This window comes from Dendropsophus ebraccatus, chromosome 4 (assembly GCF_027789765.1).
Source record: "Dendropsophus ebraccatus isolate aDenEbr1 chromosome 4, aDenEbr1.pat, whole genome shotgun sequence".
In the NCBI taxonomy this organism is placed as follows: Eukaryota; Metazoa; Chordata; class Amphibia; order Anura; family Hylidae; genus Dendropsophus; species Dendropsophus ebraccatus.
Genome location: NC_091457.1, coordinates 133,103,196 through 133,175,284, shown reverse-complemented (window position 1 = coordinate 133,175,284; position 72,089 = coordinate 133,103,196). Strand labels below are relative to the sequence as shown.

The window sequence follows — 72,089 nt, the reverse complement described above, 5'->3', positions numbered from 1 at the left end:
ATAAGTTTTGGAATTTTAGGATGAACCATCACCTACAGGACCCCAGTGACCTGAAGAATGAAGGCCCAGAAGCACTTTCTGGAGGGTACAACCCTCTTGGTGCTGTAATAACTCTTGTTGTATTGGACACAGTTAGGGGCTTATTCCATGGCGCTATAATCGGCCAAATCGGCCCGATTCAGCCGATTATTGCTCCGTGGAATAGAGAGAACGATCAGCCGATGATTGTGTCATCAGCTGATTGTTTATTTAGGGTCAAACCTAAAATCATCGGGCACCGACCACGCATTACTACGTGGAATTGCGATGCACGGCGGGCGACCGACGATTTCACAAGCAGCATACATTACCTAAACATGTTGCAGTGTTTCTCCTGCGCTCCTTCTCCCTGGGTCCCGCGCGCAGCAGCAGCTTCGGTGCGGCCTGTCTTAGCTGACAGACCGCTCAGCCAATCACTGTCCAGGACCGCGGCGGCCAGTGTTTGGCTGAGCAGTCTGTCATCTCAGACAGGCAGCACCGAAGCTGCTGCTGAGCGCGGGACCCGGGGAGAAGGAGCGCAGGAGAAACACTGCAACATGTTTAGGTAAAGTATGGTGTTTAACAAGGGCTGCAAGGACATCAGTAACAATGTCCCTGCAGCCCTCGCTAAACGACTATCGGGACATGAAATAGGCCCAGTAAACGAGCACCAATCTAGCAGATCGGCACTCGTTAACATTATTGATCGGGCCTTGGTCGGCCCGTGGAATAGGACCCTTATGATTGGGCTGAGGACAAGTCATCCATGCAAAAACTCCAGAAAACTCATTTAGACCTTGTGACTACCAGGGAAAATTAGAAGCAGCAAATATCTGAAGCCCAAAAGTGTAAGGCTCTGTTCACACGGAGCAAAACTGGCGTTCTCCAGCGCGGAGAGAGGAGGAGCGCGAGCCTCCCATTGACTATGACAGGGAGACTGTCAGAATTCCGCCAGTTTTGCTCTGTGTGAACGGAGCCTAAAGGAAAGGGGCCATATGATACATAGTATGCAGCTTTGTCGATGTCAGGAACTGTCCAGAGCAGGAGAGGTTTTTTTATGAGGATTTGCTACTGCTCTGGGCAGTAATTTACAAATGTATGTAACTTTCTGACACCAGTTGATTTGAAAGAACAAAGTTAGTTGCAATATCCCTTTAAGCGGACAATATGGTCTACTTACCTACAAGTGAGTTTATACCTATCAACAGCATTACTTTGGGTAGCTAGATTATCATCACATCCCTAATAAGTGTTCATTATTCTATATTCACCTATAATGCTTTTCAGTGAGGAACCTAAACTAAAACTTTGCTATTGATACAAATGCTGCAGCAAGAAAGCAGCACAGGCTGTAGATTCCCAAAATTTGCAGCATGCCCTGTCCCACAAAACTGTGCTGCAAGTTCCATATATAACAGGGACCGATTCTAAAAATACAGTAAGCTAGCTTTAAAGGGGCATTCCCACTATATGGACAGGATAGGGTATAAGGGTATGACCACAGGGGTCCAACCACTAGAAAAATCTATTCTTTCAAATTAACTATAGTCAGAAAATTATATAGATTTTTTACTTACTTCTATTAAAAAAATGTCAAGTCTTGGTGGCCCCCAACCTTGTGGCCCTACACAACTGTACCGCTCATAGCCGGCGGCTGTCAGGATATAATAGCGGATTTGCTATATTTCCAAAACAATATACTGTAGATACTTACATTTCATGACAATGAGTTTAGTAGCGCTCGGTAAATAGAACAGAGAATAAAGGTATTATATAAAAAGTCAGAGCGTCCTAGAACATTTGTGACAGCTCAGCATGGGACTTACTTGCCAATTACTTATAGTGTGGGATCTTACACAACGCTCCTTGCCGCATTACCCAGTAGCACAAATTGATGGCGCTCCATAATTAATGAGAACAATCAGCAGGATCGGACTTACTTTCAGCTTCCATAAAGGCCTCTGGAAGATACGTGAACCCACTTTCTTGCTCTAAAGGATTCCCACAGCTGGCGTGCTCCCCGGGACGCTGCAGATTAATTACCGTTTTTATTCCGCAGCTTTGGACATAGAGGTAAACAAGAAATAGGAAATGATTGAATATTAGAGCTTGTTCTACTTCATTACGTGCACAGAAGCTTTTCTATGAAACCCTATGTAGGTCGGGCGCTAAGTGCAAATGACTGGCGCTATCACTGATTAATTGGCAGAATAGAAGACGGCTGAATGACTTCTAGATGGGATTTTCTTCTGTAAATACACGTGGGTGGATTTGTCACCTTTTGTATTACACTCCTGCTTGTCCATGTGTCCTATGTAGTCCATCTAGCTGCTATACAATAGCTGTGGTTGCTGCATAGCAACAGAATATGAGGCAGCAATGTGACCACTATATCCGAGCTTAGACTGCAGTTTTATGTGGTACAGTGCTGCCTTCTTGTCAGAAAGTATTGACTGCCTATTACTCCCTGACCATGATGTGGACACAGGTGGTATTACATCCCTGCTACTTTCTATAAGTGATGTTGGCACAGAAAGTGCTGCGTCCCTGTTTCTTTCTATAAATGATGAAGGCACAGGCAGTACAAACTCCTATCTCTTTCTATAAATGATGAAGGCACAGGCAATACTGCTTCCCTGATTCTCTATGTAAATGATGTTGGCACAGACAGTGCTGTCTCCCTGTTTCTTTCTATTAATGATGCAGGCACAGATAGCATTGCCCTTTTTCTCTCCATAATTGATGTAGTAGAGGGCAGTGGTGTCTAGATATAATGTAGGCACAAGCAGTACAGTCTCTCTGTTTCTTTCTACATGAGATGTAGACACTGCTTCCCCATTTTTCTGTAAATTAAGTAGGCACAGGCACAACAGGGTTCATGGTTCTTACTCTAAATGATACATGCACAGGTAGTATTACCTTCCTGTTTCTCCTGGTAAATGATACATGCACAGGTAGTATTACCTTCCTGTTTCTTCTGGTAAATGATACATGCACAGGTATTATTACCTCCCTGTTTCTCCTGGTAAATGATAGAGGCACAGGTAGTATTACCTTCCTGTTTCTCCTAGTAAATGATACAGGCACAGGTAGTATTACCTTCCTGTTTCTCCTGGTAAATGATACAGGCACAGGTAGTATTACCTTCCGGTTTCTCTTGGTAAATGATACAGGCACATGTAGTATTACCTTCCTGTTTCTCCTGGTAAATGATACAGGCACATGTAGTATTACCTTCCTGTTTCTCCTGGTAAATGATACAGGCACAGGTATTATTACCTCCCTGTTTCTCCAGGTAAATGATACAGGCCCAGGTAGTATTACCTTCCTGTTTCTCCTGGTAAATGATACAGGCACAGGTAGTATTACCTTCCTGTTTCTCTTGGTAAATAATACAGGCACAGGTAGTATTACCTCCCTGTTTCTCCTGGTAAATTATACAGGTACAGTTAGTATTACCTCCCTGTTTCTCCTGGTAAATGATATAGGTACAGTTCGTATTACCTCCCTGTTTCTCCTGGTAAATGATATAGGTACAGACAATTCCAAACCAAACCATACATTTCTCTATTTAAAAAAAACAAAGTACAGTACTAGTATCAGACATTCAACTGGGAATTCCCATCTCACCAGAATAGGCCATGACTTTATGAATGGTAGTCCAATCTCATGGACCACCAATGTTGGTAAAAATGAGACACCAGTGCATCCTTTAAACTTCCTGTATAGCAGGTGGTCAGGGCACTGCTGGAGAACTGCAGCACAGCACCTTTCAAATAAATAGGAGAGGCTGCAGTCCCCTGTTCTACCAGATGGCTGAGAGTGCTCTTGAGCAGGATAAAGCAGTGATGGGGATGCAATCCTAAATAAACAATGCAGCTCTTTCATTATCAGGATAGGTTGGGGTTCCTAGAGGTAGGACCTCCACCAACCTTAGAGATAACATTAGTTTATTACCAATTTTCTGATTGTGTATTCTTCCTAAATCTTCATGTTTCCAAAACCTCTCATATACAGAATATAAATATCTGATAATCCTGCAGGTATCGGGCCCCATTGGTGTTACATTCATGTTACTGTGTCACTGTCTCATACATAGACACACACTGAATGCATTTTGAAGTGTACACTTACCTCTGGAACTGCTTTATGATGTTATACTTCTCTATGATTTCTGTGGATGGTCGCGCCATTGCCAAGATGTTGTCAGTGATCCTGAAATGAACAAAGTCAAATCAGCATTTCTATTCTCACATGGACAGTTTATAAGCCCTCAACAGTGATCACATTTTATTGACTTTATATTTTGTAAATCTTTTTTCTAATTTTCCATTTCACTACCTATAATATAAAATAGCCCTGAAATCTTGCAGCTTTCATTCTGATCACTAGGCCTAATAATAAGCTGATAATTTCTGTTCTGTACAGATCACATCACAGCAGTGCTCTCCTTATCATCACAGACAGGATTACAGTGAGAGGTGACATCAGTAGACAAATAAGCCATCTATGCACACAATAGCTGATGCTCAGAGCTCAACCTCCCCCTCCCTGTAGAATGACCTCTGCACATATCACAGAGCGTGCCTAATGAACTATCTCATTCTAAGGAATAAGGTCTGACCTAGTTTTTTGTTCCTATGTTAAAGGGGTAGTGCGGCGGTAAAGAATTATTCACAGAATAACACACATTACAAAGTTATACAACTTTGTAGTGTATGTTAAGTCTGTGAATCGCCCCCTTCCCCATGTCCCACCACCCCCGCCCGCGTACCCGGAAGTGTGATGTGCTATACATACCTGTCACGTGCCGACCCCCGTCTCCCATCTTCAGTCAGTGACCTCTTCTTCGGACGGACGGCGAACAGCTCCGACTGTCCCGAATGCTAGCCGCCCTCTGCAGCGTCATCCGATGCTCAGCCGCGATTGGCTGAGCATAACTGTGCTCAGCCAATCGCGGCTGAGCACAGTTATGACGTGGCAGAGGGGGGACGGCGGCAGCGATTGATGACGTCTGGCACAAGATGGTGGACATGCGCGACACGGATCAGGTATGTATAATGCACCACACTTCCGGGTACACGTGCGGGAGTGGTGGGACACGGGAAGGGGGCCATTCACAGACATAACATACATTACAAAGTTGTATAACTTTGTAATGTGTGTTATTCTGTGAATAATTCTTTACCGCCGCACTACCCCTTTAATGAGGCTTGCTGTAAAACATACAATAAAAACTGCTCAGGCAAGATGGCTGCCCCCTATAGTAAGAAAAAAACAGTATCTCTTTAAAAGGGGTGCTCCAGCAAAAAAAAATCTTTTAAATGAACTGATGTCAGAAGGTGCCAGAGATTTGTAATTAACGTCTATTAAAAAAAACAACTCCAGTTTTCCAGTACTTATCAGCTGCTGTATGTCCTGAAGGAAATGGTGTATGCTTTTTAGTCTGACACAGTTCTCTCGGCTGCCACCTCTGTCCATGTCAGGAACTCTTCAGAGCAGATGGGGATTTGCTACTGTTCTGGACAGTTACTGTCTAGAGCAGTAGCAAATTTTACAGATTTTTTTAAAAGGTAAATTAGAAATCTCTGGCACTAGTACATTTGAAAGATTTTTTTTCTTCTGGCGTACCCCTTAAATAGCCAATGAAAATAACGAGTGATTTGTATTACCATGCAATCATGTTTAGCCCCTAATTAAGACCCCTCTAAGAACACAGATTTGGGCCACAATTATAGAAGATGTTCATTTTAAAGAGGGTGTAAACACCTATAAACACAATATTGACACAAGCAAAAAGTCAATAGTATTTTGCTTTTCTCTTATGTAATATAAGGAATGAACAATATGCGTACCAGGAGGAGTACAGTCCCTTGATAGCTTGTTCCTCCTCGCTCCACCTTGTAGGGTTTTCATATTTACATGCTCGTCCTCCGCAAGTCATCGAACACTGCATGTGGCCCGGGATGACATGACGCAGACGTTCTCCCACTTTGGTGTATTTTGAAGTTGGACGTCTTCCACTTCCTAAAAAACATATAAAATGTAGTTTATTAGTTAATTCTGGTAAAAAAAAAAAATACATATATATATATATATATATATATATATATATATATGGGCAATCTAAAGGAGTTCTTTCATACAGCCACATGGGATTTTATGTATACATGATTTAATGTATAGTACATGAAGTACCTGTTGAGATGTTATAGATTTTATAAAGATACATTATGGGGGGGGGATTTATGAAACATGGTGTAAAGTGAAACTGGCTCAGTCGCCCCCGGCAACCAATCAGATTCCACCTTTCATTCCTCACAGACTCTTTGGAAAATGAAAGGTGGAAGCTGATTGGCTCTGGCAACCTATATTATTCTCCAATGTAAAGGTTGTTCTGCTGCAAGTCTGCTGCATATATTAACCTTTGTAAAGGTACTGCTCCTCTTCTATCCATCAGGAAGAGATTCTGGCTCAGCTAATAGCCCCTAGTTGTGTTTCACGGCTCTTTAATGGAGTATTCCTACTTAATATACTTTTGGGGTCATGAAAAAAATCACTGCTAATCACTGCCTGCAGCACTAGCGTCACCTCTCGACCAGTGATTGGCTGAGCAGGCAGTTAAGGCCCTATTCCATGGAACAGTTATAGGCCGTATTCGGCCGCTACGGACAATAATCGACCCGTGGAATAGAGTGCAACAATCAGCCGACATCGTTTATGTCGGCTGATCGTTGCAGTCGCTTCTTTTTCAACATGTTGAAAAACAAGCGACTGATATAGCAGCGATCTGCCGTCACTCCGTTGAATAGGAGCATCGGCAGCAGACGCTGCTGTATCCTATGGGCTGCCCGGACGATTAGCAATCACCCGGGCAGCAGCCCCCGCAGCTCCCCGCCGCCCCTCCCGCACTCACCTGCTCGCTGCAGCCGCGTTGAATAGCGGCGGCAGCGAGCGGGGAATGAGGAGCAAATGAGCGCTGAGAGCGCTCGTTTGCTCCTCTAGAAGGCCCGTCGAATAGGGCCATTACAGTGGGATCAGCAGGGGACTCAACAGCACAAAAGCCCTGCCTCACTAACACTGAAACATAAGGGCTGACAGAGGAATAAGCTGGGCAGATGTGGGCACATAAATGCAGCACTCTCTGTCCGGGGAGAAAGGATTTACAGCTATAAAGAGATTACCTCCACAGTCCTGTCCCCTGATGTTAGCCCCAGCCTGAAGTGGATCTGCTATGATTTGGAGGGTGAGGGAGACTTCCTGGGTCAGAGTACAGGGCTGTAGACCCCGCTATGTAGACCATGCCCCTCCTCCACTCCCACTCAGTACAGCGAGCTCTCAAACCAAAGTAATGCTCTTAAACCAAGTTGCAATTTAGAAAAACTGTGAAGTCTTCTTGCCAAACACTCTTAATCCAAGGTACTCTTAAACCAAGGTACCACTGTGTATATATATATATATATATATATATATGTATATATTCACATCATGTGATAAAACATGATGTGACAAAGTGTGCAACACTCACACTACATATAAAGAAAACTCCAATAACGCATGCACGCACGCACACACACACGCACACACACGCACGCACACACACTCTCCTCTAAACTCTGGTATAGAGCCTGTAACATCATCACAAAAGATAAAATTTTACAATTAAAACAAACTCCTAAAAAGAAAATGCAAAAACTTAACTTTTTATCTGGAAGACATTGGTGGAGCCGTCTTCTGGGGTGACGGATGAGGTGGCCACCATGACTCTATGAGTGGAGGTGGACAGCACTTCAATGGCTGAGCAGCGCCGACGCTGGAGGCGGGTGACGGCGGGAGAGGAGGAATGTCGTCGTCCATGGAGAAAGTTACTGACCATATCCACTGCTGAAAGTCTCCGGGGTGATCCCAGCATGGTGAGCTGTATACAGCCAGCTGTGCACTGTCCTATCACTCAACTGCTGGGGACTGAGCCAGCGGCTTGTCAATGTGCGGATGGATTTATAGCATCTATCTGCACATCAGGATAGGCTGAGAGGTTTCTATAGAAACCTACAGCTTGAGTCACCGATGTAACTAAGTCATCCGTGTAGTCTGCACCAGCTCCGTGAGGCTGAACTTACAGCAGAGCCTGTCCATGGACTGAGAACTCCAGCAGGGATCACAGTGGTCTCTGGACCTTCCTATTCTCCAAGCGGAATAAAGTGCTTCAATGTATGCCCGGAAACTGCAATCCCATCAGGATGATTCTTTTTCCAGCTGATACATAAACTATCACTTTAGGGAGCGTTCACATGTGCCGATTTTCTGAAACTGATTGTATATACAATATATAATCACTGCACCGATTTTACCATTGTGCTATTCACAGAAAATCTGCAGCAGATATAGTATGTGCAAGCCTACCCTTAAATAGTCATCTTGCTTTAGGTGTACAATGCTTAAAGGGTTAATTCACCAAAAAAGTTTTCTTTCAAATCAACTGGTGCCAGAAAGTGCAAGAGATTTGTAATTTACATCTATTAAAAAATCTCCAGTCTTCCAGTACTTATCAACTGCTGTGTGCCCTGCAGAAAGTGGTGTATTCTTTCCAGTCTGACACAGTGCTCTCTGCTGCCAACTCTGTCCATGTCAGGGACCAGTTACCAGTATGCAAATACTGAACGATTAGACTCGAGCACGATTGTAATTACAATTAGACTTAGAAATGATATACAGTCCAGTGGTCCAAACATTGAAAATTAAAGTTCAATGGGCGAGATTTATCAAACATGGTGTAAAGTGAAACTGGCTCAGTTGCCCCTAGCAACCAATCAGATTCCACCTTTCATTCCTCACAGACTCTTTGGAAAATGAAAGGTGGAATCTGATTGGTTGCTAGGGGCAACTGAGCCAATTCTACTTTACACCATGTTTGATAAATCTCCTCCAATTTTTCCAAATGTAAAATGATGCACTTGGGGAGGAGGAATCCTCTATCCGAGTATCACATCGGCAGTACTGTGTTGGAAAAGACTTCAGAAGAGAAGGATTTAGGGGCAGTGATTTCTGACAGCCTTAAAATGAGTCACCAGTGCAACCAGGCAGTGGGTAAAGCTGATCGTATGCTGGGCTGTATAGCTAGAGGTATAACCAGTAGTATGAGGGAGATTGTGATCCTTCTGTATAGAGCTCTAGTGAGACCACATCTGCAATACTGTGTCCATCTCTGGAGACTTCACCAACAAAAGGATATTGATAAATTGTTCTATTGAAGTAAATGGAGCTTATTTGCAAACCACACCTGAACTGGAGACAAGAGAGGGGGGTAAGTGGCCATATTTTTGTAGCGCTGGATAACCCCTTTAACTGTGCAAGCGTCTAACCTTGGGTATCAGAGGGCCCAGTGTGTGCTGTGAAAACATCCCCACACCATTACACCACCTCCACCAGCCTCAACTGTGGTCACATAACAGGAAGGACATATGGATTCATGCTGCTTACACCAAATCCCAACCGTCCCCATCAGCCACAGAAGTCAGTTTATACCACTCTCGGTGGTTGTCTTCCTGTTTCCCAGACATCAATGCCAATGAAACTGGTTGCTTGCTGTTACAGCCCCTCTACGCTAAGGAACAAGTTGTGTGTTCAGAGACATTGGTGCAGACACCAGCGTCTAATTTGTCAGCAGTTTCCTTGACTGTGCAAGCAAGGCAGTAACAAAAGGAGAGTAGATGGAGTCTCCCCATTTATGTCAATGTGATTTATATAAAATCCTGGCAAGTGATTGGCTGAGCAGAGAGACCGGCTCTGAAGTTGTATCAGCAGCTGCGGGGAATGTGGAGAACGGAAGAGAACACAGAGGAGCGGGGAGAGGTAACTAATACAGTTTATTATTTTCATCAGCCGTGCATCTCTGTTACAAGTAGTGATGCGCGGTCGGCAGCCGATGATTTTAGGTCCAGACCAAAAGACACTATCAACCGATGATCACTGTCTTTATTACACAGGAGCGATAATCTGCCAAATCAGCCTGATTCGGAAGATTAATGCTCCACATCATTGGGCTATTATACAGTACAGTACCCTTTCCAACTACAGAATCAACTTACAAAAGTTGGAGGTCTTTAACCAAACAAATACTCATTCATATTATGTTGACTCCCACCTTACTCATAGACTGGCATCAGCATACAGCCAAACATCCCTCCGTTTCCCCTTTAGGGCTCGTTCACACAGAGCAAAAGCAGCTGAATTTCTGCGCTGAATCAGCGCTGAAATTTCAGCCGTTAAAATAGGTACAGAGCTAATTTCCATTGTGTTGAATGGAAATTCTGCTCTGCAGTTCACACGGTGGAATTTCCGGACTGAACTAATCCGCTTTCCGCCAGAAGAATGAACATGGTTAGGCTACGTTCACACAGAGCAAAAGGAGCGGATTACGCAAGGAAATATTTCCGCCTGAAATCAACTGACGCTGAATTCCGAGCAGAATATAAGCAGAATGTCAGCAGAATCCCTGCGTATTCTGCTAGGAAAGTGTTCAGCTCGTAATCAGCTCTTGACAAATTCAGCGCGGAATACTCGAGGAATCCGCGCTGAATCCGCATGCATTCAGCGCTGAAATTCAGCGAGTATTTGGTGAGTAAACTAGACTATACCAGAACATATACTAGAATCCTCCTCCCCCCCCCTTTCCCCATTTCCGTGCTGATTCAGCGAGTAATTTCCGCTTGTATTACGCTTGTATTCCGCGCTGATTACGCGCGTATTCCGCGCTGAAACAGAAAATCAGAGCCCCATTGATTTGTATAGGCTTCCGCTAGCGGAAGAATGAACATGTTCATTCTTCTGGCGAAAGCGGATTAGTTCAGTGCGGAAATTCCACTGTGTGAACTGCAGAGCAGAATTTCCATTCAACACAATGGAAATTAGCTCTGCACCTATTTTAACGGCTGAAATTTCAGCGCTGATTCAGCGCAGAAATTCAGCTGCTTTTGCTCAGTGGGAACGAGCCCTTATTCTTCCGCTAGCGGAAGCCTATACAAACCAATGGGGCTCTGATTTTCTGTTTCAGCGCGGAATACAAGCGTAATACAAGCGGAAATTACTCGCTGAATCAGTGCGGAAATGGGGGAAAAAAGGGGGGGAGGAGGATTCTAGTATATATATTCTGGTATAGTTTAGTTTACTCGCCAAATACTCGCTGAATGCATGCGGATTCAGCGCGGATTCCTCGAGTATTCCGCGCTGAATTTGGAAAGAGCTGAGTACAAGCTGAACACTTTCCTAGCGGAATACGCAGGGATTCTGCTTATATTCTGCTCGGAATTCAGCGTCAGTTGATTTCAGGCGGAAATATTTCCTTGCGTAATCCGCCCCTTTTGCTCTGTGTGAACGTAGCCTTACTTTGCCCCCCCGAATCCCCTCCTCCTCCATACAATTTCACACTCACCCGACAATTACGCCACTCCTAAATTATGTGACACTTTGCTCTTTTAGAGACACCTGGCCCCCTACACCTCTCCTCTTTTTCCAATTTTACACAACCCATCTTTTCCCTAGGGATATAGGACCCGGTCCCCCAGAAATGGCACTCGGCAAAGTTTTATTGGTTACAGTATATGTAAACTGAGAAATACAAAATCTTCATACCTGCAGGGGAAGCCTCCCCTCTTTCTTTCCTTCTATGTTCATTTTTTATATTTTATACTTTATATATGGGCTCTCACTTTGGAGTCTCACTGGGTTTTTCATTATTGTTATTGTACCTCAAATGGCCAAACGTTTTGGGCCGGCCTAACTAGAGTTCAGAACCCTGTACACTTGTAAAATTTGAATAAAAAGAGAATAAAAATATAAGGTTAACTAAAACCTTACTGGCAGCTGGGGAGAATGTCATTCTAATATCCCTGGGTATTCTGATAAATAGTGTGTAAATGTTACATCCACTCATGCACTGGTTTCCTTCCATCAGCGCAGCAATGCTACAACAATGCTTTGCAAATTAAAGGGGTTATCCAGCGCTACAAAAACATGGTCACTTTTCCCCCTACTGTTGTCTCCAGGTCAGGTGTGGTTTGCAATTAAAGTGACTGTACCACCAGGCCCAGGCAGAAGCACTGGAGGTGGGCCGACCCACCCTTAGTGGGAGGAAACCCTAGCCCCTTAATGATAGGGTTCCATTGATTCTAATGGAGTCACGTCATGGAGGGGCTGGAGTTTCTTCCCACTAAGGGTGGGTCGGCCCGCCTCCAGTGCTTCAGCCTGGGCCTGGTGGTACAGTCACTTTAAGCTCCATTTACTTCAATGGAACAGAGTGGCAAAACCCCACCCAAACTGGAGACAACAGTAGGGGGAAAGTGGCCATGTTTTTGTAGCTCTGGATAACCCCTTTAAGGAAAAAAGAAGGGAACCTATAGTACATAATTCTGCATACATGGTTATCATAATATCTCAACAGATAGGGAGATCATACCTGAACTCATTGCTGCTTGATGCATGTTGTTTGCAGCCGTACAACACAGCAAATCATTCTGAATCAGGATCCCCGACGCCATTGCAACCACTAAAAGACAAGCAATAAAAGCAGTTAAAAATATTACTTTAACTAACACAACTAAACAAGGCTATTAGTAAATAGACCAGCGGTTTGTATTAGAGGGATTGCCCAGGTTTATGAAAGCATGTAATAGTCCTCTGCTTGGGTGTGGGATAGCAGCTCAGTTCCACTGAAGTGAATGGAGCTGAATTGTAATACCACACACAACCTGTTTACCAGGGGGTGTAGTGTAGGTTTAGATCTCTGCTTGCTGACTGTAAATGAAAAAATTCTAGTTCCATCCAGACCCTAAGAACATTCATAACACTTACAATATACAAAAAGAGGCACACGTGCCTGCATTCACTAACAGCAAGCAGAGATAGAACTATATTTTTTCATATTACAGAAACCTAGGCTCAGGGACACATGTAAGTCTATGAAAGCAGCACAGGTGCATGGAGATGATGCAGATAATGTCTCCAGGGGTTGGGTTACCAAGTCAATAGACAGCTAACTTGGCCCCAAGAGAGAAGATTACATGTCCTGTGACTACAAAGGGAGGGGGGAAGATGGAGCTGAGCATGGTCAGAGTGGACCCAGAGTAGAAGATTTTAGACATCCAGAGCGGATAAAAATGAGGAAAAAAACAGGGAAAGGGTGCAAGATAGGTTATACATGTATATAAGTTATAGGGTGGTATTGGGAAGGGGACTTGTTTCGAATATTGTTTTTTTTACCCGGATAACCCCTTTAAGTAGGACTGAACACATTGCAGTTACTTTCATCTTTATTATAAAAACACAGATTCATTGATATTTACAAGCTGTATTACTATGGAAAGTGACTGTCACGAGCCGGCTCTTCACTGAATGATTATTTCCATATATTATTACTATGGTACGATGTAACATAACATCATGACAGTGGTCATTGGTTAGTCAGTCTGCTATGCAGAGGGAAGGATGACAGTAAAGTGGTGGGCTGCAAAGAATGTCTGCTGTCGATCTATGAATAACTGTGGGCATGAGCGTCGCAAAATCACCGACTATTATGTGGGACTGAATGTGGGGGACGAGCAATGACACTTCCTTTGAAACGGGAGAGGACCTCTAAATGTAGTGCCGCACGCACAGGCTTTAATATCCTATATATAGCTGCTGCCGCATCACTATAGCAGTGTATGACAGGATGGATCCCACTGATATACTAAGCAAATGACAGTTTCTGAGTAATATGGCAAAGCACAAAGAAGAACATGATTTTATTCCGATTTCAAGCACGAGAAAGACCTTGAATAGATAATGCAAATGTTATTATACCGTTATATAATGAGGGATGGGAATAAACATATACTTTAAGGATAAACTGTACCGCAATGATTGAATATTAGAGGAAATGCAGAAAACATAAAAAATACACATGTATATACCATATAGACTGGGAGCGTCACATTGGAAAATGACAAAAGAGATAAAAGCTCACACACAGATTTTTGTTTTTTTTTGTGTCTTCAGCAGAAAGCAGCCGCTCAGAACTGGGCGAAGGAGACTGAATAGATAATAACAAGTATGGAAGGAATTATTGGTCTCACCATGGGCAGCAACATATGAAAAGTTATGTTTGAGTGGAATACCCCTTTAATGATATCTCTATCTACTGCTTGAGGCCTACATAAAGTAGTAACACTATACTATAAGCTTGGCTGTCCGTTGGTAAGAATAATGTATAAAGGGCACTGAGGTGGGGGACATTTTACAGTATACCCCACATTCACCCACCCTATTCTTAATAAGGTTATCCCAAAATGTAAAGAATCCTCTCTCCACTGTATAGCCTAAGCATAAAACTTATTGGCAGCTGCTCCTACTCTTTATGGGACTTCCAAAGATAGTCTGGTGCTGTACTCGGCTACCTTCAGCAACCCCATAGTGAGTAAATGGAGTATCAGCCGGGTACATGCACAGCTATACCATTCACTAGGTGAAAAAAGGGACCCCCATTCTCATGATTGGCGGGGTCCCAGTGAATGAACCCCCACTGATCAGATACTTAAGGCCCTTTTACAGGGGCTGATTATTGGCCAGGAGGATAAAGTGATTGTTTGTGTGGCCGCTCAATTCAATGTGCCTTAGCACTTGTCAGCCAAAAATTTGCATATGTTAAAAGGACCTTTAGACCATCTGGAAAGTATTAATAAGTATATATATATATATATATATATATATATATATATATATATGTGTGTGTGTGTGTGTGTGTGTGTGTGTATGTTTTTCCTTATTTTTGTTGCATCTTAAAGAAAAAAAAAAAGTCTCTAATAAAGTGATATGATCAGGAGTCAGAACCCCCCTAAGCTTCATCTAAAGCAGGGGAAGCTTGGCTCTCCAGCTATTGGACAGCCAAAGCTAAAGCAGTCAGGATGGGAGTTGTAGTTTTGCAACAGCTGGAGAGCCAAGTTCCCTACCCCTGATCTAAGGCATCTGTATAACCAGCCTGTATCCTGCTCTATACTGTCAAAAGGCAAGAACCCCCCCCACACACACACACACACACCACCACCACCCAACAGCTGTCAGCAAATGGATAACTCTTCCTTTCAGGGGAGAATCTGCTTTGGCTAGTATGAGATAGTCTTCCCTATTAGTGGATTTGTATACCTGGACAACAGTGGTTTACTTTAGTTTAGTTAAAACTTTAGTTTTTTTTTTTCTGTATGGAAAAGACTAGTCATCTATGATATTATACTTTAAAGGGGACTCCACAATGAAACATCACCAGGAGGCATCTTCACTTTTTTAACCACAGGAATCCGAGACAGACACACCGCTGCATAGGTCCGGGACATTATCTGATATCATGCTTAAGTCTAAGGGTACTATTACACCAACAGATCTGACGAAAGATTATCTGCCAAAGATTTGAAGCCAAACCCAGGAACAGACTATAAACAGAGAACAGGTCATAAAGAAAAGACTGGATTTCTCCTCTTTTCAAATCCACTCCTGGGTTTGGCTTCAAATCTTTGGCAGATAATCTGTTGTCAGATCTGTTGGTGTAATAGTACCCTAAGGGTCCATTTACACAGAAAGATTATCTGCCAAAGATTTGAAAGAAGCCAGAAACAGACTATAAATAGGGAACAGGTAATAAAGGAAAGCCTGAGATTTTTCCTCTTTTCAAATCCATTTCTGGCTTTGGCTTCAAATCTACGGCGGATAATCTTTCTGTGTAAATGGACCCTAAGCCCATAACCTAAGACAGGGAACCTATTACCCTCCAACTGTTGTAGAACTACACTTCCCATAATGCTTGGCTTTGGCTGTCTGAATTATAGTTGGTGGAAGCTTCCTTGTCCCTGAACAGAGTTAAAAAATAACAGAAAATGTAGCAATAAAAGTGGTGCCTATTGGAGGACAATCCCATCCACCGTACATGTGTCCAGACTGTTAGCGGCCATTCATATAAACCTATTCTTGCTTCTTCTAAAGCGAGTAATTCCATAGATAAACCATGGCAGCCAGTGATCTGATCAAGTCTCTCATTCATCTGCTCCCTCCAGCCTGAAGAACTACTGACCCATAATGCTCCAGTTCTCCGCTCTCGGCATAATAAAATTAGGCTTACCCCAATGTCTTCTTTTAGCGGAGTTTCTAATGCCTGAAACTTTATAAGACATTGTTCACTCCCTGGTGAATGCTCAGAGGACACGGACGCATCTTCAGCTCTGAGCTCTGAGCGAGGCTTTTAGCATCGGCAGCAAACAATCGCCCTTTTGTCCCTCTTTTCACTTAGAAAGGCGGCATTATTCCCTAAGCCATGACTGAGTATCTGCCACGCCATGACGTGCTCCGTGACGTGCCTCCCACACGCCATATTGACACTGCTGCAAAATCATTATTGCCGTCTTGAACTTTTTTTTTTTTTTAACGAACAGATCTCGGCCGGCAGACAAATCAATGTCTCTTCTTCCTCGGCGGAGGTAAAATGCTTCTCTTACTCCAGCAGAAAGGGTTATAGCCATGTAAGCTTGTTCTGTATAAGTACCGCAACCTAAAGTCAACAAGCCTAAGCTAGGAGTATTAACCGTGAACCCACAAGTCATGTCATTGAACAAAAGACAGTACAAAGCCGGGCTTAACTTACTAATATAATATACTGCAGCATCCCGAAAAGCATCTGTCCCCGGATAGAGGGTCAGAGATTTCATCGGTGTTAGGATACGGCCATACACACACTGTGAATGTTCCACAGCAGCAAATCGAGCAGATGTGAGGACTTACACGCTAAGATTGTAATCAGAAATACTGCATTGAAGTTGTAACACTGCACCAAAATCTTTAACACCTTCAGATTTATTACAGATTTGCGACTTTCCTGTTAAAGTCAGTGTGGCCATACACTTGCACTTAAAGGGGTGCTCCCAGGAAAAGAAATTGTTTTAAAATAAAACTGGTGTCAGAAAGTTATACAGATTTGTAATATACTTCTATTTAAAAATCTAAAGGCTCCCAGTACTTATCAGCTGCTGTATGTGCTGCAGGAAGTGGTGTATTCTTCCCAGTCTGACATAGTGTTCTCTGCTGCCACCTCTGTCTATGTCAGGAACTGTCCGGAGCAGGAGAGGTTTTTCTATGGGAGTTTTTTTAAATCTGGGCTACTGTATAACACTATACATTGCTGTGGACCATCCTTTACAGTCAATGGGTGCAACACAATGCATCCCTGATTGTTGCTATAGCCTGGTGGTGTTTAGGATTGCACAGTACTCCTGAAAAGTGACACTCTGGTCAAGTAAACGTGGACATACACCCTCAATAAGTGAATAATCACTCGGCGGTCAGGTATCTCTCCCGTCCTCCCAATATACAGAAGCGCGTAGCACGGAGAGAGGGAATATCCGGCTGTGACTTACTTCTCTGTCGGTAGACGGCCTGGATTGCCACATATATCTTATCTATATTGATGGCTGAAGCCTATGAATGTACACACCTGGCACACTATATATGTGTGTGTGGATAGATAGATAGATAGATAGATAGATAGATAGATAGATAGATAGATGTGTGTCCGTATACTGTACATACAATGTATATACATATACACACAAAAAACTAAAAATAGCATAGGTTTTATCCAAGCAAAGTATGTACAGAGGCCCTATATACTATACATATATACCACTTATACACCCTATTACACGGGACGATTGTCGTGCAAAAAATCATTATATCGTTCCTATTTAAACAATAGTTCTGTGTAATTGCAGGCAACGATTGAAAAATCGTTTGTGTGTCATTGATTTAGATTTGAACCTAAAATCATTGTTAATCGTTCGCTGTAATTCCACATTCATTCCGCATTTGTTCAGTGTAATTGCACATTGTTCTGCTGGAATCAGACGGAGTAAACGATCGTAGTAAGGATCGTAACTAACGACTATTTTCTATGTAATATGGTGAACAATTTCTGGTTAATGATAAAACAATCTCGTTTGCAATTGTTTATTGTTTGTCGTTAAAAATCGTTTTGTCTAATAGGCGTCTACGTCTACACAGACCTCTTCCTGTACAGACTGTAACCAACATTACAGAATAGGCTGACCAGGATGGACACAGATTATCCATGGGTAAGGCTAGGTTCACACTGCGTTTTTGCAATCAGTTTTTATCATCCGTTTTTTTGCAAAAGACGGATGAAAAACTGATAGAAAAAAAAACAAATTCATTAGTGTGCATCCGTTTTGATCCGTTTTTCCATTGACTTCCATTGTAAAAGAAAAATGGTTTAAAACGGATCCGTTTTTTTTTTTAACAAACACAAAAGTAGTGTCAGCTCCCTTTTTGTGTCCGTCAAAAAAAACTGATCCATTTTGATTCGGTTTTTTTTACAATGGAAGTCAATGGAAAAACGGATCAAAACTGATGCACACAAATGCATCCTTTTTTTATAATTTTTTTTGCAAAAAACTGATGAAAAAAACAGTGTGAACCTAGCCTAAAGGGACATCTGGAGAGACCATTAGTCATTAGTTTCCCAAGCAGCAATCCCTGATACACTGCGTCGCTGCCAAGAAAGCACATTATAACTACCATATATACTAAAAGTACAGGTTTCATCCCCAGCATTACTCAATATCTGGTTAAGATGTGAATTAAACAGGACTGTCACTTCCTTGAGTTGGAGTGGATAAATGCAGGGACTTTGTGACCCTAAAGGGTACTTATCACTATGGTTCTCTACCCAGATCACTGTACAGTCACAGCTGACACCGTAGGATCAGGTTACAGTGAATACACCCCATGCACAGCTAGTTCTGTACTAGAGTAATATTCTAATTACTAGGACGGAACCCTGTTTAAAGGGAATCTGTCATCAATTTCATGCTAGCTGAGCCACGTCATGGGGCGGGCCCCGGCAGCTTCCCCCTGCCCCAACACCCAAACAGTGAGAGATCTATCAATGAAGCCTGGTGGGCCAGGGAGAAGTGTCATAAAAGTGATCTGTCCTCTGGATAAGAAGCACAATCCAATTGTATTGATCCAAATGACATTAAAGCAGACAAGACAATCCATTTTCTTCTTCCACAAACACAGAGATTAACTTATTTCTCAGCAAGGGAGCTAAAATGTCTCTTCCCGCCTCTGATGCAGCTAGCCACCTAGGGCTGTATTCACACAGGTATAATATGGGTTCCCGCACCTGTATTATGGCCACAAGTGACACCATCATAGTGAGAGTCCTTTACAATGGTAGATATCACCTGTCATTTAGCGCCCATCAGCGATACAGCAAGCAGATCCTATACAAAGGAGGTGAACGAGTGATTGTTATCAGTCATTCATTACAGTTATAGTCTGCGGCTCATCTACTGTTTATACAGGGAGCCGAGCTGCCAACAATCCATCACTTTTACTGCTGCATAAGGGACATTATCAGCCTCCAAATGATCACACAGAGCCTTATACACGCCGATAACCATAGCCTGTAAAAGGGAAAAGAAAGGTTCTTCCAGCAATTCACTTTCCAATCTGCCGACACTGTTAGGGCCCTATTACACGGAATGATTATCGGCCGTATTCGGACGATAATCGTCCTGTGTAATAGAACACAAAGATCAGCCAACATGAACAATGTCGGCTGATCATTGTAGTTGTTTGTTATTCAACATGCTGAAAGACCAACGACTCATACATAAGCGATCTGCTGCAGTCGCCCCGTGGAATAGGAGCGGCAGTAGCAGACCGCTGCTATGCCCTATGGGCTGCCTGGACGATCAAGTGATCACCCGGGCCCCCCCACAGCTCATGTAATGGTGGCGACAGCAAGCTGGGAACGAGGAGCAAGCGACATGAAGTAATAGGGAGTGGAAATAATGGACACTTGAAGCAGTCTGCCCCGCCCTGTGGGCTCTTGTTAGTCATTTCTATTTATAGTAAATGTAAAACACTTGGATTATAGGCAGAATTTCACAAATTTCAAGACAGGACTATTTGAAACCATCTGACAGATTTGGTTTGAAGTGTTAGGATTACTGAAAATCCCAAAATTAAAAGGGGTATTCCACTCAAACATAACTTTCATATGTTGCTGCCCATGGCGAGACTAAGAACTCATTCCATACTATATCATCATCTATTTAATCTCCTTCCCCCAGTTGAGCCTCTGCTTTCTTCCGAAACAGTCGATGTAAACATGTTCCCGGTATGCTTTATCTGTAACTTTGTAGCTTCTTTGTAATGCTGGAAGGGTTAATCTGAGGTCAAAGTTGCTAATGAACTCACCGTGAGTACCCCTCCCAGCATTACATAGTTGCTACAAAGTTGCAGATAAAGCCTCCCAGGGACCTGTTTACATCAGCCATCTTGGAAGGGAGCGGGGAGAAGGGGAAGGAGGAGAGAAAAACTCAGTTTTTTGTGTCTTCAGCAGAAAGCAGAAGCTCAGTACTAGGGGAAGGAGACAGAATAGATAAGTATGGAATGAATTGTTAGCCTCACCATGAGCAGCAACATATAAAAAGCTATGTTTTACCGGAATACTCCTTTAGGGTGCGTTCACACGTACAGGATCCGCAGCAGATCTGCCGCAGAATTGATGGTGCAGATTTGCTGCTGTGTTCAGTTATTTAGATAAAGCCTGCTGCGGATCCACAGCAGAAAATCCGCTGCGGATCTTGAACATGTGAACGTACCCTTAATGGGAAGAAAGGCTGAGAATCTTTGGGGCTCGGTGGGGGACTTTTTGACGGCTCTATGATGATTTGTAATATTCCTATTTCACATACTTCCTTGACTGGGCCCACACCTAACAGAAAGCCCTATTAGACACAATAAATACTTTACCAAGAGGACAACTATTGAACGGCCCCTTAACAACTAATCGATTTATTAACTGATAGTTATTGAGTTACTGACAGCACTGCAATAAAAAGGGAATATTAAGGGTAAAAGCTATACACTGTGAATGTCAAAGGTAAACGATGAATAAAACTAGAGGGCGCATCCAAATAAAGTCTACTAACGCATTTCAAACCTGTTAAAGGTTCTTACTCATAGCAGAACAATGTCTAAGAACCTTCAACAGGAATGAAATGCATCAGTGTTTGTTTGAAAGTTTAATCAACGCAAAGGCTGAACTGATATTAACTTATTACCTTGGATGCTGGCGGAGCTTTAAGGATTTGTGTCTGGCACATCTGATGGCCATCTCTTCACTCTCCAAACCATCACCTGCTGCAGAAGCAGGCAGTGAGTGTGTTGGGGGGTGCAATAATGTAGGTTCTAAACCTGATTTACACCTCTCATTCTCATAATTACATAAAGGCCGTACAACACAGAGATTGTCTACCAAATCAGGCAGATATACCCCAGCCTCAGGGCCAACGTACAGCAGGCAAGAGAGCGATCGCCTGATCACCGTCTGTAAGCCTGCCAAAAAATATTTTCTGGCAGCTCCAGATCTCTCATGTAATAACGGATGGGGGCTGAGTAAGGAAAGGACTGCACAGACATCAGTAGCGGGCAGAGATGAGTGCGACTCGAGCATGCTTGTGGAAAAGTGCAGGCATCCCGGATTGTAGGGAGCTTTAACCTACTAGGTGGAAAATGATGTGGAAAATGATGATCTGTTGCGCAACTAGGGGGCTGGTTGGGAAGTTAAATGGATAATTTTGTAATAGTTGTAAGAACAGATTTAATTATGTAAAAAGTGTTTGGTTCAGAGCACCCAAGACTACAAATAAAAAAATTAAAACATTCTGGGACCATCACACATCTTAAGAGTACCGGTCATTAAAAATAACTCGACAAGTCAAAAGTTATTGATCTCAATGGGTCTCACTGCTGAGACCTGTTGCAATCAGAACATACAGGGTGTGGTGGCTGTGCAATTCACTCCCCGGCTGTATCTCCCAATTGACTTACATTGTGTGAATTAGCCAGTGAGGCTACATTGTCAGAATTAGTGATCAGCTGTGGCGTGGATGGCATGGCTGCCACGCTTGGTTATATATACTGATCGTAGTGGGATCGTAGTGAGATCCGCTGCGATCAATAAATTTTTGCATGCCAAAAGTTATTTTTAATGACTGACTCAGATGGTGAAAGGCATGCTCTAATCGATCTTTCGAGGTGAAAACATGACAAGATAATCCTGATCTTCATGAAAGTGCTTCCAAAATAGCAGTAAATAGTAAGAGTTTAAATATATGAAATAAAATTTCCAAGAAAATAATTTCATTATCAAAAAGCCTTTATTTTCTGGAAAAGAAAATCCACTGTATATGCCAACATCAACAACAAAAATACTTTATTCAAATTTCAAAAGCAGCAAAAAAGTATTAAAAAGTAAAATCAAAAAATACAAGCCCAGCACACTTTGGCGGTCTGAAATGGTGATACTTGTACATTCAACTGATACGTTAGGTAGTCTATTGTACAAAGGCAAAACACAAATCATTAAGAGAAAACATGATATCCCCATTTTTCACCTCAAAAGTAAATATTGCCACATGCAAAAAAAATTACTAGGCAGCTACAAAGAGTTCATTTGACATCTAAACCAATGTCCACCCTGTCCTACCTATATCAGAGATTACCCACCGATCCCAGACCATCTACAGACTTCTCTCTCTAGCATGGAGACTCCCGGTCTCCAAATCGTTTTCCAGTTCTATTTCCTGCACTTAAATTGATGTAATCTACTGAGCACGCCGCTACAGGTAGCTAGAACGTTGCTTATTGGCGTTGCGGATTCTTGTGTGAAATCTTTCATAAGTAGGATCTCCTCTAAGAGGCACTTTGAGAGGGCACGGGGGGGTCCTGTTCTTCTGGCTCAGGAGGTGGCGGAGGCAGGGGTGGAGCCGGCGCTACGTCCTCTTTTGTCTGAGTCTCCAGGTATTCGTGTATAGCCTTTTCTATCTGCGGTCGGAATATGTGATTCATTTTCGGATCCACCACCTGTGAAATAATTCTATCGACTCCGGCTTCCAGCATTCCCGATTGAATGACGCTTTGTCTCAGTCCATTGCGGAGCTGGTTTTTGTTCATTCCAGCATTCCACTCCTGCTTGTCTAGATGCGTGGAGACAAAGTTGTCCACTTTCTGTCGCAGGTTTTGGTATGCTGGTTTTGTGTCAACGTCAGCTAAGCAATCCCTCCGGAAGCCATCGAACAGGCCCCGACTCTTTAGCTGCTCAACAATCAATGCAATTAGATGGGCGTCACCGGGAGGAAGAGAAGAAACATTCGTAACGCCTCCCACTGCCGAAGATCCACTCGTCCCGCTTCCACTATCTGCCATGTTCTCCTCCAACCAGGTCACCTCCTATATCACACCTAGAAATAGAAAACACAATGCTATCAGTTAACCAATAATAAGATGTATGGTTAAAGACAAAGACATTTTACTCCACTATACATATTTACAACATGGGCTGCATAGACTGAGGAGTACTGTGGAGTGGACCTGTCATACTGCTCGGGAACGTTCTTTGAATCCGGAAGATCGGCATTTGACTCCCGCGGTTGGTGAAATTAGATGCAGCCCTAAGGCTGCCAGGAAAATATAGACACAGCCTATGGCTATGTCTAGGTTTTCCAGGACTCCCTAGAGCTCCATCCAACTTCAGCAATCAAGGGGAATCCAATGCCGAACTTCCGAATTCAAATAACGTTCCCAAACAGTTTGACAGGTCCACTCAATACTAGAGATGATCGAACAGGGGCAAAGTTCAGGTTCGTGCGAACCCGAAACATCATCATTTGACTTTCGCTGTCTTCCCATTCCAATCATTCCTGTTCAATCATCTCTACTCTCTACATACTACTGATAAGCTATCCACAGAACAGCTGATCAGCAGGGGATGTCCTGTGGATAGCCATCTTGCCTGGAAAACCCCCCAATTATACACTTTTGGCAGCATACATCCTCTTTGTCTAAAAGATCTAAGCTACATAGGCCATTGACGTTAATGTTATTTAAAAATAAAAAATAAAAACACGAGACAATTTAGTAGCAACTTCCCAGCCACCCCTTAGTAAACCAAAGTTTCTACTCGAAACATTCCACACAGATGATATTTTTTAATAAGTAAAGTAGCAAGTATATGTTATATCATCTATGAAGTCATTTAGGTAAACAACAAAATCATATCTCAGTATAGACAAGTATATAAAAATTTTCTACAAAAGTAAGTGGCATTGAAATTACTGGGAACTTATTAAAAGAAAAAGTAATGAAGAAATCTCAATCTATCAATACAAGCACAAACATAAGGAGTCCTCCTGACTTCTCCTACAAAAAAAAATAAATTTTTTTTGCAAGGGCTGCAAATACAGATTATTTTATTACAGAACCACCTGATCATCTTGTATACCAACTACCTTGCATAAATAGTTAAAATCCTTAAAATTGTCCTCAAATTAAGCGACCGATAAAACAACGACATCACCCCTGCTATGATGTCACAGTAGACAGGAAAAAAAATCTTCAGGAAAAATAGTTAAAACAAACAAAATCTAAACAAACAGAATTAGACCGAAAGCCTTACGATTTCCTTCCACAATACTGATTCTTCACGTAGTTTAATATAAATTGGGAAGTCTGTCTTTGTCTATCAAACAAAAAAAAAAAAATCATGCCCAAAAAGATAAGATAAATGTCGGTGTTCATAGATTTATATAAACAAAAAAAAAATTATAGTAAAGATGTGCCTTTTTGACAGCTGAGTAAATTTAGATATTTGGTCCAAACTACTAAACATGGCAGATACTTTTTGTAAAACTTTACCCACAAAAAAAAAAAAAAAATATTTATCAGCTATCCTCAGGATAGGGGAGAGATGTATGCTTGCCGGGACCCCCACTAACCATACAATGGGGATTCTAAGCCCTTGTACTGCAGAGACTTGAATGGAGCCATGGTCGCGCATGAACACTGTCACGTTCAAAGTCTACAGGACTGACAAAGGTAGCTAGGCACTTCATGACGGTCTGTTCTATAGACATTAAATGGAGAACAAACAAGCATGTGCAACCACCACTCCATTCAAACACATTTTGAGCAAAGGGTCTTATGACTGCTGAGTGTCCCAGCACCCCACAATTGCTATATCATCTCATAAAATTTAATTTTATTCCCCTCCCCCCCCCTCTTTTTTCCTTTGTCTACTGTCATGTCTTGGTCCTCGTACCCCCATGTTGGTCTGTCAGTTTACGTGCTTAGGGTATGGTCTGCTTATGATATAGTACAGCTCCCTTTGACTGTAGACAAGCCGGCTATGCTTTAGGCCTTCACTTTGTTATCTTGTTTTTGGTTTATTTGATCCTATGCCTAGACACGACATAACCTCCTTCTTTGTTTAAATGGAGGTATAGCCCTTCTACCTGGCCTCTTTTGATACTGCTGAGCTGTTTTACCCACCGTTGATACCCTTGTTTGTATTACTTTTTTCTTATTGTATGTTATAAGAAAAACTCTTTAATAAAAATTACAGTCCTAAAAAAAAATAAAAATTTCATTTTATAATGTTGGCTTTCACCATGAGTAAACATTCACCAAGCTTGAGATCTCAAGAGGATTCCCTAGGAATATTCTTCTAGAGGACAGTACACATGGACAGGAGATGGCCCCAGGATGAGACTCAGATTACAGCTGAATCTGTAGGCAGCATTGCACCCACTAATGGCCCCAAAGGAGAAGACCCCACAAATATTACATCAAGTCCTACTGAAAGTCAACTTTTTTCAAATGCATGGCCAGTCTTAAAGGGGTACTCCGGGGGGGGGGGGGTGGCTGAGGGAAAAGACGTCCACTCACTTCCCTGATTCTAGCAGCAGGTCCCACATTGCTCCGGTGGCCACTTCCAGGTGTCTGACGCGGGCCCGAGACGTGACATCTCAGGTTCACTCAGCCACTCAGTGACAGAGGCCGGATCTGAGCGGACTTGAAACGGATCCCGCCCCCTTCACAGAGTGGCTTAGCGGACCTGAGACGTCACGTCTCGGGCCCGTGTCAGACACCCGGAAGCGTCCGGGAACCGGGCACCAGAGCGCCGCAATGCAGGTCCCCAGCAAAAAAGTGCCTCCCCCCGCTGGAGTACCCCTTTAAGCGCCTTTTACATGGAGCGATTCAGAGGAGCGCAACCTGTCGGGTCAGCGCTTGCTTGCTTCTTGTTCCCCACTATATCGTCCGGGCAGCCCATAGAAAATAGCAGTGATCTGCTGCCACCGCTCCTGTGACATGGGGTGATGGCAGCAGATCGCTGCTATCCTGATCGTTGATGTTTTAACATGTTGAAAGACAACGATCAGCCGACATCATGCATCTTTGCTGATCATTGTCTTCTATTACATGTTCCGTAACGGCCGATAATCGCTTTTGTCATAGGGTCTCAAGGTCCCCAAGCACAAAAGAGAAAATTTATCCAAGCTCACTGGTCTCAGCGAGAGTGGCTGACCATCTCATATGTATGGGAGCATCCTCACCCTGTTTGTGATAGCAGGATCAAGGATCATGTTAAATTTCAACGTTCAATGGTTCTATGGACATAAGCAGCTTACAGAGGTGTTTGGCCGTGGTGTACTTATATATACACATGCTTGGTTGGTTGAGCAGTGAACAGCTGATGCTGGCCGCTATTGATGGAGATCCTTCCTGGAGCCCCTGTGATCTAGTCACCAGCCCTGCACCCTTTAGACGAGCAAATTATTGGCGGTGAACCGCGACCAGACAGCTGGATGATTCACACGGCTTTACACTTCTATTTCTTGAGCATTCCCTGTTTACAAGAGGAGATATGCTGCTGATCTTTAGGCCTGCACAACAAATGCGATCAGACAACAAGCAAGCATTTGCTCATTCGTCATCTATTCGCTGGGCCTTTCACATAGGCCAATAAGGGGGCCTTTACACAGAGAGATTTATCTGACAGATTTTTTTAAGCCAAAGACAGGAACAGACTATAAACAGGGTGCAGGTCATAAAAGGAAAGACTGAGATTTCTCCTCTTTTCAAATCCAATCCTGGCTTTGGCTTAAAAAAAATCTGTCAGATAAATCTCTCTGTGTAAAGGCCCCCTTAGGAACTGTTGAAGATGGCTGGAATTATTGTGAATATGTAACTTTCCAAAGACTTTCCCCTACAGTACAGCACCAAATCTGCACAGGTTTACCGCATCTAAAAGACACCAAAGAGCTCTAGCTTAAAGATAACCCATCAACGAGGAGGAGAGGAGATAGATAGATAGATAGATTAGATAGATAGATCTTTGTGGTAAAAGATTCAGCATAACTTGCATAACTACATTTTTGCAATCTGTGATGAAAAAACAGATGCATTTGTGTGTATCCATTTTGATCCTTTTTTCCCATTGTCTTCCATTATAAAAAAAAGTTTTAAAATGGATCATGGAGTTAACCAGGATGGGAGTTAACCAGGCGGGCTGCAGACAAACTAGCAGTGGGATGTCCATCCCGCTGCGGGTTTGTCTGCCCATAAGTGTACAGGGTAGGGATCCGCAGCGGATCTCGCTGCAATTTAGCAGCGAGAAATCAGCTGCGGATCTGTTACGTGTGAACGCACTCCTTTGTGTTTGTTAAAAAAAATAAAAAAAAATACTTTTTTTGTTTATAGAAGTCAATGGAAAAAAAAAATTTATCAAAATGGATGCACACAATTGCATCCATTTATTTCATCCTTTTTTTAAAAAAAAAAAACAGATTGCAAAACGTAGTGTGAACACAGCCTAACTTGTTGATTGAAATCCGTGATCATCCTGTGAGCTCAGCTCCTTCTGCTCTATAACCTGATGCCAATAGGTAGCATTTTCATGGTGATTGGTTCCCTTTAAAAGGGACAACTTGTCGCCTATCCTTGGCATGGAGCACAACAGTTTTCAGGGTCCCCATTAAGATTGTGGGTCAAACCACTTTCAATCTTGAGAACAGGACCCCGAAATCCCCACTTAAGAAAATCACTGGCCAAGGTGATCATGTGACTTTTATGCAAGAAGCCGCACAGGCCAGCAATTGGTGGCAGTCACATCAATAATGTATATGAACTCAAAGTACTTTCTAAGGGGGACACCAGGCCAGCATCATGTTGCTGAAGCAGCGAGGATTTTGCAGGAAATAGGGGGTTGTTGTTTTCCCTCATTTTGATATATATATATTTTTTTTCTAAATTCTCATAAAATCACCTTTACTTTTGACTGGGAGATGCCTACACTGCTCACTAAACATTTTCAATACAAGATTTCACCCTAACTAAGCTTGTATGCTTGGCCATCTTTACCAGGAACAAAGGGAAAACACCATGATAAAGGTCTATAGCAGTATACACAAATGTCACTTGATGGAAGGAGTACTCACCTGTACATAAAGCGTGACTCCAGTACCGTGATCCAAGTGCAAGGTGGGCTCAGCGTTCCTAGTAACTGAGCACTCCAGGACGTGCGCTGAAATCTGGAAGAAAGTGGGGACACGTGACTGCAAAGAAGCAGCACCCAGCGTCTTGGTGCACAGGAGTCAACTGCTTGGTGGCTGAAGTCTATTCGCATACAGACGGCTGGAGAAGAAAACGCAGATTGCAGCTCTATCCGGTCATAAAGCAGGGTTTGCAAAAAAACAAAGGACGCTAAAAGTTTAGCTTGATGGCAGAATTCATCAGAAATGTGCAGATCTGCTGAAGCCGACCACTGTTTCTTACTGCAAGTATAGAAACTGTCATTCTCCAAGATACCCAATAGGGGGAGACATCGCCTTCTGGCTTCAGAAACTATTCCTGATCTTACTATCGGTTTCCAGAGCACCTTGAGAATCAGCGGCCAACGCTCCTTCCCATCTGTGTAAATATGAAGCAAAGTGTATGTGCTTGTGTGTGGCAGAGGTGGCGGGGAAATGAGAGGCCAGACGGGACCCCTCCCATCATTGGGGTAAAGCCTCCATCACAGTGCACGTTTACTGTATGTGCCAGGGAAGCTGCTGGCATCCAGTAAATAAAACATTTTTTTTATTGCTGACATGGAGGCCTATGTGCGTTGGTTCAACAGTCATCTAATTTGTTTCAAAAACTTCAAGAAGTCGGTTCTCCTTATAGAAGTGAATGGAGGCAGGTACAGTAAACTGGAGTGAGATTTAACACATAGCTGGACTTAAGAGGAATTTAACCCGCATGGTTTAGATCAGCAGTAGGGAACCTTAGCTCTCCAGCTGTTGCAAAACTACAACTTCCATCATGCCTGGAGAGCCAAAGCTTTAGCATGATGGGAGCTGTAGTTTTGCAACAGCTGGAGAGCCAATGTTCCCTACCCTTGGTTTACATGGATTAACTATAGGGGACACAGTAATTTCAGTGCTCACACTACTGAGTCTCCCCTCCGTGGTGCACAGCTAGTTTCTCATTCACTCCCTTCCCTTCTTTGGCCGCTCACAGCACAGCACGCACTTCTCTCTGCTATGCCGTGACAGTGCTGATGAAAGTGCACAGGACTAGCACTGACAGATGATTAAATTAAAGTGATAATCAGGAGGAGAAAGAGGGAAAAAAAAAAAAAAACTTTCAAATCAACAAGTTACACAGATTTGTAAATTATTTCTAGTTAAAAATCTCCAGTCTTCCAGTACTTAGCTGCTGTATGTCCTGCAGGAAGTGGTGTATTATTTTCAGTCTGACACAGTGCTCTCTGCTACCATCTCTGTCCATGTCAGGAACTGTCCAGAATAATAGGAAATCCCCATAGAAAACCTCTCCTGCTCTAGACAGTTCCTGACACAGACAGAGGTGGCAACAGAGAGCACTGTGTCAAAATGGAAAGAATACACTACTTCCTGCAGGACATACAGCAGCTGATAAATATTGGAATACTTTTTCTTTTAATAAAAGTAGTTTAGAAGCCATATCTGACACCAGTTCATTTGTAAACCATTTTTTGTTCTCCTGACTACCCCTTTAAGCTCTGAACTATGGCTGCTCCTACCAATGATAAGCTTGCAGACTAGAGGGAGGGGGCAGGACTGTGTACATAAAGCAACGCTGGTATCTGTACAAGGGACAGCTTCCCTAAAGTTTATTGGTGGGGTTAGAGATTAGAGGGAAGCCTTGATTTACCTTACATTCACAGAATTGACCTTATGGGGGAGCCAGACAGGCTTACAGATTGTATGTACACAGTACATAGCACTATCTAAGCCCTGCCCCCACTTCCTGTATTTCATCTTTGTCTCTATGCTGCTAGAGACATACTTAGGGTCCTATTCCACGGGCCGAGCAGGGTCCAATCAATGTAAACAAGCACCAATCTGCTAGATCGGCGCTTGTTTACTAGGCCTATTCCACGGTCCGATAATCGTTGAGCGAGGGCTGCAGGGACATCGTTACCGATGTCCTTGCAGTATACATAACCTGTCCGGGCTTCTCCTCCGCTCTGTCTTCCTCCCCGGGTCCCGCGGTGCAGCATCAACTCCGGTGCGGTCTGTCTGAGCTGTCAGACCGCTCAGCCAATCACTGGCCGTGGCGGTCCTAGCCTGTGATTGGCTGAGCGGTCTGAGCGGAGCTGCTTATGCTGTACTGCGGGACCCAGGGAGGAAGACGGAGCGCAGGAGAAGCCCGGACAGGTAATGTATGGTGCTTCTCAAATCGGTCGCCCGCCGCGCACCGCAATTCTACCGTAGCGATGCGCGGTGGGGGACCGATGATTTTAGGTCTGGCCCTAAATAAATGATCAGCCGATGACACGATCATCGGCTGATCGTTTTCTCTATTCCACTGAGCGACAATTATTGGCCGAATCGGGCCGATTAGCGCTCCCGTGGAATAGGCCCCTTAGCCTCACAACAGGCAGCGAATTTCAGTAGGTTATCAAACGTAGGGAAGTTGTTAGTCCCAACCACTTAATCACTGGGCGCCCTCTATATTCCACTATATCATACATCTGGTCTAATATGCATACTGTCTCCATGTAGGTTTTCTGATTTCTGCTGTGAAGGGTAAGATTTTTTTATCACACAGGAACAGAATATGTAGAATATCTAGAGAAGCCGGGGAGATTTCCAGCTACTAAGCCTGGTGAGCAGCAAGCGATACAAGCACAATGTTTACTGAACCTGTTGCCAAAAGATAGAAAAATGACACTAAAAGCTGCCGTCCTTTTTCCCCAGCCTCAGCTCACATCTATAATGCATTTATTAGATAAGAGAAATTCAGATAAACATTTTACTCTAAAGGGAACCTGTCACATTGATAATGCAGTTTGATCTGTAGACAGCACGTTATAGAGCAAAAGGAGCCAAGCAGACGGCTATATATAGTACTGTGGCAAGAGAGTCACTATAAATTGTTATTTGCTCACTTTAAGTGTCACTGTCACTATAACTTTCAAAATCTGAATCAGCAGATGTGATATAAAGCAAGTTTGCAATTTATATTCAATATTTTTTTTTAGCTATCATAGAGGCACTTCCTGTTTTCTGACTCTTTCGGAAAACAGGAAGTCCTGTGTATCCCAGGCCATCTGAGCGCTCACAGGGAGAAGGCAGTCATGTCATTGATAAACACACTAGAGACGTGACTCTGTACTGGCCGGAATTCCTGTGTTTAGTCTATTATTTCCACCAGCACAAGTCAGAAAATCTGCCTTCTAGAGACTGGACCTGGATTTCTGGTAAGTACAGCTTTGTTTTACAGCATAACAAAAATAATAACAAATGTATACTGAAAACTTGCTTTATTTCACATCTACTGTTGATTTAGTTGTTGAAAGTTATAACGACAGCAACACTTTCAATCTCTGCACATTAAAGGGGTAGTGCGGCGCTAAACAATTATTCACTAAATAATACACATTACAAAGTTATACAACTTTGTAATGTATGTTATGTTAGTGAATGGCCCCCTTCCCCGTGTTTCCCCCCCACCCACGCTAGACCCGGAAGTGTAGTGCTCTATACATACCTGATCCGTGTCGACCCCCGTCCGCCATGTGACAATGATGTAATCTTAGGGCGGCTGTCCAAACCGCTCCGACCGTCCCTCGTGCCGGCCTCCCTCTGCCGCGTCATTAGTTGCTCAGCCGTGATATCAGCATATACTTACCCCATGGAGTGACTCTCCAACTATTGCAACACTACACCTTCCATCATGAATTGAAAGCCAAAGACTGATGGGGAATGATGGGAGTTGTAGTTTTGCAACAGCTGGAGAGCGACTACTTGGGAGATGCGGTGTTAGGCTATGGTCACACATAGCAAGAGACCGGCCATTCCGTGACCCCGCAGAGTCACGGAATGGCCGGTCTCAGAAAAGATCATCTTTAGCGCTGCATCCGTGCGCGCCCGCATCAGAACTCACCACAGCACACAATGGAGAGTGTGGCCGAAGCCGCTCTCTCCATAGTGTGCACCGACATGTCAGTTTTCTACTGCACTACTAGAGATTCCGGCCAGAGTGTATACCATGTGTATACATTCTGGCCCTGATTCCCTCAGCCTGCAGCACTACGTAAGTACCGCAGAAATCACGGCCGTTGTTACAATCTGCGGAACTTGCGTAGTGTGAACATAGCCTTAGAGTGTATCTCACATGATGCAGGGCAGGCTATACATGTGCCTAGACAGACATAACACTGAGCCTCTCCTACAATGCTGTTTAGTGGAGAAAGCCTCTTCTGTCATAAGGTATCAGTGCAGGCAAGGCCCCTGGTATCACACTGCTGCCTTGGCAACTGGACTCCCATAGATGCGGCTGTCATCACTAGAAGTACTTCAAGGTTGAAGGCCCAACTTGTATTCAGCTACTGTTAATTATAATATCATTGTTTTATATATGTATTGTCCTTGCCTTTTGTTATGCGTCCATGGAAACTGTCAGCATGTATTCTGTAAACATCTAAACTGCCTGACCTGTGTTGTGTGGGAGGCAGCAGACATGGAGCCGCAGCGATCAGGTGACATCACTGCGGACTACTGTGTGCAACCACAGATGATGTGCTATTACGTGGCTGACATCCTCAGGGTCTTATGGGGTCTGGCAGAACAAGAGAACGTTTTTTGTTTTTAAATGAACTGGCGTCAGAAAGTTATCCAGATTTCTCATATCTTCCAGTATTTATCAGCTGCTGTATGTCCTGCAGGAAGTGGCATATTCTTTCCAGTCACATTGCTCTCTGCTGCCATTTCTGTCCATGTCAGGAACTGTTCAGAGTAGGAGGGGTTTTCTATGGGGATTTCCTCCTGCTTTGGATTGTTCCTGACATGGACAGAGGTGGCAGTAGAGAGCACTGTGTCCGACTGGAAAGAATACAACACTTCCAGCAGGACATACAGCAGCCGAAAAGTACTGGAATAATTGAGATTTTTTTTTTTTTAAATAGAAAGTTCTCTAACTTTCTAATACTAGTTGATTTAAAAATATTTTTCCAGAGTACCCCTTTAAGGCTAGATGCACACTTGACTTTTTGCTTACGGTTAACATATATTTTATACACATTAACAGATTCTATAACACAGATTTTGATGTATTCTATACAAAAGAATACACCCCTATTGACTCAGGTCATAAAAAATAAAAAAATTAAAAATTACTTGTTTTTAAAATTTTCTATGCTTTACGTTTGTATTCTTTTTCAGAATTCAAGTCAGTGGGCAAATAGTCCGTGTTCTGTGTTTATGTCTAACTACATTTGATTTTGCTGTAAACAAAGGCGTAATGTGAACCCGGCCTAATAGAACTGACCTGTCTCTGTACTATATAGCAGCTTATTGAGGTGACAGATTTCCACCCCTACTACCGCTAGTAGATGGCCACACCATATAATTATCGTCAAAACGGAGCAGCGCTCTACAAGGAAACCTCCATACAGCATTACAGTATTATTATACAGCACTGCGCTGGGCTCAGACGATAGGTGGGAGTAGTCAGAGCTGACAAGTAGGCAAACAAAACAGCTACAAATCTGGAAATGTTACACCGATATTTAATAATTCTACAAACATTGAACACTATTAAACGCTCACCCGAGCCTCTGAGGATTACACCTACAGCATAGCTACCATAACAAACATACACAAAACCCTACATAGAAACATAGAAGATTGCCGGCCGAAAAAGACCACCTGCTCCTGCACCTAGTCTGCCATATTACTATCTCCTTTCTTATATATATATATATATATATATATATATATATATATATATATATATATATATATATATATATATATATATATATATATATATATATAATATCTTTCCCTCAACAAACCTCAGTTTGTGTCCTCTTGTTCTGGAGTTCACTTTTTATTAAAAGGGGTAGTGCGGTGCTACACATTTATTCACTAAATGACACACATTACAAAGTTATACAACTTTGTAATGTGTGTTATTTAAGTGAATGGCCCCCTTCCCCGTGTTCCCCTGTGCATTATACTCACCGAATTACTAAGCTGATGATGCGCTGGAGGGGGGGGCAGTCATGAGGGAAGGCTGGAGCGGTCTCCAGCCGACCTCCTGAAGATTACATCATTGTACCAAGATGGAAGCCGGGGTCGGCAGTAATGCGGCCCCCCTCTCCAGCGCTTCATCAGCTGCTCAGCCGCCATTGGCTGAGCATAGTAATTCGGTGAGTATAATGCACAGGGGAACACGGGGAAGGGGGCCATTCACTTAAATAACACACATATACATGTATAACTTTGTAATGTGTGTCATTTAGAGAATAAATGTGTAGCACCGCACTCCCCCTTTAACAGCTTTTCCCTCTAGAACCTTATTTAGCCCTTTAACATATTTAAAGGCTTCAATTACGTCCCCCCTTTCCCTTCAGACTATACAGATTTAGAGGGCATATATCACCTAATTTTTTTTTTTTTTACTGATTGGAGTCAGATACTAAATGTTGTCCTTTTCTTCTAATCTGTTTCTTTTTTTTCCTTTAAAAAGGGACAACTCCCACGCGCCCCCCCCCCCCCAAAAAAACAAAACAAAAAAACACACACACCCAGACACCATACTCACCATCCCTCCAGTGAAGATCGCCACTCGATTCGCCCGCCGTCCACCTCTCCGTCACCGCCGTCCAGCGATGTCTCTCACTTCCGGGTCCAGGGGATGGAAAAGGCTGCCAGTGCGCTTCATTGCCAGCCTTTCCATTGGCTGGAGCGCATCACATGGCTTCCAGCAAGCGCAGCCAATCAGGGCTGAGCAAGCTGGAAGTCATGTGATGCGCTCCAGCCAATGACAAGACTGCTGGTGCGCATGTGCACCAGCAGCCTTTTCTATCCCATTCACTTTCCATGAAGACGCCGAGGAGGAAGACGACCCGGACCACCCCCTCGGTTCGGACGTCGTCGTCACAAGATGGCGCCCGGGAGAAGAGGACGGTGACGACCGTAATAGGTAATGTATAATTTCTTTAACTTCCGGGGGGTCGAGGGTTCGAAAGTGGAGGAAGGGGGCCAGACCAGTTATTTAACCACATCACAAAGTTATATAACTTTGTAATGAGTGTTAAATAAGCAAAAAAAATTGTGGGAGTTGTCCTTTAATTTTACTCTTTGTACACCTTTATGGGGGTTGCCATCATGCCTGAGCTGTTTTTAACAGCATTTAGTGACCTGCTTTACAGCAAGACTCGTGGACATACAATAGACAGAGTCTGTGCCCTTGAGATGAATGTGAAACATTACTAAGCATGCTCTGTGACCTGTGAAGAGGTCATTCAACAGGGAGCTGCTATTGCCTCTTCTATCTAATGCTATCACATGTTGCTAATTCCAGATGTGGTCTCACTAGAGCTCTATACAGGGGATCACACTCTCCCTCTTCCTACTGGTTATATCTCTGGCTATCCAGCCCAGCATACTATTTGCTTTCCCTACCGCCTGGTTGCGCTGGTGACTCATATTAAGGCTGTTAGAAATGACTACCTCTAAATCCTTCTCTTCTGAAGTCTTTCTAAAGAGAAGGATTCACATCATTTACCTGCAAACTGTCGGTATTTAAAGGGATTATCCAGGATAAGAAAAATATAGCTCTTTCTTTTATAAATAGGGTAACTCCTGCTTTCAGGTTGTGTGTGTGATATTAAAGCTGGACTCCGTTCACGTCAATGGATTTGAGCTGCAGTCCCACACACCAAGTCAGCTCAAGAATGTTGCAGCTTCTGGAATAATGCAGCTAAGTTAGGCTGGATCCAGTCGGAGCTAAGTTTGGGGCCAGGTTCCATTTACATAAAGAAATGTTTGCAGTATTTTTGGGGCACACTAGGATCCTGCAAAATAACAGACACGAGACAGAAATCCAACAGAGCCTATTAGGTCCTTATTATGCAATAAGATCACAGAGCGAAAAATCATTATATCGTTCAAATGTAAGAGTTGATCTTTCCGTGTGTACGCAGGCTATGATCAACGACTACCGAAAAATCGTTCAGATGTCGATCGCATCGATTTTGAGCTGACCATAAAGTCACTGTCAGTCATCGCTAATCGTTCGCAAATAGTTCAGTGTATGTACTTTCACTCGTTCATGATCACAATCGTTCGTATACTAGAGTATACAAATGATCGTAATTATGGTCGTAATTCCGATTGTAACGACTATCACTGCGTGTATTATGGTGAATGATTTCAGGCTGTTTGCAGAAGTGCACATTAGCAATCCATAAAGGGGTTGTCCAGCAAAAATCGTTTTCTTTTAAAATCAACTGGTGTCAGAAAGTTATATAGATTTGAAATTTACTTATTTTTAAAAATCTTAAGTCTTCTCATACTTAGCTGCTGTATGTCCTGCAGGAAGTGGTGTATTCTTTCCAATCTGACGCAGTGCTCTCTGCTGCCACCTCTGACCCTGACAGGAACTTTCCAGAGCAGGAGAGGTTTTTTATGGGGATTTCCTCCTGCTTTGGAGAGTTCCTGTCACAGACAGAGGTTGCAGCAGAGAGCTCTGTGTCAGACTAGAAAAATTGTGTCAAAATGTCAATCATGAGGCAGACCTGTCAGCTCCATTTACTGCTTTACACAAGGTGCAATGGAAGAGCTCCAACACAAGGGTGAACCAAGCCTTACTCTAATCCTGGAGAACCCCCTTTAATGTTTGCTAATTCCACCTAAAAAGATTTTCGCACATAGCTGTGGACACACTTCTAAAACACAACAGAGTTATAACCTGGGAACATAACCTTCCTGACAATAGCCACTGCCCGTCCGTCACGTATCGCCTGCCCTACACAGTCATGAAATCACCTCAAAAGATCACAGGAGGCAGCGGAGAGCGTCTCACACTTTGAGCAGCTTCTGTCCTGATCCGCTTATCTCCAACTTAGGGATCTAGCCTAATGAGCAGAGCTTCATCCATTTCACAGGGCTTAGACTACAGGAAATTCTGCAGGGCCTGCAATGGAGCATAGAGACGAGAATGGATAGGCACATCATGGGACAAGTATACAACCAGCGGGAGATAAAGCAAAACACAGAGACAGAGGTTACTAGTGCCGTGCAGTGGTCTCTTATGCTCCCGCCACTATCACATTTAGGCTGCATTCACATGTTGAGTGTTTTTTCTGGTCTGCTAGCTACCTTTGTGATCCGTGCAAAATGGCCCGTGTTGTCATCAGTGTCCACATTTTTCACTGCATTTTTAAGGCATTTTAAATTACATTGATTACATCACATCCGCGTTTTTCATGGATGAACACAAATGTCACATCCATGTGCATCCGTGAAAAACACGGATCTCATTGATTTCTATGGGGAATCCGTTCCGTGCTTCCATTCCAAGTTATGACATCCTATTTTTAAACGGAACGGATTAGAGATCCGTGAAAACACTTAACATGTGACTAGCCTGATACAAAACAATGGGCTATAAATTTGTCCGTGGGCATGGACAACTTCACGGAACGTGTGAATGCAGCTTTAGCGTCAAATGCAGAAAGTCAAAACTGAAGGCACAAATCTACAAGAAATCTGATTGTTAGGGACAACTCAGAAAACCAAAAAAAGCTATTTCTATATGAAAAAAAGTGAAATATGATTTTTACATTTGGATTATTGGCATTCACATGTACAGGACCTGCTGTGGATCCGACGCTGTGTTCACTCATTTAGTTACGTTGATATTTGCAGCATCAGATCCTGTATGTGTGAACACACCGATGAAAGAAAGACTCTGTCATATGTTCTCCCTGGCAATTACCCCAGAAGGTGACTTTCCTCTGCAAGGTCAACACACTCATCCCCAGCAGATCAGATGAGCAAGATTGAGAATATACATAAAGGAAAAGGAGAACAAACATCACGTTTTGTCTGCACACAGTGCTGGTGTATGCCAATGTATACAGAGGCCTACTCCTCCTGAGGGGCTCCTATTAACTTTAGGGGACCAACTGCAGCCTAGATTTAATCACTAGTACACTTCATGGGCCTTCTGAGAGTACACGGCAGTATATCATTGACGTGTGGACAAAACGTGATGTGAATAGGCCCCAATGAAAAATCTACTGACAATCGTGCAAGATTCCAACTTTGAAATGCATCTCCACTACAAAACAACCGATAACACAAGTAGTAAAGGGACTCAACCTGATAAAACTTAAAGATTTTTTAACATCTTAAATAACCCGCTTCAGACTATGCTATTCCTTTTTAATATAAGGGTGCGTTCACACGTACAGGATCTGCAGCAGATTTGAAGTTGCAGATTCAAATGAAATGAAATCTGCTGCAGATCTTGTACGTGTAAACACATCCTAAAGGAAAGAAAAAACTGAAAAGTCACATTCACCAGCAATAGGGACCCTTTAGCAGTCCAGCTGTTGCAAAACTACAATTCCCATCATGTCCCAAAGGTTCTCCGTCCCCCGTCTAGACCCCAAGGACCACCAACAGGTCAGGACTGGGAATATCCCTGTGATGGTAGCTGATGCACTGACTATAATTATATCACTTGTGAAATACTAAGCAAATCCTTTAGACATGACCTGTTGGCGGTCCCTGAGGACTCTGGGAGTTGGGGGACACTGCTATAGACCAATTACCCAAGAAAACCGCATTAGACAAGTAAGTAACCGAAGAATAAAAAAAATCCTCAAACACCAAATTTCTACAATTTCCAGTCTACATCGACCCCACTTTACACTACAACCAAAAAAGCCCCCAATACACGTCATGTTCCCCCATATATTAGCAATAAGTAACATGCTGACAATGTAGATATCTGTCTGTAATCCCCCCGGATACCCCGGCCTGTAGAAGGGACCTCTTGCTTGTCGGAGACAGTCAGCGGCGTGTCACAGGAGATCACTTACACATCAGAGAGGCCGCAGCACCGAGAGCCGGCTCTCCACCTGCACCTGTTACCACACGTCATACACTCCCATCCGTCTGACCAGAAGTAACTCGGCTTTCAAGCCATGCACTTAATCCCATCAGCCACCCTCCATACAGTAAGCAACCATGCTGCCACGTGACTGGAGCCTTCTTGAGAAGCAACCACAGAAGCCCTTCACGTTCTAGTCTCCGAAGAGCGGCTGAGATTATGTGTAGCGTAATACCAGGAGACAGCTGCGGCACTCCAGGAGAAAGTCAGCGCCTATTAAGAGTCATTTACATACTGGCCTACGCCATCAGTTTGGAAACTATTAAAACTTTTTTTATATATTTTTTTATTTTTATACTATCCCTCTCCACCCTTAAAAGCAGTTGTCCAGCATCTGGTATTTTTTAATATACTGCTGCCTATGCTTACCTCTCCACACTCCCCTGGTGTAGCTGGTGTCCCCGCTGACTGCAGAGCCTCTTCTACGGAGACCACCTAGTGCAAAGAGTGACAGTACTATCATGTCTCCGGAGTGACAGCCTGCTCGGCCAATCACTGACTGAGATGGGACAGCCGCCGGGCCAGTGATTGGCTGAGTGGGCTGTCACTCCTGAGACAAGGTGGAGGCTCTGCAGTCAGCGGGGGGGGGGGGTGACGGCGACACCGGAGGAGCGTGGAAAGGTAAGCATAGGATTTTATTGTTTCATATGCACCAGCAGCTGTATATAGGGAAATACTGAACACCTGACAACCCCTTTAACAAATGTCCGGCCTGCAGTTCTCTCTCCTGGCTTCCCCTTACACATTAAAGGGGCATTCTAGATATTAAAAATTACTTATATATGCAGTGAGATTTTCACAGTACCTCTATGACTGCTCTGGTCATTCCTAGGGCAGCGACTGCCCGCTCAGCCAATCACTCAGAGAACAGGACAACAGTGCAGCCACCGATTGGCTGAGCAGGCTGTCACTGCCGAGACTAACTCTCTTGGAAGTAGCAGCCAGAGCATTCAGAAGGGGACCCCAAAAGGATTGTGGTAGGTGATGATAGGTTATACTTATTTTTCTGCAGCCCCAGAAATATAAAAAGTTTGTGTGTCCAGAATACCCCTTTAACAGTGCATCTCCCAGCATCAGCTGTGAAGCCACACTGAACTGTGGAGGGGAGCATAGCGACAGGACTCTTCTTAGTATATTGCAGAGCTTTACCAGCCTTATCTAGATAAATAGATACCAAGAAATCCTAACAGGTCCCAAAGGCTACACAAGCTAAGAACAATGCTGCGGAGTGTTTCCAGACACATGTACTACAGAAGTTAGCGTTTTTTTTTTATATATCGGCCTGTTGGTAAACAAACATATTTTGCCTACCTCTGCATGGTTCCCCGGTGTACCCAGCTGACTGCAGCTCCACCACTTCCAAGACTAACTTGTCTCTGGAGTGACAGCCCGCCCAGCCAATCACTGGCTGAGACAGGACAGAGACACAGCCTGTGATTGGCCGAGCAGGTTGTCACTCCCGAGAAATTAGCCACGACATAAGGGGGCTGCAGAAAGCAGGGGACACCGTAGAAGAGCGGAGAGCTAAGCATAACATGTTTACCAAAAGGCCAGCAATTTAAATTTAAACTCTGCATAAAACCCTTTAAGAAAGCATTTAAAAGGTTGCAACTTATACAGCTTACAGGAAAAGTTTAGGGTATTCACCATATCTCCCAACCTGCACCCCAGTCATGTCCTTTTATATAGTGCAACGTATCTGTTCAAACCCCATTGGTTCAAAAAGACTATGAAAGGAGACAACCTGCCAGGAGATCTCTCTATCCCCCCAGCACCTGTCCGCTCCTATGGACGCTGCACTAACACAATTTTACTATGCAAATAAATTCAAAGGGGCTAAAAGAAGAAATACAAAGAGAATGTGAGTGCACCCAGCAGAGGCTCAAACACGTATCATAGAGCTACATATACTGTACAGTTTTCTACAGCTCTGTTTGTGCTGTCTGGTCTATACGTCAGAAAAATGTACGGTACATCCCCTGATATATGCCGCAGTGTGGCACAAGTGATCCCTGAGCCAACAACAGACATCCCAGCCAATCAGCAACCTGCAGATCCATGGTGCCATATACACAGTGAACAGGGCCAGAAGCAAGTAGCGCCATACATCGTTTAGTGGCCATTATTGGTTACTGCAACTGAAATCCCACTGAAGTGAAAAGGAGTTGAGCTACTGTAAGGGTATGTTCAAACTAATCAAATCAGGCGGAATTCTGCAGCGGAATCCCACCTCCGTGTGTCATTGCCCGTCTATGGGAGAGTGTGCGCTCCTCCGCTACTGCCTCTCTTTACTTAAACAAGTGATATGTCAATTCTTTGAGCGGAGAGGGGAGGAAGCAGATGCGCCCGCGCCCTCCCATTCACACACTGCAGGACACTGAGCACTGGATTTCACCAGATTTGCTCAGTGTGAACACACCCTTACCCAGCATGTACACTATGCAACATATGCAGCTGGTTGCCTCCACAGTGTATATGGCGCCATGCTCTGGAAAACAACTGATCAGAAGGGTGGGAGGTGTCATAACCCCCCGACCAGAAATAATAATACTAATAATACTACCTACTCTAAGGATAGGCAATGGAAAATCCCATAAAACCCCAGGAACTGACTATCAGCCTCTGTGGTGTAGAGTAATAAAGCAGAATACAATTAATATAAGTGGTTACTATGCAACATTGTGCTTTTTGTTCCCAACATTGCAGACAACACCACAATGCCCCAACATATCCGCTGACATATGTGACAAGCAGGTATAGCTCAGAGTCATCCAGCCCTTATATACAGCCATGATCGTCCTATTGTCGGATAGACAGCTGTGTTTGAGTATTACCATTGTGGTTACCAGGCATCCTAACAATGGGGGAGCCAACACAAGCCGCATATATATTCTATACAATAACCGACGCCATATTCTGCTGCACCCCCCCCCCCCCCCCCCCATCAGCACTGTCCCTGGAGGAGCCCGTACACACAAAGGACCCCCTCCAGGTATCCAACAACTGATCTGAAGAGATTTCGTTACGTGGACGCCTTCATGTGACAATAATTATGGTTGTCAAAACTGACGTCAGTGGAGCTACATCAGGTCGCAGCTTTTGCTTAACCAGGGGCCCCTGAAAATGAAAGCGTGGAAGGTGTGAATGTCCACTAAGGGTCCAGTCACACATGGCAGATGGCAAATCCATGTCCGTAATACTAAAACAACCCCATACAGATGCTGCACACCTGACCTGTGTGAACACCCTCCGGCACAGTCACACATGTCACAGTTGTAGCAGAAAGTTTTTCCATCTGACAGGCCTTGGATGGATCCATTTGCACCAGACAACCCCATTCAGATAAATAAATTTCAGTTACAGAAATTTTTGCAACGTCTGAAAAGCGCCCATCTAGACAGGCAGCATTCCAATGGACTATTGTAAATGAAATGCCAGATTTAGGGTGCGTTCACACTTACAGGATCTGCAGCAGATTTGAAGTCGCAGATTCAAAGCAAATCAAATCTGCTGCAGATCCTGTACGTGTAAACCCACCCTAAAGGGGTATTCCGCCCAAAGTAAACCTTTAACCCCAGGAGCAGCAACATATTAAACAGCATATTCTTACCTTTCCATTCTTCTCCAGTGTCCTCAATCCTCACCTTTGGCTCCCTGGCTGAGAGATCCTGCTTCCATTTCCGAGACAGACTCATCTGGCGGCGACAACTCTCTCAGCCAATCACTGCCGGAGGCGGGACAGCACCAAGGACAGTAATTGGCTGAGCAGGCTCCACCTCTAGGCGAGCAGTCTTAGAAGTGGGATCACTCAGTTGGGGATCCGAAGATGACATAGGGCTACACCGGGGAGGTGCGGTAAGGTAAGAATACCCTATTTGTAATGTTCTCCCCAGGGGCTTACTATAATATTACATATCTGATCAATATTATGCAACCAAAAACGGACTGGTATTAAGCCTACAAATACTGCTGTAAATCTGCAATGTCTAAATAAGGCCTCGGGTTAGGTTTAAAAGCTAAATTAAGAAGATGCAAGTGAAGTGAAATCCAATTCTACAACACAGCGCCAATAAATAGAGAAAGAAAAAAAAGCGCCTGTCCGTTTTTTTTACTGGCTATACATAACAAAAACCTTAAAGAATTTTTATGAGTCCCAAAAAAAAAACAAAAAAAAACCTGGACAATGACCCCTTATACAACATCTATTCTGCGCCTCTTCCAAGGACGTCCAGCCAAAGAAATCAAAGGAGTCGAGAGATAAAGAAACCTCTCAGATTTAGTCCATGACTCAACCTGACTGCCACATCATGTATCCATATATGTTAGTGTAACATATATGTTAGTCTATATGTATCCATATATGTTCGTGTAAGTCTACAAGACCATAAAACAGCCACAAAAAAATTTTAGGAAATGGGGCTGTATGAGGAAAGGAGGGCACCACAATACCAAACACAGCCCATGGACAGAGTGATGCTGTTTCTGGAAGAAAGCAGACTTTTTTTTTTTTTTTAAAGGAATTAAAGAATTTGTTCAGACATACAAATTGGAAGTGGCTGGGAGTAAAGTGAACAATTTAGTTTATCATCAATGCTTAGAAAAAGATTAAAAAAAAACAAAAAACTGCACCACGCTTGTCTACAGGTCGTGCCTGGTACTGCAATTCAGGTCCACCAAAGTGAATGGTTTGCCGCAGACGCAGCCCGTGCTGTCTAAATCAGAAACTTTTCTAACATTAATATTTTATCCATATTGCGCACAATGTATTTTCTTTATATCAGGAAAGACTGTCAATGTCTGATGTTCTATCACTGCCCCTGGCACCCGCTTCAGGCATGGTAACCGAGCATCCACCTGTAGTAAATGCTCGGTTGGGGGTTGTACATAATGCTATGAAGGTTACCTAGAACTATATGGTGTCCCAGTCTGCTATGGTCCAAACCCTCTGTAACAGTTTTCAGCACCCTCACCTCCTACGACTGATACCAATGGTTCCCAGTCACCTTTTCATTGTCATACAAGTTGTCGATGACACATGTATGCATAAAGTAGAAGAATAGAAGAGCGCAGCTTACCTATCACCACGGGCAGCGTCCGGCAGTACTGAGCCGCGGCAGGTCAGGAGACATTCCACATTCAGGTAGTTAGTCGTAGTCACAGCAACGTCTCAGCTCCTGACAGGACGGGGCAGCCACCTCCGCCTGATGATGACAGGAAAGAGACAACAGCATTGAGTATAACCCCGGGCACAACGCACATTTACTCCATCCCATCAGACTGTGCACTCACCACTGCGACAGAGCAAATATTTATCCAGCAGATAACGCTGCACCCTCACATTTCCACATACAAGATCTCCATGTCCGTCATTTACTGAAACCACAAAGGATGTAACATTGTCGTGTTGTAATGTGCTAAGGAAGGCTCGGACATAGCACTACATGGACCACCAATGACTTACATGGTCCCAACAACGGGACTGTGTAAGCTTTTAGATTACCTGCCCTGTGGAGACAGGCTGCTTCACCAGGGTGGAAAGGGGGTCCTCAGCATATAAAACCCCCCTAGAGATATGAACTTATCGCCAATATACAGGATAGGTGATTCAACTATATGATCGTCAGGGCGCCCACTGATCACAAGAACAGAGTCACTTACCGCAGAGTTGGATGGAGGAGCAGCACACAGGCTTGGTTACCACTCCATTTACTGTCTATGGATTCTCCACAGATAGCCGAGCACTGTACTGAGCCCCATTCACTGTCTATGGGAACACCAAAGATAGCCGAGCCCTGTACTGAGCCCCATTCACTGTCTATGGGAACACCAAAGATAGCCGAGCCCTGTACTGAGCCCCATTCACTGTCTATGGGAACACCAAAGATAGCCGAGCACTGTACTGAGCCCCATAGACCATCTGAGGATGCCCGAAAGATAGCCGAGCACTGTGCTGACCTCCATTCACTGTCTATGGGACCTGTGAAGATAGCCAAGCACTATACTAAGCCCTATTCACTGTCTATGGGACCTCCAAAGATAGCCAAGCCCTGTACAGAGCCCCATTCACTGTCTATGGGACCTCCAAGATAGCTGAGCCCTGTACTGAGCCCCATTCACTGTCTATGGGACCTCCAAAGATAGCCAAGCCCTGTACAGATCCCCATAGACCATCTGAGGATGCCCCAAAGAAAGCTGAGCCCTGTACTGAGCCCCATTCACTGTCTATGGGACCTGTGAAGATAGCCGAGCACTGTACTGAGCCCCATAGACCATCTGAGGATGCCCCAAAGATAGCTGAGCCCTGTACTGAGCCCCATTCACTGTCTATGGGACCTGTGAAGATAGCAGAGCACTGTACTGAGCCCCATAGACCATCTGAGGATGCCCCAAAGAGAGCTGAGCCCTGTACAGAGCCCCATAGACCATCTGAGGATGCCCCAAAGATAGCTGAGCCCTGTACAGAGCCCCATTCACTGTCTATGGGACCTGTGAAGATAGCCGAGCCCTGTACAGAGCCCCATTCACTGTCTATGGGACCTGTGAAGATAGCCGAGCACTGTACTGAGCCCCATAGACCATCTGAGGATGCCCCAAAGATAGCTGAGCCCTGTACAGAGCCCCATAGACCATCTGAGGATGCCCCAAAGATAGCTGAGCCCTGTACAGAGCCCCATTCACTGTCTATGGGACCTGTGAAGATAGCCGAGCCCTGTACAGAGCCCCATTCACTGTCTATGGGACCTGTGAAGATAGCCGAGCACTGTACTGAGCCCCATAGACCATCTGAGGATGCCCCAAAGATAGCTGAGCCCTGTACAGAGCCCCATTCACTGTCTATGGGACCTCCAAGATAGCCGAGTCCTGTACTGAGCCCCATTCACTGTCTCTGGCAAATTTTCAACCTAAGGCAGCACAGATAAAGCCTTATATTCTTTAATGTAAATATATGACAACGCAGAGACCTAAAACGCTCACTGCAGGTTTACACAACAAAGAGCGAGCCCCATATACAGTATATTATAGTCTTCAGTGCAGTCTGCTGTGTTTTTGAGGCCAGCAAAGTGAAAGTCTACAAATGGGAAACGGACCATCGTAGTGACTAGAAGACTATGTACGTCTATAAATGTGATGAGTCCATCACAACCGCATCAGATATCAGCATAGCTTACTGCCCGCAGCCTGACATATACCAGCCAGACATGGTGAGAATCCGGCATATACATGGATGGTACAAGAACTAAGTGTGATCACCTGTCAGCAGCAGATCTCTGGGTATATGGTGACACAGTACACTGCAGTGCTGGTATATACAGGTATATGGTGACACAGTACACTGCAGTGCTGGTATATACAGGAATATGGTGGCACAGGGCAGACTGCAGTGCTGGTATATACAGGTATATGGTGGCACAGGGCAGACTGCAGTGCTGGTATATACAGGTATATGGTGGCACAGGGCAGACTGCAGTGCTGGTATATACAGGTATATGGTGGCACAGGGCAGACTGCAGTGCTGGTATATACAGGTATATGGTGGCACAGAGTACACTGCAGTGCTGGTATATACAGGTATATGGTGACACAGAGTACACTGCAGTGCTGGTATATACAGGTATATGGTGGCACAGTACACTGCAGTGCTGGTATATACAGGTATATGGTGACACAGGGCAGACTGCAGTGCTGGTATATACAGGTATATGGTGACACAGTACACTGCAGTGCTGGTATATACAGGTATATGGTGACACAGTACACTGCAGTGCTGGTATATACAGGAATATGGTGACACAGGGCACACTGCAGTGCTGGTATATACAGGTATATGGTGACACAGAGTACACTGCAGTGCTGGTATATACAGGTATATGGTGGCACTGGGCACAGTGCAGTGCTGGTATATACAGGTATATGGTGGCACAGGGCACAGTGCAGTGCTGGTATATACAGGTATATGGTGACACAGAGTACACTGCAGTGCTGGTATATACAGGTATATGGTGGCACAGGGCACACTGCAGTGCTGGTATATACAGGTATATGGTGGCACAGAGTACACTGCAGTGCTGGTATATACAGGAATATGGTGACACAGGGCACACTGCAGTGCTGGTATATACAGGTATATGGTGACACAGAGTACACTGCAGTGCTGGTATATACAGGTATATGGTGGCACAGGGCAGACTGCAGTGCTGGTATATACAGGTATATGGTGGCACAGGGCAGACTGCAGTGCTGGTATATACAGGTATATGGTGGCACAGGGCAGACTGCAGTGCTGGTATATACAGGTATATGGTGGCACAGGGCAGACTGCAGTGCTGGTATATACAGGTATATGGTGGCACAGGGCAGACTGCAGTGCTGGTATATACAGGTATATGGTGGCACAGGGCAGACTGCAGTGCTGGTATATACAGGTATATGGTGACACAGAGTACACTGCAGTGCTGGTATATACAGGTATATGGTGGCACAGGGCAGACTGCAGTGCTGGTATATACAGGTATATGGTGGCACAGGGCAGACTGCAGTGCTGGTATATACAGGTATATGGTGGCACAGGGCAGACTGCAGTGCTGGTATATACAGGTATATGGTGGCACAGGGCAGACTGCAGTGCTGGTATATACAGGTATATGGTGGCACAGGGCAGACTGCAGTGCTGGTATATACAGGTATATGGTGGCACAGGGCACAGTGCAGTGCTGGTATATACAGGTATATGGTGGCACAGTACACTGCAGTGCTGGTATATACAGGTATATGGTGGCACAAGGCACAGTGCAGTGCTGGTATATACAGGTATATGGTGGCACAGTACACTGCAGTGCTGGTATATACAGGTATATGGTGGCACAGGGCACACTGCAGTGCTGGTATATACAGGTATATGGTGGCACAGTGCAGTGCTGGTATATACAGGTATATGGTGGCACAGAGTACACTGCAGTGTTGGTATATACAGGTATATGGTGGCACAGAGTACACTGCAGTGTTGGTATATACAGGTATATGGTGGCACAGTACACTGCATTGCTGGTATATACAGGTATATGGTGGCACAGGGCACAGTGCAGTGCTGGTATATACAGGTATATGGTGGCACAGGGCAGACTGCAGTGCTGGTATATACAGGTATATGGTGGCACAGGGCACAGTGCAGTGCTGGTATATACAGGTATATGGTGGCACAGAGTACACTGCAGTGCTGGTATATACAGGTATATGGTGGCACAGAGCACAGTGCAGTGCTGGTATATACAGGTATATGGTGACACAGAGTACACTGCAGTGCTGGTATATACAGGTATATGGTGGCACAGGGCACAGTGCAGTGCTGGTATATACAGGTATATGGTGGCACAGTACACTGCAGTGCTGGTATATACAGGTATATGGTGGCACTGGGCAGACTGCAGTGCTGGTATATACAGGTATATGGTGGCACAGGGCAGACTGCAGTGCTGGTATATACAGGTATATGGTGGCACAGGGCAGACTGCAGTGCTGGTATATACAGGTATATGGTGGCACAGAGTACACTGCAGTGCTGGTATATACAGGTATATGGTGGCACAGGGCACAGTGCAGTGCTGGTATATACAGGTATATGGTGGCACAGTACACTGCAGTGCTGGTATATACAGGTATATGGTGGCACAAGGCACAGTGCAGTGCTGGTATATACAGGTATATGGTGGCACAGTACACTGCAGTGCTGGTATATACAGGTATATGGTGGCACAGGGCAGACTGCAGTGCTGGTATATACAGGTATATGGTGGCACAGGGCAGACTGCAGTGCTGGTATATACAGGTATATGGTGACACAGAGTACACTGCAGTGCTGGTATATACAGGTATATGGTGGCACAGGGCAGACTGCAGTGCTGGTATATACAGGTATATGGTGGCACAGGGCAGACTGCAGTGCTGGTATATACAGGTATATGGTGGCACAGGGCACAGTGCAGTGCTGGTATATACAGGTATATGGTGGCACAGGGCAGACTGCAGTGCTGGTATATACAGGTATATAGCACACGCACTGGCCCTCAGCCTGCTCCTTCCCCACTTCCAGCACTGGGGCTGATCTCCAGCCTTGATTCTGTCTTCCTCTCTTTGTGAACAGAGGGGCCTGCAGCACATCGCACCGCAGCACATCTCACCCTCCCCAGCAGGAGGCTGCAGACAGGTGTCAGGCAGCAGCCAGCGCCCCCTCCGTGCCCCCCTGACCGCCAGGCTGCCATGTCCCCACAGCTGGCACATTACCTGAAGCCCGGCCGCGTCCACTTTCTTCCCCCTTTCTTCCTGCAGGCAGACGGTGCCATGTGCGGAGGGGAGGGATATATGTTGGCTCCTCCCCCACTACCGAGGCTGTGAGCGGCTCAGCACAAGCTACGCGCTCACCTATTGGTGCTCAGGCGGCCACGTGGGGTGAGCTCCCAGGGAGACGTCATGGTTGTGGCTGCTATAGCAAAAAGTGCCGGAGTTTTTTTTAACCCCACGAATGCTGGGATGATATATATATATATATATATATATATATATATATATATATATATATATATATATATATATATATATATATATATATATATATATATACACACACACACTCTTCTTTGTAAGAAAACAGGATGCAGTCACCGGTTGATACAAGTCCCCGGGTTCTATGCTGGGTGACTGCTGACACAAACCCCCATGAGGTGTCACTCAGCTTGTCTAGTAATACAGTGTTCTCCAATCTTTTACACTTCATCTGCTGCAAAACTACAACTCCCATCATGCTTTGGCTTTGTGCACAGTGTTTTGCACCAGCTGGAAAGCTACAGCTACAGTAATACATCACACTGCTCTGTTGTGGCATAGCTAGGTGCATTAATGTTCAGGAACCTAGGAAAGCTGGGTAAAGCAATCCTGGTTGCAGTAATGTAGTGGTTCCCAACCGGTGGCTCTACAACCGCTGTTGTACAGGTTGTCTGGGCATGCTGGGAGTTGTAGTTCTGCAGCAGAAACAAATGGCAGCATGATCTATCCAACTGTATAACGCAGGGATGAGGAATCTTTGGTCATCCAGCTGTTAAAAACTATATTTCCCATCATGCCTGGACAGCCAAAGCTAAAGCTTTCCTCGGTTCCTGAACTAGGTTCCTGCACAGTAGATTTATACTGTGCAGCTGGGAACTATATCAGCACAGTCATTTGTTCCCTTTAAAGTGGGGTAACTACCACTAAGGCTGCATTCCCACGTTCTGTGTTCTTCACGGTACACGGACGTGGAGTGCATGTAACGGACTCGCCCTGCCTGGGCACCATCTATGGTAAGATGCTGGTAGCTGGGGAACTGTATTCATATGCACCGCACTGTAATGACAGCGCTGCACAGCTGATTCATTACAGCGCGGCACATATGAATACAGTCTACTGCCACCTCTGACTGAGACAGGAACTGTCTGAGTTTTGTCCATTCCAGAAAGTTCCCCACAAATGGGAGATTAGTCCAGTCCTCTCCTATAAAGCTCCCTGATGGTTCCTGGTGGGTGTCTTCTAGACCCGTCAGTAGAGAAAGTGTGTATAACAAACTTATTTCTGCTGAAGCTCATGCCAGGGCCTGGCCTGGAGGCCAGGTCCCCTGTCAGGGACTTTATGTTGGTGGCCCCATGCATACATTACCTGGTCCAAACTCCGGCCTCCTTCTGTGGCTCCTGGCATCCTGACATCCCACTCAGCTAATTAGTGCTACGACGGGACAGCGCACTGATTGGCTGAGTGGGATGTCAGGATGTCGGGAGCCACAGAAGGAGGCCAGAGCGCGGACTGAGTATTGTATACACTGGGCCGCCGCGGGTTAAGAGGGGCAACATTTACTTACTTGCAGTTTAAAAAATCTCCTCCAAATAGCATAAAAATTTGGTATTTCAATCATTGGGAGATCGTTATTCTGATCTTTTTTGCTTTGGACGACTGATTAGACCAGCGCTTCCAAACTTATTGTGCTTGAGTCTCACTCAGCAGTAAGGATACAGTAAAATGGATCCAAAAATGCAATGTGTGAGCCTAGCCTTACTAGGAAAATAAAGGTTGTTAAACTTATTTCGCCGAAGTCGCTTTACCCAACATCTGATTACTGGTAATGCGATTGATGTTAAATTTGGAGTAGGGGCTGGATGTCCCAGGGTCTTGGCTGCTGCCTGGTATTGGCTCCTCCAGTTCATTGGCATCCTCTCCTCCTCTTCTTCACCACCTCCTCCTCACACTCCTCTTTCTCCCTTCCTCTTGTCTTCTCTTATGTTCTCACTGTCCCCTTCAGTAGCCGCTATCTTCCATCATCCGTCCAGAGTAAGAGTATACAATTATGTACAGTATATACTGTAAATATTTACAGTATATTTCATATAACAACATGCCCCTTCCTAGTGTGAATGGTGCTGTAGGAGAGCTGACCAAATTAGTTTTTTTTTTTTTTTGCCTGTATTCCAGATGGGGGAGTGTCTTCTCCAAGCATCCCACCCAGGTGGTTATTATATTTGCCAGTATCAGATGCATCCTGCATGCCCAGAGCATAGGCTTATTATTAGCCATGGAGAGGCTAAAGTACAGGCAGGGCCGTATTTACCACTAGGCACCACTAGGGCAGCACCTTGCAGGGGGGCAGCACCAGGGAGCAGGGGGAAGGAAACAACTTTTTTTTTTTTTTTTTAAATCTCCCACCTCCTGTTCAGACTTGCCAGTAAATCTGCTGTCTTTTCGAGAGGAGGGGGCATATAGTGGTATTGGTCAGGTCCGGTATAATGGTGTTATCCAGTTACAGTATGTCGGTATTGTTTAGGTCTGGTGTGGCGGTGTTAGATGTGATGCCTGGAGCTATTACCTACCAATCCTGTGGTGAGAATTCCTTGAGACAATATGCAGGCGGCCCTAATCATTGATTCAACATGGAAATTTATGTTTTAAGCAGGTAAAAACCATGAAAAACGTGATCCTAAAATCCCTCTCCCCCACGCTCCCCAAGATTGGTCATCTTAAGGTTTAGTGCCTAGGGCAGCAGCAGCTGTTAATACAGCCCTAAATACAGTGTAGGATCCATCCTGGCATGGGGCCACCTTATCGTGGTGGGGTGGTTCCCCCTATTTGCAAATGGTAACCAAGAGTTGCATTATTTTTATGGAGATTTTTTAGCATTTGAGGGGCTGCTTTTAGTGATTGTCATATCTGTATTGGGTCTGTATCTTGCCATTTCAGTGAGCTGTTGCATTTTTCTGTGTTTTTGTGTGTTTGCAATTTCAGCCACAGCAACGTGCTCCTGCCTAGTGTGAATGGTGTTGTAGGAGAGCTGATCAAATTTGTCTTTTTGACAGCATATATTACAAGATAAAGCTTCACCAATAGGATGGTATGTTTAAGCCATGCCTTATAAATACTGTTTTATTATAGAAATTTATGGGTGTCCAGTCTTAGTTATGGGAGAATGATTAGGGGCATTTCCAGTGCCGCCCAGGGCACTGTTTGGCCACCCCTCCTCCTTCAGTCACGCTTCCCTAAAGACCAGCTTGCTTAGGCATAATTGAATATGCATAGGTAGATGTGATTGAAGGAGACGTCGGAAGGGCGGAACAGTGCTCTGGGGTGCCAAGGAACCCCCCAATGCTCCTAACACACTAATTTACATATTCCTGTTTGATTAAAATTATGGAAAACAGCGGAACTGTCTAAGAAAAGAAGAGCTGTGCCAGAAAAATTAGATACGCAGCTGCTGGGAGCTGTCAGCAGGTTCATTTGCACAAACCTGCTGATAGTTAACCTTTAATATATGGCACATGGAAGGATTAGCCCTTTAAGCCTAATGACGTACCCGTACGTCATCGTGCCCTTAGGGGGGGGGGGGGTTCAGGGGTTGTGCGGCTGATACCCATGCATTTAAATTGATCATTCTCCTGATTAGTGGGGGTCTCAGCAGTCAGACATAGACAGAGCAAAACGACATGTCAAAAATGTTTTAGGTAATTTTATAATTTCTTACTACATGGGCTGTACCTGACAGCAAGGGCCATACCTGGCTATATGTGGCATGTCTGACTACAGGGGGCATTGTATCTGACTACAGGGGATATTATATCTGGCTAAAAATGCTTGTGTGCTCGTTACTCGAGACGAATATCTCCCGATACTCGAGTGCTTGTTTCGAGTAACGAACCCCATTGAAGTCAATGGGAGACTCGAGTTTTTTTTCAGGGGACCCAAAATCGGTAGGGGGAGGTCGTGTGAAAACCTGTCAACCTCAAAAAATGATGGAAACACTACGGAAATGGACAGGAAACAGCAGGGACACCATTATGCCTAATTCTGTGCAACAGCCTGGTTAAAACAGAGGAACAGCAATGCATTCTGGAACCTGTAGTACTGAGTTCATCTGCTCAACCAGGAAATACAGAAACACAAAACAGAACAAAAAAACACAAAACAAATGGATTTTTAGTAGTTTCAAAACTGGGATAGATAGGTAATAAATAATGCTATATGCTTCTGCAGAAGTTTCATTTTTTCTTGCCTCAATCCGGAGTTCCCCTTTAAGAAAAAATAAGAAAATATTAAATTAAGAAAAAAGTACAATATATCTATACATGGTGTCTTAGTAAGGGGTGGTGTGGTACATCATAGTGCAAATGTTTTTGGGGGAAAGCACACATCCTTCTAAACTATCAAAGTGGTAAAAGTGAACACAAACAACTACCAATGTGCAATCTAACAACAACCAATGAAAAGTGAGATAAGTGCAGAACTATTACAATGTGAACTATGAACTGAAAACTATGAACCCACCAATAGTGACATCCCATTCCCTAGTTGACTAATGTGACAAGTCGCAATTCTAAGTGCTAACTGGTTTAAGTGCTAACCAACAAGCATGAGCACAGCTAGATAGATTTCTCTCTCATACTGGGCAAACTTATATATCGCAACAAATTAAACTGAAGGGTAACCATCATTTCCAAATTTCTGACATGTCACCAAACTTGTTAGGGTCCAAATGCTGACCCTAACACTACTTGCTTAAAGGAAGGGGTAGAGGGCCCTCAGCAGAGTGCGGCATCTGTTCCTTCCTGATCATCACTTCCTGGATAGACAAACAGAAACAAAAAGGTGGCGACCTGACCGTTCCGTCTTACCCATTGGGCATGGTAGGCGGCTGCCCGGGGGCCCTTGCGTCCTAGGGGGCCCCTGCCCCCTGCCTCCCATGCCCAATGGGTAAGACGGCCCTGCGCGCCCCCCCTTCCCCTTCTCTTGCAACCGCAAGCACTTTCTTGCTTGCGGTCGCAAGAGGAAATCTGGCCCCGGCTGATGCGTCGCTCCCCGGGGGATTCTCAGGGAGCGCACGCATCAGGAACCTCAGTGCGCGTCGCTGGGGCTTCCTGTATCGGAAGTCCCGGCCTGGGCGCACACTGAGCTTCCGGATATGTGCGCTCCCGGAGAATCCCCCAGGGAGCGACGCATCAGCCGGGGGCAGAAGAGGAGAGGAAGCAGCGACGGGGGAGCCATCTATAAGGGGGGAATACGGGGGAGCCATCTATAGGGGGGATACAGGGGGGAGCCATCTATAGGGGGGATACAGGGGGGAGCCATCTATAGGGGGGATACAGGGGGGAGCCATCTATAGGGGGGATACAGGGGGGAGCCATCTATAGGGGGGATACAGGGGGGAGCCATCTATAGGGGGGATACAGGGGGGAGCCATCTATAGGGGGATACAGGGGGAGCCATCTATAGGGGGGGATACAGGGGGGAGCCATCTATAGGGGGGATACAGGGGGAGCCATCTATAGGGGGGATACAGGGGGAGCCATCTATAGGGGGGATACAGGGGGGAGCCATCTATAGGGGGGATACAGGAGGGAGCCATCTATACGAGGGGGGGGGGGATACAGGGGGAGCCATCTATAGGGGGGGATACAGGGGGGAGCCATCTATATGAGGGGGGGATACAGGGGGGAGCCATCTATATGAGGGGGGGATACGGGGGGATACAGGGGGGAGCCATCTATAGGGGGGATACAGGGGGGAGCCATCTATACAAAGGGGGGGATACAGGGGGGAGCCATCTATAAGGGGGGAATACGGGGGAGCCATCTATAAGGGGGGAATACGGGGGAGCCATCTATAGGGGGGGATACAGGGGGGAGCCATCTATAAGGGGGGAATACGGGGGAGCCATCTATACGGGGGGGATACAGGGGGGAGCCATCTATACGGGGGGGGATACAGGGGGGAGCCATCTATAAGGGGGTAATACAGGGGGAGCCATCTATAAGGGGGTAATACAGGGGGGAGCGATCTATAAAGGGGTAATACAGGGGGAGCAATCTATACGGGGGGGAATACAGGGGGAGCCATCTATAAGGGGGGGATACAGGGGGGAGCCATCTATAAAGGGGGGGATCACAGGGGGAAGCCATCTATAAGGGGGTAATACAGGGGGGGAGCCATCTATAAGGGGGTAATACAGGGGGAGCCATCTATAAGGGGGTAATACAGGGGGGGGAGCCATCTATAAGGGGGTAATACAGGGGGAGCTATCTATAAGGGGCCAATACAGATGTGCAGTGTGTAGAGAGATGAGGATGGTGACAGAGTGAGGAGCCTAATATGTCTGTCTGGCAGATTCTGTGGATTCGTGGCTCGGAGAAGTTCTCATAACGGCACAGGGCAAATGGAAAAGAAGATGAAAAGGGAAGAACTCTGATCAGAGAAGACGTCCCATGTGAGTCCCTTGATGTATCTGCACTGTAATGTACTGTATATGGTGTACAGAACCTGTGTAGAGCTGGGTACCTCTATATGACTGGATGAGGTGATAGTGATCTGTGTACAGTGGATTAGTCAGTAGCAGCGGTGGTGTTAGTCAGTATGCGGTGGTAATATTTGTTGCTTGTTATCTGGCATATATATAGAGAAGGGCAAAACAACATGTCTCATATAGACAGAGGAGCAACAACATGACTATTATATTATATATGAACCATGTTGTTTCCCTGTATTCTGTATACAGGGAAACAACATGGTTCATATATAATATAATAGTCATGTTGTTGCCCCTTTGTATATATGAGACATGTTGCACTGGTGTGACAATAAACCCTGCAAATTGCTGTTGGAAGTGCTGTCTCCATTGCGTTTTTTGGATACTTTGAAGCCAACCTGGTCTGGTTTGGTGAGGCATGCACACACGGTTATTTTTTGTTTTTGCGCTGCTGAAAGACTGTGTTGTGAATTAAAGTTTATGTTAACAATAATTTGTATTTTTTATTGTACGTAATTGTACTGGCTAGGGGCGGGGTTGCAAAGATGGGGGGTGGGGCCCAATTCACACCTCTGCCCAGGGGCCCATAATGCTGTTAAGACGGCCCTGGACCTGACCACCTCTGCCCTATTTTGGCAACTGTTGATGGTAAGGAGGCTGACATGTCAATATGAAAGTTATAGTCACGTCAATCGTTCTATGAAGTGATAGTTACCCTCTATTAACTGTGACGGTGTGTATCCTAAACGTCATTTTTGTCAACTCCATTTCCTCACTTTGAGTTACATCCATGACAACAACCTCACTGTCTGACAACCGGGTCTCATCGTCATCATCAGACACCTCTTCCAACCCCGCTTGCAAGTCCCCACTCTCATCACCCACTGACTGCGTGAGCTGCATGGTTTGGGCATCAGGACAGATCGACTGCTCCGGTTGCTCTGACTCAGGGAAGGGTCCAGAAAACAGTTCCTGGGAGCATGGTGGTGGATCTGAATCCCTTCTTTCCCTGGAGGGGCCAGGCTGTGGGGAAGGAGGCTGAGCTAATGGAGCTAGGGTTCCACTCCCTTGGGTAGCGTGGGTGGACTGCGTGGAAGACTGGGTGGTGGATAAGTTACTGGACACATTATCCGCTATCCACGTGATCACCTGTTCACACTGCTGCAGTTTCAATATGGTCTACCTTGAGACCCCGTAAGTTGGGCAAAGAACCTAGGGAGTGGACGTCTGCGGAGTGCCACTGCTACCTCCTCAACAGGTGCTGCTGTGTCACCCTGCCCTGAACCATGGCCTCCTGGGGTTCACCATTTTATGGACACTGCACAGTATGAAACTTAGATAGGCCTTGCGTATGAAATACAATAATCAGGAAAAATACTTTTTTTGGGGGGAGGGGCTGTTTTGGGGGGGCTGTACGGTACAATCTGGTAGTGGCTGGACCTAGATACATGCTGCTCGGGCGAGCCTGCTCGCTCATCACTAGTCCTTAGTTGTTGTAGATTGCAGCAAATAGGCAGTCAGAGAGGCACCAAATCTATTTAGAGGCTGGGTTACATTATAGATTTGTGGTGTCGTACTCCAATGTGTTGATGACCTGTAACAACCATATAACCCCATAGCTTTTTATCTTTCTGGAAAAGAGCTACTGTATATACTAGAGCTACGGATTACTTTATACTGTGTCTGATATGCAACCAAAGTGCCGTGAGGTCACCCTGTCTTGCTGTACATTAGTATGTGTTTCTGTTGCTTACTTGTATGATGATAGGGAATTCCTTTCTCGCCCATTCCCCTTACCATGAGAACAGTGACAACCAAACAGCAGATATTTTTCTGTGCACTTTGTGACTTGAAGAACCTGTTTTGTTCTTCTTTTTTTGCCCAATCAGACCTCACCAGATGGACCATCACCTTCCAACTATAATGGAGTCTGCAGCATCTTACAGACAGATACAGGCAGCCAAGATGGAGGCATTCCTCACATGAAACCTTTCTCATTCCTGGACAGAAGCCTTATCTATCTTAGCAACCAGTAAATCTTCTGGGAGCAAAGAGCACAAGACATAATGCTATAGAGAAAACCTCACTGTACTTATCTGTGCAATTACTTCTCTGAAAACAGCTATTATATAACATGGTAACATGGCTGTGGCCTGTGGGGATGCTGCTAGTAACCCAGGCAATGCTCCAACTGCAGCCTTCCTTTTTCTTCTAGCCTTGCAGATCTGTCACATTGGCCTTTTTGCCCGCTCACCCTATTATGGTGCGGAGATTCCGGTGACGGGGAGAGCCCGGTGACATGGTCTATTTTACAAACGCTGGCACGGAGACCCCGATGACGCAGTCCATTTTTCAAAATACTGCTGCTTCCTGTGATCGGCGCCTGTTTCTTCATGTGCACTTTGGCCAGTCTACGCAGTGGAGGTGTGCCCGGGGGCCCCTGGTGTAATGATATCCCCCCAGGGATGTGCCTCCATTAGAATCAAGTCTGGCCGCATCACCGAGGGAATATCATTACATCGGGGACACCAGCATCCATACAGCATCTCATTAGAGATACTACAGACCTTCATTTGAGGACAACATACATACTATCTCCACAATATTCCCTGATGAACCTATGCACACCACAAAGGGGCAGGGCCGGGCTTATGGTAGATAGTGCCCTGTGTAAAACTTTCTTTTGCCCCCCCCCCCTCACATACCTCTGTTGATACCCCCTAATAGTGACATAGACTAAATCCTACAGCCCCCCACCCCTCCAGACAACCCCCACAATCTGATGGTGGGAAGCTGAAGGATTTAGATATGATAGACTAAATCCTACTACGAGCTCCACCCCTAAACCCCAACCCCCTAAACATCAGACCGCTAATAAAGGTACTTACCAGCACACAGGAGGACAGTTGCCTCCGCGGCCGTCCGTGGCCTTCCTGATTGGCGCTCCAGCAGACAACTGCACACAGGGGTAAAGCTAGGGGTTCAGCCTAGGAGAGGGGTGAGCGAGTCTAAGTGGGCCCCCAACCGATTGTGTTACCGATTGGGAACCTCAGCAGGTTACAATGCCTACCTATGTATCTATCTATCTATCTATCTATCTATCTACAGCAGGGGCGTTGCTAGGGTTCTAAAACATTCGGGGCCCGAGACTTCTGAGTGCCGTCATAAGAGGTTAGCGAAGGAGCCCAGTGCACAAGCTAGTAACCCCAATGACCGCTATTGCCGCCACTCATAATAACTGCAGCTAAGCAGACACAGGCAGTTCCTTCACAGCTCCCCCTGTGCACACAGCCTCTGGAAGGTCTGCCCTAACTTCTATCCTCTAGACCAGTGTTTCCCAACCTTCTCTACTTCAGGGAACTTATACCAGATAAGATTCTACAAAATGCAAAAACCTTTATACTGACTACAAGATGGTGGGAAAGCTGGGTGACCATATCATGCTCAGTATAAGATGCTTGGAAAGCTGGGTAACCTCCATCATACTGATAACAGGATACTGGGAAAGCTGTGTGACCTCCACCATACTGATAGCAGGATACTAGGAAAGCTGGTTGACCTCCATCATACTGATAACAGGATACTGGGAAAGCTGGGTAACCTCCATCATACTGATAACAGGATACTGGGAAAGCTGGGTGACCTCCACCATACTGATAGCAGGATACTAGGAAAGCTGGTTGACCTCCATCATACTGATAACAGGATACTGGGAAAGCTGGGTGACCTCCAACATACTGATAACAGGATACTGGGAAAGCTGGGTGACCTCAGTTATACTATATACTGGATAGCTGGGTGACCTCACTTATACAGTATATACTGCATAGCTGGGTGACCTCACTTATACAGTATATACTGGATAGCTGGGTGACCTCACTTATACAGTATATACTGGATAGCTGGGGGACCTCACGTATACAGTATATACTGCATAGCTGGGTGACCTCAGTTATACAGTATATACTGCATAGCTGGGTGACCTCACTTATACAGTATATACTGGATAGCTGGGTGACATCACTTATACAGTATATACTGGATAGCTGAGTGACCTCAGTTATACAGTATATACTGGATAGCTGGGTGACCTCAGTTATACAGTATATACTGGATAGCTGGGAGACCTCACTTATACAGTATATACTGGATAGCTGAGTGACCTCAGTTATACAGTATATACTGGATAGCTGGGTGACCTCACTTATACAGTATATACTGGATAGCTGGGTGACCTCACTTATACAGTATATACTGGATAGCTGGGTGACCTCACTTATACAGTATATACTGGATAGCAGGGTGACCTCACTTATACAGTATATACTGGATAGCTGGGGGACCTCACTTATACAGTATATACTGCATAGCTGGGTGACCTCACTTATACAGTATATACTGGATAGCTGGGTGACCTCACTTATACAGTATATACTGGATAGCTGGGTGACCTCACTTATACAGTATATACTGGATAGCTGGGTGACCTCACTTATACAGTATATACTGGATAGCTGGGGGACCTCACTTATACAGTATATACTGGATAGCTGGGGGACCTCACTTATACAGTATATACTGCATAGCTGGGTGACCGTCCTCAGTTATACAGTATATACTGCATAGCTGGGTGACCTCACTTATACAGTATATACTGGATAGCTGGGGCTTGTCGGGATATCCCGGGGACCAGCCAGGGGGAAGTAAATCGTCGGTCAGTGGCCCCCCAGCATTTCAGCAACTCCCCCCCCCCCCCCCCCCTCTTAAACCCCAACCCCACTACCTGCATCTGTGGTGGTGCTCCCTGGCCTCCTCGCTCAAGTCCAGATTCGGCCACCTGTCGGCCAGATGCTTCAGCAGCCGCTGTGCCTCCTCAGCTCCCCCACACACAGAGCCCGCAGTGCATGTACTGCAAGGTGACTGGAGCCCACAGGAAGCTGCTACAGTCTCTGCACCGCAGCACACAGCTTCCTCCTCCTTCCCGACCACCACCAGCCTCACGCTGCTGCAGCCTACAGGGGAGCTGAGGCACAGTGCACAGACATGTGCGCCTTCAGACCCTTCACTGCCGCTCCCGCACTTCTCCCAGCACAGCTTCTGCATACCCCCTCAACCTGCGCTGTACTACACCACCTGGCCCGCCCGCACACCCCGGTTACAATACTCACCAACTTGCAGTAACTGTCAGTGGCAGGAGAGAGGCTGGGCAGGAGCTTGCCGGGTGACTGTCGGGGGCAGAAGAGAGGCTGGACAGGAGCGTGGCGCCGCTGTGGACGGCCGCGGCACACGCATCCAATGATGCACAAGTGACGAGTGACGTCACTAAAGCTACGTCTCAGCGGTACCAGCGCGGCCAATCCGAGGTGCGGGTCAGGCCAGACGTCAGAGGTCACGGCTGCTGCTCGTGCTAATTCGGCGCTGGCGTCCAAAAAAACTTTCGGGGCTAGGCAAAATTCATTCGGGGCTTAGGCCCCGAATGATTATGCCTAGCAACGCCACTGAATCTACAGTAAGGTATACGGAAAGCAGCACTACCTCCAGGTAGTAAGGGGTGCCAGCAGATCCAAGTCTGATTCTAGGACCGTATTCACATATGCAAAGGAAAATCCACAGCACTCCCGGATTTGTGAAAAAACTTCAAACTTGTTTATTTCAGTGTTTCATCATATACAGCAATCGTGAGACGCAACGTTTCGTAAGACACGACGTTTGCACGCTTGAAAATGGTGGCAGACGGCCGCCGAAACGCCGCGTCTCACGATTGCTGTATATGATGAAACACTGAAATAAACACCAGTTTGAAGTTTTTTTTTTCACAAATCCGGGAGTGCTGTGGATTTTTCTTTGCATATCTATCTAGCTGGGTGACCACATCATACTGACTTCAAGATGCTGGAAAGCTGGGTGACCTCCATCATACTGACGACTGTACAAGATGCTGGAAACTGGGTGATCTCCATTACACTATGTGCAAGATGCTGGGAAAGCTGGGTGACCTCCATTACACTAAGTGCAAGATGCTGGAAATCTGGGTGACCCCATTATACTGTGTACAAGATGCTGGGAAAGCTGGGTGGCCCCCATCATACTGACCATAAGATGCTGGGAAAGCTGGGTGACCTCCATTATACATGATGCTGGGAAAGCTGGGTGACCTCCATTATACTGACTACTATACAAGATGCTGAAAAAGCTGGGTGACCTCCATTATACTGACTACTAGACAGGATGCTGGGAAGGCTGGTTGGCCTCCATTATACTGGCTACTATACAGGATGCTGGGAAAGCTGGGTGTCCTCCATTATACTGGCTACTAGACAGGATGCTGGGAAGGCTGGTTGGCCTCCATTATACTGACTACTATACAGGATGCTGGGAAAGCTGGGTGTCCTCCATTATACTGGCTACTACACAGGATGCTGGGAAAGCTGGGTGACCTCCATTACACTAAGTACACGATGCTGTAAAGCTGGGTGACCTCCATTACACTAAGTATAATATGCTGGGAAAGCTGGATGACCTCCATTACACTGACTACAAGATACTGGTAAATCTGGATGACCTCCATTACACTGAGTACAAGATACTGGGAAAGCTGGGTGACTTCCATTACACTGACTACAAGATAATGGGAAAGCTGGGTGACCACATCAACCTGTTTCTTTCATTTTAATATTTTGTCACACAAGCCTGGGGATATATTTGGCAACTCCCAATTGTGTGACCAGAAGCCACCTGTGGCACGACTCCATCACTCATGCAAGGTTGCAATGACACGGCAGTCAGGGTGAAAGGTTCCCTTTAAATAAAACATTGCCAATCACATCACAAATGTCATATAATGTAACTAGCCAAGGAAAAAATCCTTTCAGCCAGCAGCATAGTGCAGTGGTACATCAGTGCTGATCACAGGCTGCTGCTGATGGTGGTTTCCCCATAGCATTAGCAATAGTCTGTTCCAGCACACTGAGGGATGTGGCTGCTGCTATCTCCCTGCTTTACTATTCCCACTTTAAGCCCATCTACCTACCCTTGCTTGCTGCCCCTCTGCAGGATAATGGATAAAGGCCCTGTGCACTCTGCAAGGTGTGTAGGAGCCAGTATCCCACCCACGCTTGGCACTGGGGCTTGTCGGCAGGGGGCGGAGCTTACCAGGCCGTAACTGGAACATTAATTTGCCAGGCGGACAGCTGGGGGGCGCTGTGGCGCTGGGGCAGACAGCACATCTAACTTACAGATTCCTACTTCTAAGTTAGGTGTGCAGTTGTCAATCTGCCGGAGCGCCTCCTAGCTGGCAAGGAGTGATGTCCCCCGTGCAATTGCACAGGTCGCACACTCCAAAGGCCGGCCCTGCACAGGAAACGCGTTGGAAGTGAAACAATCCTGATTAACTCTCTCACCAAATAATTTGTTTAGACTACATGTCCTCCTTTCTATGCACGTTCTGATTTGCTCTACCTCACCAGACAGCAATACTGCATTCCCCTAACACCAATACCTGACTGCAACTTATCTTGACAGCCTGATGACGGTTTTCTAGCTTGGTGTTTGGGTAAGGGACGCATGACCCAGCGGTTTTTATCTACGCTAGACAGGGGTCTTAGCCTACTTTCTTACCTATACCCTCTACTGTACAGATATGTAATACTTGTATACACTCCTTGTGCACTTAATAAACATAATTTTGCATCATCCTTTGAGTCTATCACAGTAGTAATTTAATTTTTTTCTCACTGAGGACACCAGGCACACCTCCACTGCATAGACTGGCCAAAGTGCACATGAAAAAACTGGCACTGATTACGGGTATAGGCAGCAATTTGAAAAATGGACCATGGCACCGGGATCTCCACACCATAGCAACCAGGTAATGTAAAAGAAAATACAAATCACTAAGCAAATAAGTACATAAGCTGGTTCAATACACACACACACATGACCATGAGAGGATCCCGCAGCTGAGATGGCAGCCCAAATATGATAATTTATTGAAGCACACACAGATAATAAAATCCACAGCCAAAACTGAAATGATGGATGCATTTCAAACTGCTGTGGCTTATCTTTTTCAGAACAAAAGGGGTCGGGTGGTAATTTTTCATTGTTATGAAAGACGGCCATCATTTTTACATAGTGTGAACCTAGCCATTTGCCCAAACCAAACCCTTTTAATTCTTTTCTTTTTCTCCACATCTGGCATTTCAAGTCTTGATGTTCAAGGAATTGACTTCAGCTCCAAAATGTGAAGGTCTCAGTTCAACTGACCCACGCAAGTCCATGGTGGAAGTACTGGCTGTGCCGGATGCTTTTTCTACATAGGTTCAACGTTCAACTGATCCTCTGCAGAATGTCCTGGACTCATCCATGGAGGCCCCAGTGTGTAACTTATATAACTTAATGGGTCAGTTACTTCTTGCATATTTATGTCTAATAGATGTGGGGTCCTTGTTCTGCATGATGAGGCTACTTTTAGCTGCTGCATCTGGGCATAGCCGGAACTGAGAGGTGATTCTATTATAGAAGCAACCAAGTTCTCTGTTCCCTGTAACTTAAAGGGGTACTCCAGCGCTGATAAAAAAAGCAACAACAATCAATCAATCAATCAATCATAAACATAGTTTTTACACTTACCATCCCTCCTGAGTCTGTCTCCGTTTGTCTATCTCCGTTTGAATTTCCTGCTGTTTGCAGGTCCCTGAAGCTCCAGTTGGTGTCTTCATTTTTTCTTCCCTTCCTGGTTTGGGCTTTCCCATGATGCACTTTGTCTCCTGTTATGTCTAACTGACTCTGTAGAACTGTTAGATGGCTTACAGCTTTCTCATCCAATCAGAGCTGAGCAACCTGAGTCATCTGACAACGGGAGGCTGGCCTAACAGGGCTTAGACCCGCCTCTCTCTTGATGATGTCATTGTCACAAAATGGCTTCCACAGAGCAGCCTGGGGTCAACAGCAATTAGGTAAGAATGAGTTTACTTCACTTCCTGGTGGGGGGTTGAGTGGGGGAAAGATAGGGAAGGGGGGCAGATAGGTGATTGAAGTATATTACAAAGTTATATAACTTTGTAATGTGTTTTAGTTACTGGGGAAACGATTTTCGCTGGAGTACCCCTTTAAAGCAACTCTGTACCCACAATCTGCCCCCCCCCCCCCAGACAGCTTGTACCTTTGGATAGCTGCTTTCAATCCAAGATCTGTCCTGGGGTCCATTCGGTACGTGATGCAGTTATTGTCCTAAAAAACTACTTTTAAACTTGCAGTCCTGTTTTAAATTTGTGTGGCCTAGTTGCGATACCCCTCCATCCCTCCTCCCTGCCCTCTTCACCATAAGGAATGCCCCAGGCAGGACTTCCCCTATTCATCACCTGTGTGAACACTGCACATGTGTTGGCTCGTTAAGGCACCTGTGCAGTGTTCATGACAGGTGATAAATAGGAGAAATGCTGCCCTGGGGCATTCCTAATGGAAAAGAGGGAGGGGAGGAGGGACGGAGAGGCCCTGCAAGCCAAGGACACAGACACCTTAGGCCATGCCAGTTTGACACAGGGCTGCAAGTTTAATAGTTGTTTTTTTAGGACAATAACTGCATCACCTGCCAAACAGACCCCAGGACAGATCTTGGATTAAAACCAGCTATCCGAAGGTACAAGTAGTTTGGGGGGGACAGATTGTTGGTACAGAGTCACTTTAAGAGCTCCCTTCTGGAAATAGGTGAGAACCCACATCTATATAGATATCCGGTAGATATTCTGTAAATGTCTAATACTTTTTAACTCCTTAGGGATGGAGGCAATTTCATTTTTGAGCTATTTTTTTTCCTTCTCACCTTCTAGAAGCCATACAACCAAGCCCAAGGACAGAAAATAGCGGACAGCGGAACAGACTATAACCAGTGAACAGACTATAACCAGTGAACAGCTCATAAAAGAAAGACTGAGATTTCTCTTCTTTTGCAATCCATTTCTGGCTTTGGATTCAAAAATCTTTCAGATAAATCTCTATGTGTAAAGGCCCCCTTAGGACCATCCATTACAGAGGGAACACACAGAAGATACCCAGAATCCAGCACTATACTACTAATTCTTCTTCCTCCTGGTGTCTGTTCACATGCAGGCACCACATTTTTTGCAGATGTGCAAAACAGTAAACATGTTTTCTAAAAAATATATATTTTTCACACAATGCACTGTAGCTGACACTTTTCACACAAACACTTATCAGCACATACTCAGGTTTATCGACTTAAAATCTCCATATAGATGCAGCCATCCCGAAAGGTATTTGCTCATCAGGATATATTCTCATTAGCTGTATCTGTGAATTACAGTATGACCATAGCAGCCAAGACAGGAAAGCTCATCTGCCAAGACTGATAGCTTGAAAAAATAAGGAAATTAGCAGGTAATTAAAAATTGTAGCTTCCTGCTCAGGCAAATCCATAGACCAGCAAAGTTGCCAAGATACGGATTATGTCAGATGTAGACACTGCAGTCCCTAGCTATGAATTTTCAGGATTATATATATATAGAGAGAGAGAGATAGAGAGAGAGAGAGAGAGAGAGAGAGAGACAGAGAGAGAGAGAAAACGGCAAGAGTCTGTAGCACATCAGAGTAAAGTTGAATAGTGTTTATTCCATCAACAAGGTACAGGAGTATCCTGTACCTTGTTGATGGAATAAACACTATTCACCTTTACTCCGGTGTGCTGCAGACTCTTGCTGTTTTCTACATTGGGGATCCTATGCCAAAGGACTTTCACTGCACAGCACCCATCGCTTTGGATTTGGATGTGCGGCTGCTACCTTGCTCTCTCTCTCTCTCTCTCTCTCTCTCTCTCTCTATATATATATATAATACCATAACAGGTGTATAAATCCAGCCCCTATCAATACAGTCTCCATTTTTAAAGGCTTGTGAAAGAATGTAGTGATCTAAAGAGCTCTTTGTATTCCAGGATTTATATTTCTGCTTAAATCGGCCCCAAAACCACATCAGATTTTTACTGAACTCCCAAAATTAGGTAAAAAAAACCCACAACAAATAAATGTATAAAAATGTATTTGTTAAAAATGATCCAATATCATATATCTATGAAAGCGTTTAGTATCTGGCATGACCCCCCTGTGCAGCAATAACAACATCTGAACATTTTTAGGAAAGGTTGATTAGTCCTGCATATTGGCTTGGAGGAATTTTAGCCCATTCCATTCTACAAACAGCTTCACCGCTGTTCCCTTGGTGAGCTTTCTCCCATGAACTGCTCACCTAAGGTCCATCCACAACATTTCTGTTGGATTAAGACTAGAACTTTGACTTGGCATTTGCAAACCATAAGTTTTATTCTTTTTTAAAGTGTCACTATCATTTTGAAAATTTTTTGACATGTCATAGAACATCCATAGAACATCTTTTGTATATACAGACTGTGCACAGAATGTGGGAATGTACCCTTGGCTGGGTCCTTCCCGGAGGGATATCTGGCAAGTCCTGTGTTTCGAGACTCTTCAGTGAGGCTCCATGGGCTCTTCTTTTGCATATTCATGTTTCCCAGGGGGCAATGCACCTAGGATTTCACTGCATTGAGCGATTTCACTAGCAGCCGGCAGTGCTATCGTTTGGCTGGTCTCCCTGAGATCAGTGATCTGTTTCTCTTATGAAATGTAGAGTTTGGTGGTATGATTCAGAATTGATAGTTCCATCAATGATGGCAAGTAGAGATGAGTGCACCTCTCAAAATTTTGAGGATAAATTCATCCAAACCTAACCTTAAACAAACCACACTAAAACAGCTTAATAATTGCAGGCGTTTAGCTGTTTTAGTGCAGTTCAACAAGTTCTACTTAGTCTTCCGTGCTCCCCTAGTGTTCTCCATTTACAGTGTCCCCCTACAGCTGCCTTCAGCTCGCTCAGCCAATCACTGACTGTGATGGGGCAGCACCACGGCTAATGATTGGCTGAGCAGGCTGTCACTCTTGTCTATGGAATGAAAGCCTGCTCAGCCAATTATTGGCCATGGTGCTGTCCCGTCTCAGTCATTCAGTGATAGACAAGAGAGTCAAGTGTCACTCACATCTTGGGACTGACAGCCCACTCAAACAATCACTGACTGAGATGGGACAGTCAGTGTTTTTCTGCACATGGCACTTAGATGCGATACTAAGTTAGTCGTGAATTTTGAATATTTTGTTTTCATTTTCTCATCATTTCCTCATCCTTATCATTTCTCTCGCTTTTGTAATTTTCTTGATCCTGCAACATTTCCTTCTTTGCATTGTAATGTTAATTTTAAAGGAGTTGTTCACCAAATTTTTTTTTTCTGTCAAATCAACTGGTGCCAGGAAATGCCAGAGATTTGTAATTCACTTCTATTAAAAAATCTCGAGTCTTCCAGTACTTATAAGCTGTTTTATGTCCTGCAGGAAGTGGTTTATTCTCTCCGGTCTGACACAGTGCTCTCTGCTGCCACCTCTGTCCATGTCAGGAACTGTCCAGAACAGTAGCAAATCCCGAAGAAAACCTCTCCTGCTCTTCAGACTGGACATTTTTAATAGAAGTAAATTACAAATCTCTGCCACTTTCTGGCACCAATGTATTTGAAAGAAAAAAATTGCTTAACAACCCCTTTAAGGAGTTTATTTCTCCTTAATGATTTAGCTTTTCTAATGTTATAAAGAGATTTCTCTATTTTCCCTGTATTTTATGCATTTTTTTGGTGCAGATCTGTTCTTTGTCTAGCAGAGACATTCTGTCTGGGATTGAGTGCCCTGTTCCTCAGCCAATCTCTCGCTTTGGGAACGCCTGAATTATTTATGTTTTATTTCCGCTGGCTGACATATCACCAACATATTCTGCCGCGCTGTACACAGATCGTCATCACTCAAATTAGTCCTTGTCCTGGGATCACAGTCCTGTTTCCTCTCATAGCTGCAATTTATAAGGAAACTAATTATAAAAAATGTTTTTTGGAATGTGGGTGTTAAACCGGAAAAAAATCAACGTACAAACGCTATGCCATGTTGCCCTTGGCTCTATATTGTGAACTGGATGCCCGGTCAGGTTAAGCAATATACTGTATTAAAGACAGAATCCCCAAACCCAAATTTTTTTATTTTCCAAATACAAAAGGAATACAATATAGTAAGGAGCCAGTGGTTGGTCTGTTTTCATGTAATTTTAAGAATCCGAACCCTTGAAGAAGAAGCTGATTTAAACACCAGTGATTTCACCAGCTTGGCATCTTGGAATGGGATATCATGAGGATCCTAAGCATATGGCGTATAATACAGTGAGACTAATGGGAACGTATATTGCTCAGTTAAATCTGGGAATAAAACCAAGTTTGCAGCAGGAAATCTTCAGGTCGATAAACCTGTGCCGTTGCTGAGGAAGGCGATTTCCTTGCTTCCCTTGCCCTGTTCTTGCCCTTGGGTTTTTTTCGTGCACGTCTGCCTATTCTTTGGAGGCTCCTTCTGTCCTGTGTACGTGGCAGGTTCTGCCAGGCCGTGGGCATAGTGTTTGTCATGAATCTCCGGTGCCAGAACCTTTCACACCACGATGGGTCTGCACACAGCAGCTGCTGTTGCTTTTGGATGCAGGTTTGTGCAGACAAATATTAAGCTGCAGAAAAGCCCCTTTCATTTTACTGTTTATTTTATATATGAATGTTATGTTGTTGCTGGAAAGTATTACGCTACAAATGGTAGTTTCCCCTAATTTCCTTCCAAACATACATTAATACATTACGGAGGCGCCTCACACCAGATGGTCGTAGCTCACATCCAGCTCATGCATCTGTAATATTAAAGGTTATATATATTGTATATTGTCTGTGGTATTTAGATTGGGGCAGGGCTGTTGTTCTTGGTGGTATTACTATATTACTATTTAGAGAGATCCTATGCATAAAGGGGCCCATACACCTTGTGCTAAAACCTGCCGGCGGTATCCTGTATCAGGTGTATGGCAGCCTCCTGACTCTCCTCCAACACATGATGGGTCAAGCGTGACAGCTTTTCACTGCCCAATATTGTTTAGGGGTAAATAAGCCACTGCCAGGAGTGACTAGCTACACCTTACCCTTACACATAGACAACATGGTCACACCAAATGTTCATGTGTATGGGGAGGGCAGGAGAGATAACAGCTGGTGAGGATGTATGGCTGCTCTTTAAGGTTTTGTCCCATTTGCACATTACACTCCTTTCTGGAAGAGGCAGAGAACAGAGAAATAGTGTTGAGCGAACAAGTCAAAATGTTTGGGTTCGGCAACATTATCCAAACCAAACGGCTCAGCACTCAACACTATCATCTATTCTATGCCTCTTACAGAAGTGTGTGTAATGTGCAAATGGGACAAAATCTTAAAAAGGTGTTCTGCTCAAACATAACTTTTCATATGTTGCAGCCCATGGTGAGACTAACAATCCATTCCATACTTGTTATTATCTATCCACTCTCCTCCCCACAGTTCTGAGCTGCTGCTTTCTGATGAAGTCACAAAAAACTGTGTGTGAGCTTTTGCTTCATTCTCCCCCTCTTCTCACCTCCCTTCTGAGACGGCTGATGTAAACAAGTCCCTGTCAAGCTTTATCTGCAACTTTGTAGCTTCTTTGTAATGCTAGGAGGGTTAATATGAGGTCACATTGCTGATGAGCTCCCTGTGATTAATCCTCCTCGCATTACAAAGAAGCAACAAAGTTGCAGGTAGGGACTTGTTTACATCAGCCATCTGAGGAAGAGAGGGGAGGGGGGAGGAGGAGAGAAAAGCTCACACCCATTTTTTTGTGTCTTCAGCACAAAGCAGAAGCAGTGGGAAGGAGACTGAATAGATAATAACAGGTATGGAATGAAGTTATGTTTGAGTGGAATACCCCTTTAAAGGCTGCCATACATCTTCAATAGCTCCTGCCCTCCCCGTACACATGAACATTTTAGGCCCATATTGTCTATGGGAAAAGGTAAGGTGTAGCTAGCCAGCCTTGGCAGTGACTTATTTCCCTCTAAACAATATATGACACATAATCTGTTGGTGAAGAGTCGGGAGACTGCCATACACCTAATACAGTTGCCTGAACAGCCAGCAGGTTTAGCCAGTTTTAGTATGGCCCCATTATGCACAGGACCGTTAAAGGGGTTATCCAGTGCTACAAAAACATGGCCACTTTTCCCCCTACTGTTGTCTCCAGTTCAGGTGCGGTTTGCAATTAAGCTCTATTTACTTCAATGGAACTGAGTTTCAAAACCCCACCCAAACTGGAGACAACAGTAGGGGGAAAGTGGCCATGTTTTTGTAGCGCTGGATAACCCCTTTAAATTCTATTTCTATTCACTTTAATTTTTTTTTAAATTCTATTTCCATTTCTATTCACTTTTAAATTCTATTCTATGATGGTATTCTGTATGATGGTATTGTCAAAATACACCACATACAAAATATTGTTGTTAGTTACCATCATATGTACAAAAAAGTGTAGGAGTGTTTTTACTCTGTAATAGCAAAAAGAAAAATAAAGAAAAACTCCCGTCAATGGAGGTATTATATCTCTTCCTAGTGGACAAATGTAATTACTACAGTGAAAACTTTACCAGCTCTAGTAGCCATTTGAACAGTTTAATGCAGGGTATCCAACGTAGAAAAGTTCCACAGCTCCTTGTAGTAGTGCAAAAGACTTTATTGGTACATACAAAGTGGAGTTTTAAAAGCTAGTTAAAATCGCGCCGACGCGTTGCGGAGGCAACCCTCCTTAATCATGGCCATGATTAAGGAGGGTTGCCTCCGCAACGCGTCGGCGCGATTTTAACCAGCTTTTAAAACTCCACTTTGTATGTACCAATAAAGTCTTTTGCACTACTACAAGGAGCTGTGGAACTTTTCTACGTTGGA

General features: G+C 44.7%; 2 protein-coding genes across 5 annotated transcripts in view; both read right to left on the bottom strand.

Annotated features, from left to right (window-relative positions):
* Positions 1–12,554, bottom strand: part of PTPDC1 (protein tyrosine phosphatase domain containing 1) — a 21,095-nt gene extending 8,541 nt beyond the window's left edge. The window contains exons 1-4 of one of the 3 annotated variants that reach the window (XM_069968816.1): positions 12,473–12,554; positions 5,874–6,045; positions 4,153–4,233; positions 1,959–2,077 (exon numbers count right to left, since the gene is read on the bottom strand). In XM_069968816.1, the coding sequence (XP_069824917.1) occupies positions 1,959–2,077; positions 4,153–4,233; positions 5,874–6,045; positions 12,473–12,554 (454 nt within the window). Of the gene's footprint in view, positions 1–1,958; positions 2,078–4,152; positions 4,234–5,873; positions 6,046–6,216; positions 6,290–7,719; positions 7,931–12,472 lie in introns of those variants that run through there. The other 2 variants (XM_069968815.1, XM_069968817.1) reach the window with 2 other exon arrangements.
* Positions 12,555–22,267: 9,713 nt separating this feature from the next.
* Positions 22,268–49,789, bottom strand: BOD1 (biorientation of chromosomes in cell division 1). Of its 2 annotated transcripts, XM_069968814.1 has the most exons (4): positions 49,684–49,789; positions 44,481–44,606; positions 28,404–28,496; positions 22,268–23,369 (listed from the first exon to the last, which is right to left on the bottom strand). In XM_069968814.1, exon 4 carries the CDS (start codon positions 23,332–23,334, stop codon positions 22,822–22,824), a length of 513 nt encoding a protein of 170 aa, XP_069824915.1. In that variant the 5' UTR covers positions 23,335–23,369; positions 28,404–28,496; positions 44,481–44,606; positions 49,684–49,789; the 3' UTR covers positions 22,268–22,821. The 2 variants fall into 2 exon arrangements, with proteins under 2 accessions (XP_069824915.1, XP_069824913.1); XM_069968812.1 differs by lacking the exon at positions 28,404–28,496.
* Between the last annotated feature and the right edge of the window lie 22,300 nt (positions 49,790–72,089).

Bases quoted from the DNA above. Each gene is read 5' to 3' on its own strand.
- BOD1 (XM_069968814.1), bottom strand. From the start codon at position 23,334: ATGGCAGATAGTGGAAGCGGGACGAGTGGATCTTCGGCAGTGGGAGGC.